The following is a 71,834-nucleotide window of genomic DNA, read 5'->3' as shown; positions in this document are numbered from 1 at the left end:
TCTTCTATGTCCAGCAGATATCCATGTAGGTCGGGGTCAACTGAGGATGGGACGAGATGCTGCCAGCAGCTCCAGCTATTGATCTTTGCACACAGCTTGCTCTAAAACCTCTCCAGCACAGTTGCATCATCTTTTTGCTTCCCACCTCCTGTTGTAGTCTTCCCCTGCAAAAGCAGTACCATCTCCAGCAGCATCTTTGCAAAGCAACAGTAAGACAGGAACTGGTCACCCCTCTTCTTGCCTGAGAGTCCTTCCCTTAGATCACTGGAGGATCTGAGCACTGACATTGCTAAATAGCTTCCACCTTCTGGCTGGCTTAACACTTTTCTGTTTGCATCAAGCAGCTTTTGCCCTACAAAGTTGAAGTTAATGGGGTTTTTTTCCTATATTCCATGGTAACCTAACCTCTGCCTATTAATGATTTACCCCTTATTTCTGTCTTCATATTTCTCTGCCTTCACTCCTAATCGCCTTGTACTGAGATTTTAAGTCATGTTGTACTCTCAAAAAAGTTACTTCTTTAGTCGCATGACCTGCAATGACGTGCTACCCCAGCATCTTATTGTAGCCATTAATGTCTCATGATAACAGGGAGAAGCTAATCTTTTCAAATTGCATAGAGAAAGATGAATTTCAGATGCCCAAAAGTATCTGAGTACTAAGCTTTCCTGAACACCTCCATTCACATGCATTTCTGTTGGTAATTGTGCAGACTTGAGGAAATCTTTTCCCCTGCTTCTTGTTCCTATCATCTGTCTGAGGAGCCAAAGGGAAGGTAAAGCTCTTGTTTTGTCCAGATATGTGATCTGGCATAGACTTGCAGAAGAGCCACAGAAGCAGCGATACTCACATGAGTCAAGTGTCTGTGGGGCAGATATGAACAGTGGGAAAGGAAATCAGTTCATGCCAGCAGTAGTACCTAAGAACATGCTCATCAACTTAAGGCCTCCAAAATCCTAAGTTGTTTAAATATCTGTTTGTGGTTTTGTCTTAAACATCCCTACATATTAACCCTCTTCTATCTGAATGAAGAAAAATGCTTACCCTTTAAATGGTCTGACAAGCGTTACTCTGCCGTATGTACTGTAGCAGAGCAATTTGCAATTGCAGATGGACTTTTTCCAGCATCGGAAAAGTTCATCCAACTTTTTTTCAGTGCCATTCAAGCATGGAAAACCTACCTTTGTGTGGTGTTTCCCCCCCTCCCTGCCCCCCTTCCCTTTCTGTTTTTCACCCTTTTCTCAATTGAGGAGACTACTGTGAAAGGTGAACTAAACCAGTTCCTGTGAACTATGATTTCTGAGTTCTGACTTGGGGACATCGGTTTCAATACTCCTATCTCCCCTCTGTATCAAGATCTGCAGATTTGAAGAAGATTTGTTTCAAGTGACCCATTTTTTCCGAGGGGCTCTGGATCTTGCTTCAAAAGTCTGTTTCTAGTTGGAGTTGCACAAACGGGCAAGTCTTTTCATTCTTTAAATAAACTCTGTGAATAGATACATAGACTTCCCTTACAGCTTTTCAATGAAGATTCCTTTATAATTGCTTACCCATCCCTCAGGAATAAAGTTTAAAAAACAAAAAAACTAAAAAGAAAGGAAATATAAAGAAGTATTGTACTATTTGTTGTAATAAACCCAAATTCAACTTAATCATGAGGCAGGGCTTTCAACAATAAAGAAATATATTAAAGGAGGGGGTAAGAATTTTCCATCTATGGCTACAGGGTGTGCCTGTCAGTTTTGCTGACCTTCTGAGTTGCAGATGATTTCATGCATCAGAGGATATAGACAGCACACTGAAAACAGGGGATTAGGGATACCCTGTATACTATCAGAAGGACTAAAAATCAGATAATATCCTTATAGGAGGTCATTTAGCTAAAATAATGAATTCTCTTGTCATTAAGAATTGCTTCTAACAGACCAGTCTGAAAGAATAAGTCAGATGGCATGATGTTACTACAGAGATCTTACCAACATAATGACTGAGTCCTAAGCTGCTTGGCCTGCAAATTCAGAGCCTCCTTAGCACTCTCTGTGCTTCAGCACTGATGCTTTGTTGACCCTTGTAGTTTGTTTTTGGAGAGAGACTTGCTCTTCTGTGGAAATTGCATGTTTTAGCATTAGAAGTCATTTTGGACAGAAAAAGAAAGGGGGTGGGGGCAGAATGGAGCAGTGGTCGGAGTAAATAATCATTTCTCTTGAAATATGTCAAAACAAGATACTTTGGAATTTAAATGAATCTACACTTTGAAACACACAAGTTCCAAATAATTTCCAATGAAAATATTCAGTTTCAACATCTCAGCATTTTCCTGTAACTACTGTTTCATCAGAAAGCTCCTTAAGCAACTCTGCTTTGGCATATGCACTTTTGTATTTATTACTGTTTTCTTTTGGGTTCAGATCACTCAGTAAAGAAATCAACCATGACAGCAGAAACCGAATCCAGCAATGTCAGTGACTCAAATCAGGAAGCAGAACCTGCCCAGCTTTTGGACAATGAAGCAAACAAAAATCTACCAGTCAAAAAGAAGACTTCCTGTTGCACTGGCTTGAAGGTTTGGTGCCTTATCAATATAGAATCATAGAATAGTTAGGATTGGAAAGGACCTTAAGATCACCTAGTTACAACCCCCCTGCCATGGGCAGGACACCTCACACTAAACCATATCACCCAAGGCTCTGTCCAACCTGGCCTTGAACACTGCCAGGGATGGAACATTCACAATCTCCCTGGGCAACCCATTCCAATACCTCAACACCCTCACAGTAAATAATTTCTTCCTTAGATCCAGTCTAAACCTCTGCTGTTTAAGTTTCAACCCTTTACCCCTTGTCCTATCACTACAGTCCCTAATGAATAGTCCCTCCCCAGCATCCCTATAGGCCCTCTTCAGATACTGGAAGCTGCTATGAGGTCTCCACGCAGCCTTCTCTTCTCCAGGCTGAACAGCCCCAACTTTCTCAGCCTGTCTTCATATGAGAGGTGCTCCAGTCCCTGATCATCCTCGTGGCCTCCTCTGGACTTGTTCCAACAGTTCCATGTCTTTTTTATGTTGAGGACACCAGAACTGCACACAATACTCCAGGTGAGGTCTCACGAGAGCAGAGCAGAGGGGCAGGATCACCTCCTTTGACCTGCTGGTCACACTCCTTTTGATGCAGCCCAGGATACGGTTGCTTTCTGGGCTGTGAGCACACACTGAAGCTGGCTCATGTTCATTTTCTCATTGACCAACACCCCAAAGTCCTTCTCCGCAGGACTACCATGAATTTCCTTCTTGCCCAACCTGTAGCTGTGCCTGGGATTGCTCCAACCCAGGTGTAGGACCTTGCACTTGTCATGGTTAAACTTCATGAGGTTGGCATCAGCCCACCTCACAAGTGTGTCAAGGTCCCTCTGGATGGCATTCCTTCCCTCCAGTGTAGCAACTGAACCACACAGCTTGGTGTCATCGGCAAACTTGCTGAGGGTGCACTCAATCCCACTGTCCATGTCAGCGACAAAGATATTAAACAAGACTGGTCCAACACCGATCCCTGAGGGATACCACGCATTACTGATCTCCAGCTGGACATTGAACCATTGACCACAACTCTTAGAGTGCAACCATCCAGCCAGTTCTTTATCCACCGAGTGCTCCACCTATCAAATTGATGACACTCCAATTTAGAGACAAGGGTGTCATGTGCGACAGTGTCAAACGCTCTGCACAATGATCATGCTGTTATATGTTAGGAAATGTTGTTCAAGATATGACATGCCAGATTACTTCATTTGTGTTCACCCTATCTTCTCTGAAACTGGATACACATGAAGTACAGGGATGGCTGAATCTTTGTCCTAAAGAAAATAAAAATTCCTGATCTACCATATTACTTGCAAGTTATTCACAGGTGGATGCCCTTTTTGATCATTAGAGAAAAGTAGCAACCTCCAGTTGAAGCAGCCTAAAATAGGATACACTTGTCTGGAGGCTGTTAACACCACCCATTCTTGTAGGGACAAAATAGAGTGAAGTGGATTGTATTCCAGGGCTGTAAGTCAGACAGCCCACTGATCCCCACAAACACATAAGCTTTCAGGAGCACACAAGAGAAATTTACTGAACAAAGAAAGTGAACTACTAAGAATTTTGCTGTCATGTTAAAGCCATAGTATGTATTGCTTCTGGCTGAGCTGAAAATACTACAGGGGTAAGATTTCTTTTGGCAGCCATGTGTTTGGGTTTATGTTTTGACTACTTCTTCAGCCAGCTTCCTCTCAGGTTAAGTTCCATAGGCTCAGTGGAGCTGCAATAAGGGACAAATTTTTCTCTATAAAAAAGCCTATAAAATGGAAGATTAATGAAGAAAAAAAAAGGTAATTACAAGCCTCCAAAATACGCCAAAATATTTTGGCTTAAGTATCAGGGAAGGATTGTTGTATTTCTTATTTTATCTGATTCACATTTGCCATCCATACACACTTGCAAAAAGTAGGGTCTGATTTCCCTGAGAGACTCACTGCTAACTTGCCAACATATATGTGGGTAATGTGGCAAGATTGTGGATCTATGTCTAACTTTATGGCAATTACAGCTTTACATGCACAATACATTGGAGGTAATAAAAGACAAACTGTTATTTCCCCTTATAGTCTATCAAACGTTCTGTGTTTTACCTAGGGTTGCATTTTTGAACTCAAAATACCCAAGTCACTTTTGTTTGTGTTTTCATGCTTACCAGCAGCTTGTGATTTCAGCCAAAAGCCCTGAGAGCACTGCTGGAATAAGACAAGAAAGGTGGTTCTTATGGAATTTTTGCCAGTTGAGCTCAGGAAATATTAAACATGTCAGGACAAAACCTGCACTTGTGAGATTTTTCTCTTTATTCCTGATAAAAAAGGGTAAATATACCTATTTTCAAGCTTTTTCTTCCAGTATTGGCTTCATTCCTTACAGTAGATACTATTGCAAAGTCAAAATCTATATTTACTTCTATTTACGTACCCAACATTTTGTTGTATTGGAACTTTTACCCACTGAACAATAAGTCTATTTGTTTTTTAAGACTCTGTTGAAATAGTTGGATAATATTTAAACAAACTTAGTTTAACTTTTTATCAAACGCATCTTTATTTGTAAAAGCCAAAATGTGTTTTAGTGGGAACACCTATAAATTTATAAAGAATATTAAGTTTTCCTTTTGAAGCATATGATATACAGGCAATATAGCCATAATCCAAACATATCAATATATATCATCTGAAACAGAGATGAACTCAACAAGTCTGTTCCACCTTCTACACACTGCGATATCATAGAAACTTGCATAAAGCCTTTATTTTGATGCCATGGCTATCTATATGTTTGAGATAATCAGTTACAAACTGACCTAAATTAAGTGACATGGGGCCCAAGCAGAGGAAAATTGGGCTAAGATTAATTGTAGGTTGTACTAGTATTAGTAAATCTATCTTGATTAGGTATTCAATTTCTGGCAAATTTTAGACTTCCACAACATCTAGAAATCTCATCATTTTGGCTGCCTTCAGCTTTGTTATTACAGTAACTACAGCATATCACTAAGGTGACTAGCCCCCAGTGAGTTCTTTCCCAAATTGAAGTTTCACAGGCTGTAGGGTTTCTGCTTTGGAATACCTCTGGCCAGCAATGCAGAGAAGATCAGGCTTTCTGCCTATTAAGACTGCAAACCTGACCCTAAAAGAAGCAGCTCTCAGTGCAGAACCTTGCACCAACCCTCTTCAGCAGGGAAAGCCAGGATAAAACAGTGCTGAGAGACCACCCTAGTGCTCCATTGCATTAGGGTATGTGAAAATTAATCCACACAATATCGTCACTGCAATCTGAGTAACATATACCATTATAATGATTGTTCCACACAGTTTTAAACATATTTGATCCCCCTGTGACCAATTTTCCTGCCTTTACCTCTCATTTTCTGTCTTAATCTTTCCTCAGGTATTTCTCGCTGCTTTGTCATTCAGCTACTTGAGTAAAACATTGTCTGGTACGATTATGAAGAGTTCCATCACTCAGATTGAACGAAGGTTTGGCCTTACGTCATCTACTGTCGGTTTCGTTGATGGGAGCTTTGAGATGGGTAATTGGTATATCATAATATGCACAGATCTACTCAAATACAGGGCACAACATCTAGCACTGATTTTGTTTCATTGCCTTCCAGGTAACTTGCTGGTGATTGCATTTGTAAGCTACTTTGGAGCTAAACTTCATAGGCCCAAAGTAATAGCTGCTGGATGCTTTACTATGGCTGTGGGAAGTTTTTTGACAGCAATGCCTCATTTCTTCATGGGATAGTAAGTACTAATCAAGATTAGTTCGAATAACCTAACATTGGAATTGGATTCTGCTTTCTGGTTTTGGAATGAAACTTGGTGTATAGATTTCCAAAGGCCCTTTCATAACCTTATAAAAATTCAAGTTTCAAAGAAAACATATTTTCTTCAAAAATCTTCAAACATACTACTGAGCTGGTGTTATTTCTTTAATGAATTATATACTCTTCCTGAATGGCAAACTGTAAGAACACTTATTGGGTAAATCATTGCCAACCTAAGAATGTGGCATCATGTGTTGATAATAAAGATGTCAGGATCATGTAGGCAGGAAAGACAAACCATTATGAACCACATAAAATTATGAGGAATATAGAATCCATGTATATGATTCATGGAATAAGTCTGTACTGTTCTGACCAGGATCTCAAGGCTCTGAGCCAGTAACTTCATCTTGGGTAACATCTCTACATGGAATATTACTTTATTTATAGCAACAGGTAACTCATGTAAAATCAGAGTTTCAGAGCTTACTTGATGATGAAACCAGCCCACAGAGATGTGCAGGAGAAGAAATCCCTCTCCTTGAAAGAAGAAACCAGAGCCTTGCTGTGTCAGGTCACACATTTGGCTCTCCTGTGCCAAAGAGCTGCTCCTCACACAAAGCAGCTTCTCAGCTTTGCACAGAACCTGCAGATAGAACAGAGCTGGTACCAGGGTTTTTCCTGTTCCAAATGCACATGGCTGGTTAAACTGATTTTCCATGGCTGGTTAAACTAATTTTTACTCATTTTCTCCAGGTTTAGAGAATTACAGCATGTTGCTTATATGCATAATGTTTCCAGCCATAGCTTTGATACAGTGATAGTACGTAGAGTAAGACACATTTCTGTTGCTCTTTTAAATATATTAGAATAACTTTAGATATACTAGTGTGAAAAGAAAGCCAAGGAATGCTTTTTGTTATGACAGTGGATCTTGTACTAGCATCAGACTTCTACTTTCCATACAATTTCTCGTGAACCTGGGCCAGAATGTTTATGAGGAAACTGTTCTGCACTGTCTCTTCTGGTGCATGCTCTTTGTTTCAACACAAAACATAAGCCTGCCAGATCTAATGGAGTCAGTGCAGTTCATAGAAGCAGAATGTGTGCTTTACCATGTTGTTCTGCTTAAGCTAATTGTACTTTGCACCTCGGCAGGGCTCATATCTGGAAAAAGGATTGTGTTGCTGAACAGCTTCCACTACCTGAGCTGCTAAGCTGACTTCTCATAGTATTATTCCTTGTAAATACAGCCCAAAAATGTCTTTTAGCTGCTAACTTTATCCACCTGCTACTATACAAAAGCTCTCCCTAATGACAGTGCAAATTACCAAGCAAATAGGTACTGCCTGAAGCTGACTTCTCCTCACTCTTTTCCTCCCTGCTACCTCAAAATACACATCTAAAACAAATAGGGAGACTCATTCTTCTCTCCCTCCTTGACTTGGGGTCAGCATAAGGAGCTCACTTGGACCTGACCCTACATTTTGGTGCCAAAATTTCAGTCTTATCTGAATTAGTTACAACAGCCCTTTTGAATTTTCCAGCTTAAAATGTTATATCTTCTAGATAGATGGATCATGGTCTTCATTTTAGTGTTTTGGTTTTCCAAAAAGTGCTTAAGTAACCTTTTTTGCTCCTTCCAATGCACTTTGTATTGATGTTTAAACAAAGTTATATTTCTCTTAATGAAAATAGCAGTCAAGTGGTTCCTGCCCTATTACACTAGTATTTCCCTAGTGGACACTACTTCTAAACCTATTGTTGTGTGTTTTCAGTTATAAATATGAGACATCACATACAGCTTCTTCAGCCAACTCAACTTCAAGCATAAATCCCTGTTCCCTACATCAAGGTGTGAACGAAACCTTCTTGCAAGTCTCCAGGTCAGGTAAGGAACTTAAGTTTAAGTACAAACACAGGAGCTAGTTCCATGGTTGCAAATGGAGCAAGTCATTGCCATATGCAAGATGCTCAGTTAGATTTCTAACATCAGTCTGTACCTGTTTTGGAATATTACCAGTATTTTATGCACTTTGTATACCACATGAATTTCCTGTGGTTTGTCACTGTTTCCCATTTGACTATTCTATTACAAAGATGTAAACTCTCATCTGCAGGCTGTGAGAAGGAACCGTCATCATATATGTGGATATATATCTTACTGGGAAACATGTTACGTGGAATTGGTGAGACACCAATAACACCACTGGGCATCTCTTATCTTGATGACTTTGCTAAAGAAGAGAATGTTCCTGTGTATGTAGGTAATCTCAACATAAAGTAATGTGAGAGTAAGAAAGAGGTCTATCATCCTCTGCAGAAGAAACTGTTCAGCTGTTAAAATGTACTAGCATCTGTTTCATTATATTTTCAGCAAGTTTGCACACAATAGGCATGATGGGTCCAATGTTTGGCTTCCTGTTGGGATCTTTATGTGCAAGACTGTATGTGGATATCGGATTTGTGGATTTAGGTAAGCAAAGCAAAACAAAAGCTAAAGCAAGCTAACATTTGTTCATAACAGGTTCTTCTACATGGTTGCATAGGTATTTATTAAGTTGATTAATTATATTAATATAATTTATATTTAATTTATATTTATTTCATTAATTTTGTTATATACTTCATTATAATTTTATTAATTTACCAGAATCTTTTAGGGTAAAGGCAGAATTAGACAAGCAACACATTTTAGAATTGTGTTTTAGGATGAGAAGACTAAAATGCATATTTAACTTTAAAAGTTAGTACCAAAAACTATCACAGTACCAAAATGTTCCACTGAACTTGGGTCTTAGTGAAAGAGCTCTCCTACCACAGCAGTTTTACAGTTTTGGTGCATTACCCAGCCTTTCAGATGTGAATTTTACATTATTTACAATTCATGTAATGTTTGTGGTATAACAGCCAGGCCTTCTTTATTCAAATGAAAAGAAAGTACATGTGTATATTCACATCTGCAAAAGGCCAGAGGAAGCAGAGCAATCCCTGTTAGCCAGTGTATAACAATCATAAAAGGTAAATTCTCATCTTCCTTGCAATACAAAGTTTAAAGTTCTGGCTAATCTCACTGATGCCCCTATGCTTAATAGCAACCTACATAGTTCAGGTTAGCAGAAGGTAGTCTCAATAGAAATGTATCAATCAGCCCTAAAAGGACCTTTTAGGGTTGTAACTTGTCTGACATCCATTTTTGGTTTCTTATGTGTTGGATAAAGACCTCTGTGTCACCATGTATGCCACAAAATGGCTGTCACACATAGGATGCAGAAAGGCAGATGAAACAACACCTTTAATGTCTGATTCCTGATGTCTTCTTGAATAGTCTCTCATTAGATGATTTTGGTTACCACTTAAAGTCAGACATTGTAAAATGGATCTATTTTAGCAGATAAAGGGTGGTAAGGTTTAACTTACTCATTTAGGTAACTTGTATCTGTTTCCTTGGCTTCTAGGGAGCATCACTATCACCCCACAGGACTCCCGCTGGGTGGGTGCATGGTGGCTTGGCTTTTTAATAGGTGGAGTAATCAGTTTACTAGCTGCTATTCCATTCTGCTTCCTGCCAAAGAGCCTGAAAAAACCAAAAGCCAACAATGACCAAACTTCATATGGTCTCTTGGAAAACATTGGATCTATAGAGAAGAAACTTACTGCAGCAAAACCTAAGCCGAGGAAGTGGTCAGTAATACTGAAAGGCAAGTGTCCCACATGTTGTATAAATGTGAAAAGGCAAAAGCACAATGTACAGTGGGAATGCAACTGTTCTGAAAAACATTTTGCCTCCCTTACACTTCAGTCTGAACCAGTTAGCTGTCCCCAAGAAAGAAGGGGTCTGCTAAAGGTTATTAGAAGTCAAAAAGCTTGACCTGGGGTAATATCTATGTAAACTGAAAGGAGTGGAGCCATTTAAACTTCATGTGCAGATCTCACTAGGGCACCCATGCTTTAATCCATACTTCTGTCTCCTTTTAGGACTTTCTTCCTTTATCTTGACCTCTGGTGTTCTTCAAGAATCTGATTTTGCCTTTCAGATACTCGTATGCAAAAGAAGATCAATATGATTTGCTCTTGGACAGCTGAGAGAAGGATTTTGCCTTAAGTTTTGTAGACTACTCATCAGTAATTATGCCATGCATCTTCCAAAGCCAACTCATATATCCCTTTCTTTCAGATTTCTGTACCTCCCTGAAAAAAGTATTGAGTAATCGAATGTACTTTACATTTATGTGTTGCTCACTGTTACAATTTAATAGCTTTATTGGTTTCTTGACTTACAAGCCAAAGTACATGGAACAGCAATATGGACAATCTACAGCTAAATCTAACTTTCTTATAGGTGAGTTACACTGTGCAATGACTGCTTGTGTTATAAGCAGTGCATGGGAATAAATTCTGGCATGCTTTTTCTGGGATTGAATTCCTTGCAGAACAGGCTGATGTAAATGGCAGTCTCTCCTGAACTTGAATTATATAAAGGCAGCATTCAAGCTAATGTTTTGGTGCTTAAAGGACCAGAATAAATTATGTTATATATGATACTCTATGATATTATATTAAATTATGTCATGTCATATTATATATCATGTCATGTCATATTCTGTTGTGTTACATTACATTACTATTTACATTATAGCAAGAGGACCCCAAATGTGCAATGAATGTGCTGGGGGAGTTCTAATTGTTGCGATGTCTGACAAGTGCCTTCCGATGGTAGTGGGGTTTAAGGGTTAGGCACTTCAAAAATAGCATACGAGATTAGGCTGAACACAAAGCCACTTAAAGTCATCATAATAGAACATAAAGCTGCCAGGCCCATCAGTGTGAGGACAGACTTTAGCTCTTAAGCCCACTGTGACTTCTTTATTGTTTATTGTAACATTCCCTTTCTATAATCTCTTACAGGATTGACATCCTTACCTCCTGTAGGTCTTGGAATTTTCCTGGGGGGGCTTTTAATGAAAAAGTACAAAATGAGCATCATTGGAGCAACCAAGTTTGCATTTTCTATGTCATTTGTGGCCTATCTCTTAACTCTCTTGCACTTTTTTGTTGGCTGTGAGAACCAGGTGGTAGCAGGAATGACAGTGTCCTATCAAGGGTGAGTATAAAACGAAGAAGAGCATGATTTTCTCCATGGCAGCAATAGTTAAAAACATGTACTATGACATCAAGGCTAAAAGAGGAACATGCTTTTGCAATCCTTAAGAGAAAGTGCACACTACCCCATGTCATTGTGATACCGTTCATCAGTCAGCACTGTCAGCCTGCCAAAGCACAACACTAATTGAAGATTGGTGAGAAATACATTAGCAAAATTGCATTGTTACCAATGCGGGTTGTCACTGCCTCATGTCCAGCCTTTTCAGAGTATCTCATGGCTAGTGTGAACCTGCTTGTGTCTCCCTGAAGACTTACCCACATTTTAATAATCATAGAATCATAGAATAGTTAGGATTGGAAAAGACCTCAAGATCATCCAGTTCCAACCCCCCTGCCATGAGCAGGGACACTTCACACTAAACCATATCACCCAAGGCTTCATCCAACCTGGTCTTGAACACTGCCAGGGATGTTAATTTATCAAGCCATACTTGTTCACAGCTGAGTATGTGGAACTGGACAAGCAAGATGCTAAGGGTGTTTATATCTGTTGGAACCTGAGAACTAGTTGCTGCTTGTCTTGTACTCTGCAGCATTTCACTAAGAATGTAAATGGTGGACCAGGGAATGTGCATAGTAAGTGATGAGGTGAAAGAGATGACAAGCACATAAGCTTAATTAACCCAGAAAGGAGAAGATGAGGGAAGACACCCCTCTTTGTTGCAGATCTCAATACCCCAAAAATGTCTGAAAGTAAAAAGGAATGCTGGGTTCTCCACATTCTCTAGGAAGACTTATGCTGGGCTTTAAGACATGGGTATTTTTTACTATGGAGACCAGTTTCCATCACTGTTGCAGTTTTACCACGAAGTAAAGATGTACTTGATAAGACTCTGTAAATTGTTGCTAGCTCTGTGTTCAATTAGGTGATATTCTAGCTGACCTCTCAAAGCCTCTTAAAGCTTTTACTCTTTTTCTGTCTATATCTGTCAAGTAAAATCAGTTGTAATGTTTCTATTTCTTTCTTTTAAAGTTCTTTATAATCTAGTAATCACTTTAATGTCAGTGCAAGTAGGATGGAATCTCAAACAAGCAAATCAATACTGTAGAGATTTAACTATGACAATGTGTGTCCTGGGTGTATGAAGTGGGTTTCAGGACAGCAACACTGTCACACAGGATAGATTCACTGCCAGCACTGAGTTAAAAGCTTCTTACACTCTTACACCTGTCTAAACTTAACTTCCAAGGAAACCCATTCCATACCATGAAAATGATATCTTTTCTGAGTGCAACTCTGACTGCAAATGCTCCTCCAATGTGTGGGATCCTGTGTGTGGAGACAACGGAGTCACATACGTTTCAGCGTGTCTAGCTGGGTGCACGGCTTCGGTGGGACAAGGAAAGAACACAGTAAGACCCTTCTTCAGTTTCTGAGGTTTTCTACTAGCTTATTTTCCATGTAAAATCAGGGATTTAGTATTATAATGTATTTAAGTGAAAGCTAAGTTGCCAGGGACCAGTCAGTGAAGTATTTATGATTTCTTGATACAAGCAGAGCAGAAGAGAGATTTCCGAGTTACTACACATGAAAGAAAAAATGCTACCTCCATGTTGTAGATAATGATTTTCATCTTTTGTAGATTGAACACAAGAGGGGGAAACAAACAGATGAAAGTGGTTACATGTTGTCTGAAGGTTGTCCATGTCTTTCCTTTCATAAACCTGATTTTGGGTGCCCTGCTTAAAGTCAATAGCTGAAGCACACTAAGATAGTGCAGTATCCTTCCCAATACTATCATTATTTTGTAAGTACAAAGAATGACTTGAGGGGAGGCAGTTTGTCTCCCCCATGTGAGACTCAGAGATGGCAGGATTCTGCTTATTGTTCTGGCTGACTGACTTCTGCTCAGAGGCCAGCCATAGAAGTCCTTCAGGTACTCCAAACACCCTCCAAAAAGGGTTACTATGTCCACTGGCAAAAATATGCAGGCACAGAACATCTCTTCCAAATGTTTGCAGGAAATAAAATGAGAAGTTGCTGCCCATTGCATCAAGAAAGCCAAATAAGATAGGAATGGGATGCTTAGGAATGCTTCAGACTGCCTGTGTCTGAAGGCAAGACTTCCCATTGTATGAGTAGTGTCCTATCAAATGTGCTTTATGTCTTCCAGGTCTTCCATAACTGCAGCTGTATCGAAGCCAGCAGTTCATGGACAGGAAATAACTCTGCCACCTTGGGGCAATGTCCAAAAAGTGAAGATTGTTCAATGAAGTTTATTTACTATACAGTAATACAAGTCATAAGTGGCTTTTGTTATGCATTGGGAGGCACCCCAGCATACATGATTATGTTTAGGTAAGTAGAACTGTGTACCAAAGGTAGAGGTTTTCTAACAAGGGCATCAAAACTAATGCACCTACTTGCAACATCTGTGTCTTAGGGCAATATGGTATATCCCATCAAGTGAGGAAAATGTATGCAGGGAGTTAAGGGAATTGCAGAGCCCATTTCAATATGGCTAGGATAGAATGTGATTGTGACTTTAAAATTTCACTTCTTCAGTAATACTTAAGTGAATGGACTTCCCAGGAGCTATGTGATTGGAAACAATAGACTGATTCACCTTTTTCATACCACTTAATGTATTTTCAACAGCTGTAGGAAGCACTCTCCTTCTAAAGTTTGGCTCTCTGTCATTAAGAGTATTAATTTCAGGTTAATTAACAGCAGTTTACTAGGCATGTCTTAATACTAGGTAGGCAAATACTTCATAATTATCCCTCTTTCTTTCAGATGTGTTCAGCCAGAGCTGAAATCTCTTGCAGTTGGTCTGTACACGCTCATTATGAGAATGCTAGGTAAGAGATCGTTTTGGTTGAGATGCTTCTTCATATGACACCAATACAGCCACCATTTATCAAACAGATATATCCCTGAAACAGTTGTTAGATCCTGGGGTGTTCCTGCAGATCCTGGATTTGTTCATGAAAGTCCAATATTCAGTCAAGAGTTTGCTGGGAAACCATCTAACACAGGTCTGAAAACCTTTGACCTGCTGATTAAATGCTGATGCAGTTTAGTGTCCGAAAATAGGAAGAGTTTCTAAGCAAAATTAAAGTACTATCTTGTCTTTTTAAGCCCTGACCCCTTTCCATAGGCTTTTGCTTCAGCGCATTGAACCAACATGCTCCTTCCATTGCAAGGAAGAGAAGATTCACTGCCACTGTTTCAAAAAAGCTGTCATGTCTCTTCATTGACTTGGAGATTAAATCTGATGCACTCCCATCTTCCTTCGTGAAGGAACTTCCATAAATGATGTTAATGATCATTTGTCCCATCATTTCCTGACTATAGCACTGATGATTATAACACACAGGTCTTTATAGATACATTACTGAGTTCAGATTCTCACAAGAGCCCTAGGGCAGAACAGACTGAAAGTATACCTATTTTCACAAGATAAATTATTTCATACATCAAAATACAGGATGCTCCTGCAGGAATGAAGCTAGTGTGAAGCATAGTCCTGTACATGCTAAAGCCTTTTCCTGTAGTTAATACTTGCCTTTACTTCAGCAAGGTTAGGGGTTTGTCCCTTGTCTGCCATGTTTTGCAGAAAAGCATAAGCTCCTATCAGGCTAAGCCACACTAAGGATTTCTGCTGCTTTACCTTCATTCAGACAGAAAGGACCGTCAGCCAGCATGGCTAATTCAGGCTATGCATAGAAGAAGGAATGATTCATCAGAGCCATGCTTGAGAATCCAGTGTGCATGACTACAAACCCAGCCAACCCATTAGAGCACATTTCCTGGGGACTGATGATCCCCATGGCACAGAGAGGGTGTCGGAGCTTATAGTGATTCTGATAAAGAAAGCCCCCTCTACAGTCCCATCCACCTATGGCCATTATTGAAGCATGTAACTTACCATAAAGAAAGTAATATAAAGTTGATTCCTAAGAAAAAGATGCCTTTTCCTGTGATATCTTTTGACATTTTTGCTTGTTTCCTTCCAGCTGGGATTCCAGCACCAGTTTATTTTGGTGCACTGATTGATAAGACATGCTTGAAATGGGGAAGCACAAGCTGTGGTCACCAAGGGGCTTGCCGGCTCTATGACTCCAATGCATATAGGTGAGGCAAATTAGGGCACAATAAACCTCATGCATTTCCTTTCTACAGATAGACATGCTTTGTTGTGTTATACTGCAGTGTATGAAGCTACTCTTAAAAAATAATGGCAAGCAGAAATGTTTAGTTTGTGGTTCCATTCCCAAACAATGAGTTTTACTATTTTCCCCTAAGCTTTTTGGGTATATACGTGATTCTTAAAAGTCATTTATGGTGATTTTCTTCAGTGTCTTTGACAATTTCAATGTTTGACACTATCTTCTAATCTCTATCCCACAGGTATGTCTACCTTGGTTTATCAGCAGTATTAAGAGGTCCTTCCTACTTGATTGCAGTCCTTTTCTATATATTGATGAAGAAACACTATCAAAATAAGGACTGCAAGCCTATAGAGAATGGAGGAAGGGAAGATGCTCCTGTGAATAAGGAAGATAATTGCAAGATCAAAGAATGTTTGCCAGGTTCTACTGATGCAGAGAATGAATCATGTATTTAGAAAGCCTCTTAGACCAGTGGCACATGAATCAGGACAGGTTCTTTTAGAAACTACTTTCACCATATTACGAATAACTACATAATAAATATTAGCACCGTTCATAAAGCAAAACTAATAACAAACTTGTGATCAACAACAACAAAAACTAACATATCAATATGAAAGTGCCTTATGTCTGGTGCCATACTTCCCTGGTTATCAGGGACAGCCCAGGTTACATGAACTTAACCAAATTCTCAACAGATAAAGAAAAACTTCCAATAAAGCCATTATGCAATTTTTAGTGGGGTCAAGGACGACTTGTGGTTGAACAGCCCACAAAACGTGATGCTGATCCTGTACACAGATCCATGCAGTAGACTGCCACAGGAATGACAAGTTCACGGCTAACAGTAGCGTTTTGATTTCATCAAATCCAACCAGTATCCACAGTCAAATGAAAGCCTTTAAGCCAAACATTTCCACCTTATCTAAATAAATCATTGCAACAAGTTTCCATCACAAAGTAGACAAAAGCAGTATTTTTGCAGGAAGCATTTTATCTTAGCTCAGCTGATCATTTTATGCCTACTTAAAACTACAAATAGGTTGACTTAAAGGAAATGTTGTTCAAAATCTCAGCGTCATATTTTATTAAAAACTAATTCTTTTAGTTAAGTAACTATGAAACATAAGAAATATTCAGTATTTTTTAGTTTTCTTAGCAAAACCCACCCGACACATGCTCGTGCCTTTATTGCTATGTCATTTACTGTCCAGCAGAGGACACTCAAACAACAACATTGGCCCTATGACTGCTGCGAACACTCGATATATTTGTCATGTTCAGACTTTATTGTTCTGGGAGAAGTTGAGCATCAGGCAGGCAAAACACTCACCTGCGTTTGAGTACATCTTAAAGCTTCCTCAGTGCAAGCCTTTAGCTCATATATTCAAAGTTGCTTTTGTGTATTTGTTGGTTTGTGTTCATCGTGTTTGCGTCACTCAGAGCTTGACAACGATTATTACTCTAAATAAAGAGATGTGTACTTGTGTGCCATTTCACAACAGTGATTGCATTCTCCACTTGATGCTTTAAAGAGAAGCTCAAGGCTCAGTGGGATATGGTTAATAGACATGTTAGATAAAAAGAAAGTGCACTGAGCAAAATGCTGTTGTCTGTCGTGACAGTCACTTAGTAGTGATTGAAGCAGCTGAAGGGAAAAGAATGAGACTTGTTTTCAAATGAAGTGATGTTTACTGGAGGTAGAGATTCTCCATCTATCAAAACTGATATGGTCTTTTCTTACAATTGCATTTGCAAATGCTTTGACATATTCAGATACAGCCATGGGAATGACTTGTGGGACCTGAAGTAATGAACCTACTTATCTAACTACTAGGCTTGGGAGTGGGTTTTTGCAGGGGAAGTAATTGCAACTGCCTAGGTCTGTTTGTTTTTCAGCTCCTTTGTCCTCATGGTATTTTATTAACATGTGTTGGTTCACATATAATTTCCTATGGTGTCTTTAAACCCAAAATCTGTAACCTTTCAAAACACCAGTTTTAACTGAAATCTACAGCTAATCCTAGATGACAGACTATGAGAACTATGCACAGAGAATCAACAATGCCAGAAAAAGGTGTTGTGGCCTGCAGCAAATTTAGGAAGCTATTACTCCAAACTCATGAGGTCAAGGAGGTGTCTATATACTGGCCTTTTTGGACACAGAGAAGGCTGGCAGAAGGTTATAACCTCCTTATCAAGGTTTTTTCCCCCTTTTTTGTCTTAAAAATGCTCCCAGCCAGAAAGATCCCAGCTGCCTTTGTGTGAGACACAGCAATTCATCACCAGTAAGGGAAGAGAGAGCAACACTGATTTGTTGCCATACTTAAATCGTGATCTTCTCTCCTACATTAAAAAGCTGCAACTGTAGATTGTGGATCTATGGTAGAAGGAGAGCAAACAGAACAAACTATTTCACCTCACAGTGCAATTCTGCAGTTAATGTTCATGCTACCCTTGGGCCTTGGGAGCCCTTGCTGCATGAGAAACACTGTGCATGCACACATGCATAAAATGGCAATCTCGGCTTTAAGATACATGCGTCTGAGATAAGACCAGATATATATAGATAGGCAGGAAATCAGCAAGAAATAATGATGACTGCTTCTAACCATGTTCAGGAGACGCTTGAAGAAAATTAGGAAGATCATTTTGAATGACTTTATGGTTCTGGGAGGAAAGCTTCAGTACAAACACTTGTTAGATGTGCATGAATGTGTTTCAGCAGTAATCTGTGACTACAGCCACAACTTTTACATACTAAGTAAGTAAAATTAAGTGTCCACATCTACTCCTTTATCCACTGCTGTGGATAAAAGTCATGCTGATTTTATTCAGGTGCCTACCTCTATGTATTGAAGTTTTGGACACTAAGAGCAATGCCTCTAAACCCAGAGCGACAGAGTTTAGAACCCAAAAAAAATGGAAGTTATTGCACAACCTGGGGTGGGCCCTTGGTTTTCTTTGCACGTTTTTTCTTTGGTTTTCCTTTGTTTTTTCTTTTTGTATTTTTCTCTTTTTCCCTGGATATTTGGGGTTTCTTGGCAGTATAAAAGAGCAGTTTTTATGTTTCACACTTAAATGTCTCAGCCTGGCCCCTCTTCATGTTTCTGATTTCATAGAATCATAGAATAGCTAGGATTGGAAAGAACCTCAAGATCATCTAGTTCCAACCCCCCTGCCATGGGCAGGGACACCTCACACTAAACCATATCACTCAAGGCTTCATCCAACCTGGTCTTGAACACTGCCAGGGATTTGACCCAAGCCAGGCCAGGTTACCCCCTGCAGAGGTGGCAGGTAGCTGTTGAACAGACACCTCCCTGTGTTTCCAAACCAAGAGCTTGCCAGCAACATCATTTTCTTGCAAACATTAAACTCTGAGCTTCATAAAAGAGCATGAAAATGTAGGCAAATTATAAATGATGCTCTTTCAGAGTAGAACGGATGAAAACAAAGAAGCAGAAAAGATGGAAGCATTTGCATAATGAGCAGGAGAAAATCAAAAGTATGATGAAGAGTTGAAGAAATCATCTTCCCCCATGAGAGAAGCACAGCAAAGGTGACATGCTATGAACTGCAGAATACATTTAGGTTTCAGTGCTGTGCACCACAGGGGAGAGAAAAAGAAGTACAAAAAAACCCCAAACCTTTTCTTATGTTACTGATTTCCATGTTTAAAGCAGGGCAGGGAATTGGTTTTGAGGTTTTTGTTAGTGCACAGGGAAGTAACAGCATTTAATCTTTTCCACTGATCTCCAAAATTATTATAGACATACTTTTGGAGCTAAATGTGCTCTGCTTAAGGTGCTTTCAGAGGAGTGTCTCCAGTTCAAGACAATGCTGAAACAGAAAACAAGTGTTTTTCCAAGGGTGTGTGTAGTTCCATGAGCTTTATGTCTGCATCGTTGCAAAGCATGAGAAAGGCTCATTCAGCTTTTTTTGTGGTATATAGTACCCCATAGATGCTATCATAGTTTTATTCTGCAGCAGGATTTACAGACAAAGAATATAGATATATGATACAAACCAAACACTTGATTTGTTTGATTTTGGTGAAAGACTTTCTCCTGGTGCAAATGCGTTTTATCTAATGCAGCACTACCATCAGATGGTGACATTAAACATATGCATTTTCTTTTCTAACCAAATTTGTGGAATTTAAAAAATAACTTTAATTTAATGTACCAGTGGGAAACATTCTGACATAATGTGGAAACATGAGGAACACTCTACAGAACTGTGGAAGCCCATCCTGAGTGCCCTGCTGGATTATAGTCACAGGCTTGACTAGGAATGGACCACTGGTGTTCTACTCACTTCAAGGGTTAATGTCTTCATGTACAGTCAGATCTCTCCATCTTTCAAATAGTAAATGTCAAATTGTTTGCTACATTCATCCAGAACCTTAGCAGTTACTCATTACTTTTAAAAGATGCTTGCTAGTGGTCAATAATAGCACTAGTTATTTTTCATAGTTCACCTTCTTCTGTATGCTTTCTGGAATTCCTTAAATATTAACATTAATAGAAATATTAAGTACCTGCAAGTATTTACTTGAAAAAGCTACTTAGTTTCCAATTATTCCACTATTCGTTTTTTTCTTTCTTGAAAACAGAGTTTGAAAGAGAGCTCAATAGCTGACTCATTTCTGAATCATTATTAACATCAGCCCACTAGTCTTTTTTTAAACCTCATTTTAATACATTGGATTTAAAGTTGTTTGTTGTTTTCATTAACTTCAGGAATGCACTGAGTTAGTTGAAAGGAAGCATTATGGAGGGTAAGAAATAATTTTCCATCCAGGTCTCAGAAATGCCCTGTTAGAAAAATCCCTCAGGGCTATAATGGATCCAACAGCTAGTTTTTAAGGTCATCCAAACATTAACAGGTGTAGAACACATGCAATTGGGTGAGTTATTATCACTATATTGATGCTACTACATAACAAGGATGCACTTTGCCAAATTGAAATCAATTTGAACTTGCTATAAAGGCCAACATTGGTACTCACTGGCATTCCCTGGAAAGCAACTGCAGGTGATGCATTTAACAAGTATACACCTGGTTTTCCTAAAAGGCTTCAAGAGGATTGAAGGCTTCAACAAATGTAAAATTGCAGGACAAAACTGCCTCAGCAGCAGGGATGGATGGATGGAGGGTCAGTCAAACATTCAAAATCAGAATAAAAATGTATCAATCCAATGTAATATCTAAATTATTTTATATCCTAAACCAGCCAAAGTGGTTGAAACACTTCTAATACAGTCAGAGAGTACATATGGGAAGTCTTCGTAAGACAACAGCTTTTAGTGTTACTTTGAAAGTTGAACTAAGAAGGGAAAAGGAAAAAGTCATGGGAATACAAATAATAGGATTGAATACAATAACCAGACCAAGTTGTCTTCTCCAAGTTTTTCCATTAAAATCTGCAACTAATCCAGCCCAGTTGAAACAGAAAGGCAATCTCTGGGTAGGTCCTGAATACAGAGCTAGGGCTATTTGTGTTGACACAAGAGTCCCTGCTCTGCGCAATTTCAACCTGAACAAGGATAAAATCCTGTTATGGAGTTACTTTCCTACTTGCAGTCACCTCTTTCCAAGTTGCTGTAACTTACCTTCGACAGTGAGAGCTTGTTGATCAGCTGGTTTTGTTCTTTTATGGTGCTTCATATTTCCTCTCAGATGGTGTCTGCTGGGATCTACAGAAACCATGGCATTTCCACTACAGTTCCCAATAGTGTCTTCAGATCTTAGATGCAGCTGCAGCAGATAAAACCAACTCAAGTTATTACTCTCAGCTGTGGCAGGGAGGCTGCTGTGCTGGCAGTAGCAGCCCATGGGATGCAGGGAAGAGGACCAGCATGTTTGGGCAGAACTGCATTCTCCCACTGTTATTATGAATCAGCACTTCATGTAGGGCCACTCCACAGTGGGACATCAGGCTCCAATATCCCTGTATAGTGAGTCACACTAGCAACCTTCACTTGTTATCAGGGAGATACATCCAGAGGGAGGTAGTGAATAGGGCCACGAGCAGCTGCAGGGAACAAGCCACAACTCTCCCACAGGGCTGCATATGGACTTCCTGTAGGGAAGTTTCACAGCCATGACTGAAGTCATATAATGAGTCACCTAAAAGCAGGATATTATTGGAGGATGCCTTCTGGCCTCATCTGAATCTTCATTAATACCTTTCCCATAAAAATGACACCTAAGCTATGGGAGCCGCAGGACTTAGTAGATGTACAGGAAACCCAAGTCTGAGATTTCATACAATACTAATTTTAGATAAATGAGCTAATATATACATCAGTGTTCAACTGATGAGATGATAATAAAATATGTTCAGTTGAGATTAAGTCATTTCCTATTTTTGCATATAACACAGAGTACTCTTTCATTTATGCAGCAATATGTTTATATTTCACTAAATGCAGTAATCACAAGAAGCACCTTTAGAAGAATTAATATATAAATTATTATAAGTTAAAAAAACCCCAAAACAACAACAACAACAATAGAACAGCACTTCAGTCCTATTAGAAATCCTTCTGCTTCCAATCCCACACCATAAGCACTACGCTATTTGCCAGAGACACCCAAGCGTCAGTCTGTGTCCAAAAGTGGGCCAGGTAGGAGCAGTCCTAGCATGGGGCATGAGAGGGTGGCTCTGTAGAAAGCTCTTATTTAACAGTAAGCTCCAACCTCTTGGTCTTTCCAGTCTTTCTTGGTGGATACTTTGTTCCATCTGTGCTGGTGGAAGATAACTCTCTGCCTCAAGTGGCTTATCCTATGGATGAGGGACAAGTCCCAGGAACTGAAGTAGGACTGTAAATACGACACTGTGGTTGGTCCCAGAAGAGACCAAATCTACTGCACATGCAGTGCACAACCTCTCCAAACCCGCATGATAACTCCATTGTGCTGCACTTGGTTGTGCAATGGATGCCATGCCCAGGTTTTGCTTGATGCTTTGAAGAGTCCTGACTTTCTTAACCAGAGACTGTTACACAGGGGTTTTACACCTTAGCTAAGGGCTGCCATCTCCCACAGTGCACTGTTGGTGCATTAGGCAGGTCTCAGGCTCAAGGGTCCACCTTGTCCACAATGTAAATCTGGTTAAAGAGATGGACAAACAGGGATGGACATCCCTGGCTATACACAAACAAACTATTTACCTTCTCTAAAAAGCAGTCTCTGCCCTTACAGATCACTTTAGTGCAAAGGGGTCTCATAAAGGAGTCTGCTCAGAGACACTGAAGAAAATAACATGTGATTCATACATATATTAACAGTTTCAGCTAGAAAGAACTTTGACCATATTTCAAACTAGAATTAGGCAAAATGACTATATATTTCATAGTGAAAAACCACTAGGATAAATTTAGTGTATTTTTCTGCTATATTGTTCAAATATCTGAAATGCTCTAAATTTAATTTGACAGCCTGAAATATGTTTTGTTTATTCTGCAACAGCTGGTACTCTATTCACAATTTATTTGTGTGCCAGGAAAGACTGGACTTGTTCATGATGGGGACACAAAACCCATAGGAGGGCTTCATCTTTGTGGGGTATGTGATACTAATGCATACAGAAAACTGTGGGCTTAGGTTTGCTGTCTTTTTTTCTCTTTTATAAACAACTAGAAAATATAATAAGAACAGGTAGTCATAGGTCATTGTGTCTGTTTGATTATATAAAAGTAAAGAAATGCCAAATAACTACATCATCTTCTGGGATAAAGCTCTGCCTTCCGTAGTTATTCTGACACAAGGTCTTTGATAATGCCATTAAAGGGCTTTTTGATAGCCTCAAACAAGTGTTGTGTAAACACAAGGCTCATGCCCTTAAACCTCCCACAGACTGATAGAAATCCACTGGTTTAACTTTTTTCTTGATGAGTTTCAGTGGAATCACCATGGTTTAAGGCCCATTAATTCATTTGTCTGTAATGATCCCTATAATACTTTGTTTGTGGTGTAGCTGCAAATTTGCCTCCAAAACAGCTTTCCTGGCTAACAATTTCTCTTATCACCTTAGGATACGACAGATTTCTTTTCATTCTTGAAGGATCTTTCTGCTGATGGAACTCGAGATGTCAGAGATAGCTCTGATAATCTCACACAGAGCAGATACCAGTTTTGATCCTAGACTCAGTAATGTGGCTTTGCAATCAAATCAGAGTCCCAGAGGCTTCTCTGTCTCTCTGTTTGGTGAAACCTTTCCTTTGGAGCAGAAGGAAGTAACTAATTCTCTACTATGAGAGGCAAGGGGATTAAAAACATCAGAAAATGCCCCTCAGTTGACCACCTATTTCATTTTTTACATACTCTGAAGTAATTCATATTGAAGAATAAATCATTCCCTTGAAGAAACACAGAAGAGTGCTTAGACTTGCACACAAGAAACGGTGCACATTGAAAACAAGCAAGTGATACATCTTGGAATTGGGAGTACACTGAGCTGGAGACTCATACCTCCTGTGGCAGAATCTACGCTATTACCAATTTGGGACTGTTACAAACATTGATGTAAAGTCTTATTTGCTCAAAAAAGCTCACTTTACCAAGTTGCATCCAGGGTGAATATCTGGACATGAATCATCAGATCTGACCAGAATCTCATTTCTAGTCTGACATCAGTTACCAACTCACCTTTGATAAAACATTACCTCAATAGGTGCAATAGGTGCAAAAGGCGCTCTCATCAAAAGTCCTGTAGTATAAAAAGCAATGTACAGAAATAAACACCCAAACAACAGAAAAGAAAGGGAAATGTTAGTATGAGTCACCTGACTGAGTGTATATGTATAGTGAAGATCAGAATTGACAATATATTCATTCAATGTTAAAACACTGTTTGCAGAAGGAGAAAGACACACCAAGATTGAAAGACACAAAATTCCTGGAGTTTCTGGTACTTGGATTTTCCTTTAATTATTTCTGGACCCAGATGCAATATTTATATCACCTGTACTAGAGAAGCTTTCATTCCTGTTCCCTCATACAGCACACTGCCTCCCCATATCTGCTGACAGTTTATAATCAGAGCTGTGACTGTAAAGGCAATGTCTAAATGCACTGCTCATCGTCTTGAAGCAAATAAGTGCAAACAACACCATCCCCAAGGCCAGGATATGAAGAACTTCCTTTCAGTGAGTACTAGATCAACCATGTTCCCATTCTTGTTCTTGCACTTACATAGGGCAGATGGTAGCAGAAAGGTTAGAAGATCACTTAATATGGACAGTCCCTCTCTTTAGCCTGCTGATCTGCTACTTTCTCAGATAAAGTGTGGTAGATTATATTAGTGTAGTGCTCTCTTTAATACCCAAGAATAGAAAATAAAGCTTGTTTCCTAGTTCAAGGCTTGTGCGCAGGACTGCAGGGATCAGAGGGATCCTTCAGGATCAAAATGTCCATGATGATAGAGACAAAACCTCCAGTGATCTGAGTAGGCATGTTCCCTCCCATTGCAAAGGTACATCATGAAGACTGTCAGGAAAATATCTCACTTTAAGTGTTTTTAGAGACACTTTTTCCCAGTAGTGGCTGTTGGAATCATCCTTTATTAATGTTTCTCTCAGGATTAGGCTGTCTGTGGAAAGCCATGAATTTGCTAGTTTTCAGTACTGCATTTCACAGCTTACTGGAAGGTCTTTAAACAAGGAAGGAAACCCATATACATGGATTGGAGCAATCCCAGGCACAGCTACAGGTTAGGCAATAAGGAAATTCAGAGCAGCCCTGCTGAGAAGGACTTGGGGGTGTTGGTTGATGAGAAAATGAACATGAGCCAGCTTCAGTGTGTGCTCACAGCCCAGAAAGCCAACCGTATCCTGAGCTGCATCAAAAGGAGCGTGACCAGCAGGTCAAAGGAGGTGATCCTGCCCCTCTACTCTGCTCTTGTGAGACCTCACCTGGAGCATTGTGTGCAGTTCTGGTGTCCTCAACAGAAAAAGGACATGGAACTGTTGGAACAAGTCCAGAGGAGGCCACGAGGATGATCAGGGGCTGGAGCAGCTCCTGTATGAAGACAGGCTGAGAAAGTTGGGGCTGTTCAGCCTGGAGAAGAGAAGGCTGCGTGGAGACCTCAGAGCAGCCTTCCAGTATCTGAAGGGGGCCTACAGGGATGCTGGGGAGGGACTATTCATTAGGGACTGTAGTGACAGGACAGGGGTTATGGGTTGAAACTTAAACAGCAGAGGTTTAGACTGGATCTAAGGAAGAAATTCTTTCCTGTTAGGTTGGTGAGGCACTGGAATGGGTTGCCCAGGGAGGTTGTGAATGCTCCATCCCTGGCAGTGTTCAAGACCAGGTTGGATGAAGCCTTGGGTGATATGGTTTAGTGTGAGGTGTCCTGCCCATGGCAGAGGGGTTGGAACTGGATGATCTTGAGGTCCTTTCCAACCCTAACTATTCTATGATTCTATGATTCTATGACATAAATCCAGTGGTCATTAGGATAAAATGCCCACACACATACACACACAAAAAAACTCCATCCTAAAACTAATCAAAAGAAATCAAAGAAACTTAAACATCTATCACTTTATTGCATCAGTTCATAGTCATCTTATTCAAACCCAATACTGAGATGTGCTGCAAAATTAATACACCACTTGCTTTTGTTTGCATTCCATTTTGGTGTTAAATGTGCCCAAGACAAAGCCCAGAGTTGTGCAGTTCTTGTTCAGAAGGTGCTCATTGACAGCTCCAGGCCTCTCACCTGAGCGTGGGCTGTGAGACCCAATCTGGAACAGAGTTCTTGTGATGAACCATGCAGCAAAGACCATCAGAGCAACTGAGCAAGTATAACTTGATTGGCCATTTAGAGCTGTCGGATGAAATACAGAGCACGAGAACTTGAAGTTGATGAAAAATGGAAAAGCAGTTTATTGTGGATTTCTTCTTTTTAATGTTTCGATCATAATCAAATATATGACATTTGAAACATTTCATCTAGTCCTACTATTGGTTTAAATTGGGACTGAGAGCAAAGGGATGGTAAAGTTCCCCAAAATTTTGAAAGCCTTTTCCCCCTGTTGTTTCAGATGAGGAGAAGAAGACAATAAGGTAAAGCAAATTAAAAGTCAATGCTTCAAAGATATCTTTTAACCCCCCAAAAAGGTAAAATAGCTGTTGAAGTCACAAGTCAGGCTTCTGTTGTGTTCAGAAAACATGAAGCATAAGAAAAGTTATGTAAAGACCTTGTTTCTTTTTTTACATACGAGTTTCTTCACTCTCATCTGAGGTTCTTGCACCAGGAAGAATGTCTTTTTTATTGGAAGTAACTGGCTCTTTGCTGGTTGGTCTTTCTGTATTTTTAACATCTTCCATCTCTTTGCCATGTGTTTTGAAGCGTTTTATTATTAAAACAGAGACCACTATGTATAAAAGACAGCATCCTGCCCGTAGTCCTGCAATGAGGCCAAGATAGACATTTCTAGGGGGAAAAAAAAAGTGACAAAATGTATTAATAAAGCTTGCCAATTCTGAGTAGAACCAAGTAAGACATCAAAGACACTTTGGCAAAACCATCTATTCTCAGTCAGGTATTGCCACACATTTTGAGGAATAACAGACAGAAAGCAAAAAATCTCATGATCTTTAGCCCCAAGCAGGTTCTAATCAGTTCCATTCAGCAGGCTTTGTTATAGGGCTGGGACAGGAGATGCTGCACCAGCAAGGGCTTTTTGCCTGTTGTTCCAGCCTTCCCCCAGCCCCTCACTGGCAGTACTCAGTGCTCCTGGCCACAGGTCTCCATGTACCACCAGTCATTTGTGTCCCCCCTCCAAGTGGATTTTGTGGGGTGTCTTATACATTAGGAGGAAGAGAAATGAGGGACAATGAAGAGCATCTTCAGTACTAAACTTGCTCCGTGGTTTTTCAGTCTCCCACAAAGCCAAAGCATTGCAGAGTTATTCAGTGCAGTAAGGCTTCAGTAAAGGAACTAACTCTGGCAATGTAAAGCAGTGTACTGCAATGTCAAATGTCAGACTTGAATCAGAATTGTTTGGCTTATTTGGTTTAATACAGCCTAATCAAACTAAGGAGTTCTGGTGGTTTTAGTACTCTAATCAGTTTACTGACAATTGACATGGCAAAGCATACCTTGGTAATGGTGCCCAAAGCTGCCTTAGAAGCCAAATTCCCAATCCATTGCAAAAGACTCCAGCTTACCTGAATGCTTTTGTATCGTACACACGGCAAGAGCCAGATCCCCCACAGTTTTTTGTCCCCCATTTCAAGCAGGTTTCATCTATCAAGGCACCAAAATAAATAGGGGCTGGGAGTCCTCCTGTAAAGAAAATTGTTATTACATGATCTCAGACATGGAGATCTCAATGTTTAATGTCATGGTAAAGAAATTAGGAATTTAATCTCAGTGTTTCTGAATTATAACTGAGTAAAATGTGACTAAATATCCAGCTTTGAGATTCCAAGTTTTGACAAAATATTTAAGCTAGTACCTAAAGGGAGTTGAAAGGATGGAAGTTTATAGCATTATTATACTCAAAGAGGGAAATGTTAGTTCTACTTTAATGGCATTTTTATTAGAATTTCAATTTCTGCTGTTTAAAGAAATAATACAACCAACTTTTTTTTCATTCACTGTTGTGGAATTACATGCCATGACTTATTAATATTTATGAATACTAATGTATCTATTCAGGTATTGCACAACAGTTTGCCATTAAAAGTTATCTGAGTGTAAAAGGCTCAAATTAAGTACTCACTCAAAACCAGCTAGGTAACAAGTGTATTACTTACGTAGTGCTATAAGAATCCCTTTTAGACAATCATAATGTTTTAATATAATCAGTAAGCCATTTCAGAGATAATGTGAAGTTTTGTGAAGAAAACTATTTCATAAAAGCACAAGATTGATACTCTGCAGCATTCAACTAAAGTATGAAGACTGGGAGAGACACCCAAATGACTATTTGGGCTTTTCTGCATGGAGAAGGTTTCAAACTTCAGCAAACAAGTGAGGATAAGGCAAGTTTTGCTAAAGGCAGGGCAGACTACATGTCCAAAGACTTCAATCATTATTTAGTGCAGATAAACTAAGAAAAAAAGAGAAAGGAAAACCAAAATAATAGGCAGAATATGTGGTAGCTCTAAGGGAAATAAGGTCAGCAAATGGCAGCATAGGTGTTAAGGATATCCACACTGATCAAGCTCTGGTAGTTGTACCAGTGAAACTAAAAAAACCTCAGGACTACAGTAACATTTCTTTCCTTTTCCTGATTCCTTTGCTGCATAGAAAGAATTTCTGAAGAGATAACAATAATCTGTAACTACATAGCAGGAAATATATAGCAAGCTCCTCCAAACATTTTGAAATGAAAACAAAGGATTTGGGAATTTTCTGCTTACAAAGACGTTTGAAAATGACTTTTGTTCCCATCTGGAGCAAAGCATTGCACTTGCTAGCTTTAACTTATCTCTTTGATGACCTACTTGAATCCCACAAAGACAGGAAGTTTTACCTAATACTCTACCACCTAAAGTTTCAATCCCAACAGCAAAGGATTTCAGGTCTGGTGAAACAGATCTAAAAAGAAAACAAAAATAGTATATTGTTTTGGGGAACAATAGAATAATGTAGCTATAGTCATGCTGTGAACATGTGCATGTGTCCCATTGCAAGAGTACTGTGGGTCACTCGACCTCTAAAGGAAAACATTCACCAAAGTACAAATGTGGAGCCTCCTTCCACTGACTTCATTGAATGAACTCTCATTGAAATAAATGAAGAATCTACAGAATGGATCTTGTGCTCAAGGGCAACGGATCATAAACACTTTTGGGAGAGGATGGGCAGAAAAGTTAAAGTGAACCAGCTAAAAGTAAACATTCATGTCCATAAGTTAAGCTCTGAAAAGCTGCCTTGCTTTAGGAGAGAATGCAATGTGTAGTGGTGAAGAGACAGAACAAGGGTGTCCACTCATTGCTAGATACGCGCAGGTAAAACCTACCTCTGCCTCTAGCATTTTACAGAGGGACAATGAATGTGAGTTACCTGGTTACAAAAGCACTTCATTCCTACCATGGAGAACCAGCCCATGTTCATCTGATGAACTGGAAGAACTGACAAAAAGCAGAGGGGAGTACTGAGCTGGCACGGGGCAGAATGGAGACATGCTACGGCCAGCCTGTTTCCTGGCGATATACGATCAGTATACTGTCTTGTCAGCATTAACGTGAAGGCTTCTCATTACACACATTAGTGCTCTGAGAACTGCCCAGCAAAGTTAGCCTTGTCCATAATGCAGGCACATGGTAAGAATGGAAATACTGCAGAAGAATCATCAGCTTAGCCAGGAGAGCTGTGTGCTGATTGCTAAAGACTGCAATTCACTCATAAATATGAGTGGATGGAAATCTCCATGCAAAAGGCACAGAACATTATCTTTTCTTCAAAGAGCTGCTTTACAACTGAAGGAATGAACAGTTTAAGAAATTATTGCTCTGACAGCTCTGTTTATACAGCTTGACAAAAAACAATGTGAGTATGAGACTTCTCATAACCCAGAAAACACTGTGAGGCAATGAGGCTTAACAGAGGTGAATGTTTTTCTCCTGGGCAATATGGACAGTATAGTCACCTTGGATATAGCTTAGCACTGCATCTTGTTTGAAGTTCGTTGCTCTGTTAAAAACACCCCTATCACTGCAAGTGAAAGCTAATGCTTAAGATCAGCATAAGGATCACCATTTTCATCACCAAAGTATCTACTCAGCCTTAAATTAGACTTAAATTGATGGACAGGCATTTTGCTGTGCCTCTGAAGAGAGCTGGATTTCAGAGTACAGGCAGCCTCAGGGCCATAACTGATCAGCATGCCATTCCTCACAATAGGAATGAAATAGTAGATACCATATTCTGTTTCTCTTTCCCCTTTTATGGCCAAGGTAAGGTAAAGTATTTCACCTAAACATAATCATATATGTAGGAGTTCCTCCTAAGGCTAAAATAAATGCACATGCAGTCTGTAACGCTAAAAAATAGGGAAATGCTTTGGTACAGCTTTCTCTTTGGCATTGTCCCAGAACTGCAGAGGAATTGGCAAGCCCATGCCCTTGTCCTTCCACACAGCTGCAATTGTGAAACACCTGAAAGGAAAAGATGAGAAGATGAATATATTTAATCAGAATTCAGTGGCACAAAACTGTTTTAGTAGTTAGATTTTTTCACTCCCCATAACAGGCAGGTTGTTGTTTAAGCTGAAAGAACCTCCCTGATCATCTTTGCAGACTGATGGCCAAGTTCATTGGTATGCTCCAGCCACTCTGAGCTGCTCCAAAGACACAAAGCAACTGTGGCTCTAGTTTCAACCATGTGATTGCTAGGACAGAAGGTGCTCTGTGTGTGCTTAAAGTAGGTCAAAGCTATGAAATTCTGATATGAACTGTCATCCAGCCATTCTGCTCAGGAATCCTATGAAGTAGATGGGTAACAATAAGAATATAGATGTGGACCCAACACAAGCTGTTGTTAAGCATCTGAAACAGCATTTGGCATTGGATTGAGAGTGGGCTGTTTCATAGCTTATAGAAGATATATTATTATTATAGAGAATATTATTATAGAGAATATTATTATTATAGAGAATATTGTTGGAATATACAGATATAAGCTTGAAAATGTTGCTTGTCTTTTTCAGCATTGTTACATGGAGACAATTCTGCTTCTGCCAGAAGACATGACCATTTGCACTCACTTTTGAAATCCTGTTGTTAATGGCCTTGCCCAGGAAGTCCTGAAAATGGCTGAGCAAAATGACCAGATGTATATTTACAGGACCTCTTGGCTGTGCAATTTAGTGTTATAACTTGCTTTTCTGAGCTATGACAGCTAAGGAAAGCAGGCAATTCCATTATGATCTGTAACAGTTTGTGAAACCAGCACTCACGATTTTATACAGGTCAGCTATACGTAAGTTGACACCACTGGGTTTTGTTAGTCTAACAACCAGGCTAACAAAGGTATATATTAGAAGTGTTGCACCTACACAGCAAGAGATATACTGAGAAACTTAAAGCCAAACTTATGGTCATCTTGCTGAGAGGAAAATCAAAATAAAAGCATTCAAGACATGTAATTTAAGAGTCTGGGGCTTTAATGTCTTTCCTGAATAACTCATTTACCTCACCCCAACTCTTAAAATTCCTCCCTGCAACTTTGCATTCACTCTATTTCTACACGATTAAACCATATAGAAAGGACTTTTGTGTCCACAGGTTTCTTAATTGCAAAACCAAAAAGAATCATAGATTGTGAAATCTAGCTATATCATAAATCTATAGAATAGTTTGGGTTGGAAAGGGCCTTTAAAAGTCATCTAGTTCCATTTCACCCAGAATGACCTGGGATATCTTCAACTAAATCAGGTTGCTCAGAACCACATCCAGCCTGACTGTGAATAGATTTCCAGAGCTGAGGCATCTACCACCTCTCTGGAAAACCTGTTCCAGTGTTTCACCACCCTCATCATAAAAAGATTCTTCTTTATATCTAGTCTAAATCGATCCTCTTTTAGTTTAAAACCTCCTCCCCTTGTCCTATTGCAACAGGCCTTACTAAATAATCACCTATCCACCTATATATTTACCATATTCTTTCCTGTCCCAGTTGATGATTTACATCCTGCAAAGCAGGCTGTCATGTAAGTGATCCCATTATCCCCACAAACAGGGTCCCACTGATCTAACTTGCAGCTGCAGTCAGCATTGCAACTGGCCATGAAGCTGTTTTTGGAGGATGAAATATGCTTTAATCTGGAGGAAAACAGAAAGAAATAAAAGAATTATGTGGTCAGATTATAAAGACAAACAAAACATCAAGGCACATGCAGGAAAATCATGGACAAAGTGAATTAACATGGAAAGGTATCTGCTACCATCCAATAGACTGTGAAGTTGTCATGTGCAGACAAAGCTAATTTCAGCTAAACCAAAGCTCTTGAGGTTTCTCATCAAGCATTAACTTCTTTATGGATTGTTGCTGATTGACCTGTAGACTGGCTATACTTTTCATTAGCAGTAGATACCATACCATATTTGGATGCTAGAAGTGGTGATCTAAAATGACATAAAACTGCAGCAGCAAGACGTCCTTGACATCTTTTTTACTGGATCAGAGCTAGTTACTGGCAATGAAAGTTGCATTAGTCTAACTGAGAAGCGCTGCTTCTGTCTCAGTTCTGACCGTATTCAGCAGTGGCAGCAGCCCTGCACCTGGAACAGGCTTGAGCCCCATTTCTGATCAGATTTCATTTCTTGTTGTAGTTTATCATGGACTTTCAATGCTTACACTTCTACCAGCATTTCTGTAAGAAACATCAAAATCAGGCCCCAAGGAGCTAGATAAGCTAAGAGGGTGACAACTAGAATTGAGACTTAAAAGTGGCAGTGACTCAGAGGGCATGGTAGCAGGGGTCAAGCTTCAGAAAAGGTTTAGATACCATCAACAAATCACCCCAGCTTTGAAGTCACTCACAGTATGAAGGAAAAATGGTTTAAATTTGCCTTTCTTTTCCTCCTTACCTCTCAATCTAGAACACACCTGAAGGTGCCACATTTCAGTCTTTGAGAAAGAAAACAAGTGGGGGGTTTAGCCTTCTTTAGGCTGCTGTTCATCTTCAAACTACACATTGTTAAATGGATAAAACAGTGAGTCACTTAACCACAACAATTTTAGCACATACTAAATTCTCCAGTCGGTTGTCCTGGAGAAACTGTAATTGCTCTTTCAATATTTGCTGTGTTGATGTTTCTGCTTATATTTAGTTCGCTCTCTAGTATCAGATATTGCACTCAACCAGAGTTCTCTCAACTACATAAACCTCTGATATCTTTCATGTAACTAATCTCAAAGTTGAACTAGACGCCAGGTTTGCCAAGACAACTTAGATATCTCCCTGAACATGACTTAAAAACACAAGACTGAGTTTCTGTCTGAATTGAAAATCTAGCAAACCCAGCTGGATTCAGTTTAATCCTTTAAAATCCCTTGAAATTTGCTGGACCAGACTGAGCTATATTTAAACAGTAGGCAATTGTAGCAGGCTGCTAGAAAAATGGGCTCAAGAAAGCATGACCATGGTCCTGGTAAGGGAGGAAGAGCATCTATCTGGGCAGCACACACTCCTGACATGACTACTTTCTACCTCCCAGAAATGGACACAGGCAGGTCAGCAGATACTAAAGGAGGCTGGTAACTCCCCACACAGGTTGATCTAGAGGATGGTCCCTTTTAAAGGCAAAGCCATTGGTAGACTATGAGTAAGCCACTTTCAACTTTTTGTACATCCCACTCCTTACATGGCAAGCTTTAAATTAAAGCTTTGAGATATAATATAAAATTTTAACTTGCTTGTGATAAATTTCATCTTCATTAATCATTTTCCAGAATATGAATATTGTCAATATCCAGAAATAAACAAGTTAGGAAAAGAAATGTCTTGTTTAAACAAAATTTGACAACCAAAACTAGGGTATTCTTACCCACAAAACTAGGTATCATTATAGCCTGACAAGTCTGTCTCAAACCCCAGGATTTTCTTGTATGTATAACCACCAAGGGAGCAATAAAATTATATAATCAATCACAGTAGCTCCATTCTAGCTGAAACCACACTGATTGACACTAGCAAATGACCTAAAAGGGGTTAATTTCAACAGAAATTTGTCTTTAAATCAAGACACATTTTTTGGCAAGGAAAACGATATAGCAAAACTACAGTAAATCAACAGAGAAGACATGTTTCAGAACTCATCTAAATTCAAATCAAAATGTTTTACAGAGTAGAAGGTTTGTAGCCCAGACAAGAACACAAACCCAGATGGGTTTGTGAGAGCAAAGGAACAGATACAGACACCATGTTCTGCACGGTGCAGGAAGCAACCAGGACAAACACAACCAACACAAACCCAAAGGGATACAAACCCAGAGTAAGGCACTGTCAGACCGGCCACCTGGAGTACCTCACAGCTGCATGTGAAGTACAAGAGGTTTAACAAATACGCTACTATAAAGGTAATGCATGCAAACTTTGCCATTTCAGTTACGTGAAGTTTGAATTTCTTGATCAGAAAGCCTCCTAGAAACATCCCCAGGATTGTGATGGGTAAAAGTATCACACCTGCAAATAAAAGGTAATAAAAATGTTTACTCTTATCACTTGCCTGTTAAGAAAAAATATCTTGTTCTAGTATTTACCAAAATATCAGATACCAACCTATTTTCCAACAGATCCTTCAGGCTTTTTATTAGCTTTAAGTAATTCTTTTTACTTCCATTTTTCTCAAATCATATTTTGACTTTGGAAAGCTTAGCTCCTCAACATTACCTACCTTTTCACTGTACTTTTCACACTGTTTGTATATGCACTGATATAAAAAACCTATAAAGGTGCCTGTTAGAAACTGGGGTAAATGAGATAAATGTCTTAGCTCATAGGCACTCCTTCATCAAACAAACAAACAAATTAGTAAACTTCCAGAAAGGTAGAAAAAGAAAAGAAATCTCCAACATGTAACATGACAGGGGACAACATCTGGATTTGCATTGGATACCATTTTGCTCTGAAGAGTGAGTCACGGAAAGAGTTGAATTTAAATGCTCAGCATTTCACAAACTCCAGCCCTAATATTTACATGCTAAATAGAGAGATTTTACATGTTTTTATCATGTAGGGCTGGCTTTTCCCTGTGTTTATTTGTTTGGTTGGGTTTTTGGGTCATGTTTCTCTAAAACTTTCCCTGAATCTGAAAGAGAACAGAAAAAAGGAAGTTCTTTCCATATTTGTACCTGACCTGCAGCAAAACAGGTGCCTTCAGACTAATGGAATATCAACTCTGAAATGGTCTCAAATACCCAGTTTTCTTGACACGTTAGCAGACCACATTAATCATTGTAAAATTAATATGATTACAGCATTCTTTTTTGGGTGGAACACTACAAAGAACTTATTTTTGAGGGAGCTGGCAAATATAAACACAGATATTTGAGCTGAATGAAATTACTCATTTTACTTTTTTTTCTCATTGCTCATAAAAATTGTATTCACAGTCAAAATGGAAGAAGATTTATATCAAGATGTTATTCTGAGAAGGAAAAATCACACATTTCATTAGACATTTTCTAAAGTGGATATTTTTTTCTTACTGCTATAACTACAGCTTATATGTGGGTTTTGTTAATGAAAACAGATGCTTTCAATACCAAAACCTCACTCTCATAAAAACTTCAGCCAAAAAAAATCCAGTTTCTTTTTTCTTGTCTTTTTCTTTTTTTAACCAAAATGGTTCCCAATAAGATCCTCCTAAAAAGGAAGGCAAAATAAGAATTAAAATTGCTCTTTTTGACACTGGGATTTTAAAGAAGGACAGGTACCTACCAATTAGAAAGATAGCTCTTGCCACTGATACATTAAATTGCTGTTCCATAAACTTTGTCTCATAGGTTATCAGCCCAACAAGAGAATTGTACTGCAGAATAGTGAGGAAGATGTACACCAGGAAAACTGGATTTCCGAACAGCTTCTTCAGAGCTGGGAAGAAACCTGCAATGGAGAGATATATGTTGTACACCCTGGTAAACACAGAGAATAGTTGTTTTCACAACCTTTAGATAATAAAACTAACTTTGATTTAATTACTGGCTGTTCTGCAGATTATAGTTTTTTGCCTATCAAAATATATGCTTTCTGCAGTGAGAGATTTCCTCATGACTCACTGGTGCAGCAAGTGTGCAGCAAGGCTTAATATCATAGTGGATAATCAAATAGGAATCAGAAACCCTAGATTATCTGTGTGTGACACAGGACTATTCATCAAAGGCACTAAGGCTTGCCAGACTGGGTCCCCAGAGGAACACTGAGACTCTATAATGTACCAAGTGAAAGGTTTGGTGTCTAAAGCAGGAACCTTCACAAACCACACTAGAACCCAACATGAAGCTGATGGTCAGGGAAAGGGAGTGCCTTTCCTGAGACCCTCAATTACAGTATCTAAATCCATTGAATTAAGGACAAGAAAACTTGTATTTAGCCTGTAGTCTGTTTGCACACTTGCCTAAAAGAGAGTTCAAAACACATCTTCCATGGCCACTAAAGGGTGCATATGCCTACATATATACAAATAAAAGCCTTGGGGGAGTCCAGTAATAGGTAGTTGGATCTGATATTGCCCATACAAGGTGAACAGCATCACTGAGCTCATACGTAGGAGGTATGAACCCACTGAAATCCCTCCAACAGATAACGTAGTACTTAGTTCCGGGTTTCCCTCCCACATGTTGGCCTCAGTGAAACAGTAACCTGACAACAGTGGTTTGGTCATTAACCAGAAATGGGATGTTTTTCACCTTCTTCTTTCATAATCATAAGATTATAGCTGTAATATGTGACATAACAACTACTGTGTTGAACCAGCAATCTCTGGTGCTAAAGAATGAGCTTTTCCAGCTGCCTGACATAAGCAGAGGACTGAAACACACCCTTAGCATGTAATTATAATCCTACAAATTAAAAAGCATTTTTGTTCATCATTTGCACTACAAAAATGCACACTTTGCTGTGGCCATGCAAATCCATGCTGAGCTCAGAATGAACCAAAGAGAAAGAATTCACATGCAAACATCTGGGCAATAATCTTTCACCTTTTACTGCTTCTGAAAACTTTAACGGAGGCTGAGCTGGGGGGTCTGTTTTACAGTGATCTCCCTGAACAGGCAAATGACTAATCTTCAGTATTTCATTCTCTCCTTCTTTTGGTAAGGAGTAGGGCAAAAACCAGAAAGGCAATGAAGCAATGAGGTTAACTGCTCCACAGATAAGCAATCCCAGCCACCAGGCACCAACCCAACGGGTATCCTTCGGATTTATGCTGATGGCATCTATAAAATACAGAAAGACAGGAAAATAGATTAAGCGTCATGCAGAGCAATCAAACTTACTATTGGTATCCATATATATATAATTTATGGATCAGAACAGAGGTGATCTATGTTCCATATGAAGAAACAAAATGCAGCTTAAATCAAATCAGTCCCAAGCAGTCAAAAATAGATATCTCTATTTAAACCCATAGTAAGATTTCCCTGACACAATTTTCCAATGCTTTCTGAAGGAATGAGCGACAGCAAGAGGGCCCTTCAGCACCCCAAAAAGATCTTTTCTTTCTCAATTTCCCTCTGTCCCCTCTTTTTTTCCATTCCCAAACTTCACATTTTTTCCTTTGAAGTTCCCCAAATTTTCCTGGAATGAGAGACTTTAAAGTTGTTTGAATAGTGAAATGAGGTTTCATACGAATTTCTGCTGCATGCTTCTTAAGAGAACATAATCTTTGTCAAGTGTTGAAAGTGTCCACAAGAAAAGGCCTTTCACTGTTCCTTCAGTGTAGGAATGGGCTTTCATTTCCTCATTTGTTCACAGCTGTACAACAACGGTGTGACAAGTGCATGCACAAGCATTAAAAGAGGTTTTTTCCGCAGTGGGGGTAGGGGTCTTGCATCAGTGGCCATTCCAGTCAACTACAGCATTGCAGATATTAAAATGTAAATCACACCAGCTTTCAAGTAGGAAAAAACCCTCTAGAGTCCCCGTTTTTGGAGTAATAAACTGGGAAGGAGCTTCTTGCCATGCAGGTTCCTATATAGAATCATAGAACAGCCATTATCATAGAATCATACACAGCTATATTATCAGTTAAGGCACCACTCCATGGTCTCTTACCAATATCCACAATGCCAATGTCAACCCAGAGGCTGGCACAGAAAGATCCAAGCAGGAAGCCTAGGGTTGGCCCAAACATGCCTGAGGATCTCACCAGGCCTGTAAGAGAAAGGAGGCAGTACCAGAGAATGAGCAAAATAGTGCACAGACAAGCATGCATCCTTCTCTGAGGAGATACAGAAGTGGGGCACAGGGTGTTAGGGGATGTCTAATGGAAAGCTTCTGAGCAGTAAGAAAACAAGCCATAAGCTGCCAACATGCTAGCTACCATGTAGAAATAGGTTCCTTGACGCACTCAGGGTCTTGCCAAATTGAGCATGGTCTCACGTGGATCACCACATGCATTTCATTGGCAAGATTGGTGTTTTGGAAGAAATAGGGAGAAAGGGGATAACATCACAATTACTTTCATCTCTCTTCCTCCTTACTTCACATTTTTGTAGTTACATAGTTCAGCTTGTGGGAGTTAACTAACGAGCAACTCTAGACCTGCTGGAAGTATCTTAAGTGTACCTACAACTCTATTCACAGCTTGCATAATGTTCTGTTTGTAGAAGTCAGGACATTTCCCTGTAGTTTTTGTTCAGGTCCCTAGTTTAATTTTTAGTAGCTGTAATTGATCTGATGATGTATATATAAGAAGGCATTGCAGTCTGGAGTCACATTAGGATGATGGGAACAATAGAAGTGTGTGGACATGGAATTAGGTTAAGGACCCTGAGAATATTTTCCATAGGTATGTGAGTGAGCAAAGTTCATTAGACAAAATCTTTGTTTCATTCAGCACCAGAACAGCAAATCAGCTAACTGGTGTGTTAACAGGTACTTCTGAGGATGAAAAAAACCCCAAAATTAATAAATTTAGTGATAAGTAGCTAAAGTAGTGAAAAAAGCAGCTTTCAGTTTTGTTACTGGCCTCACTGAAGCTTCAGTTCCTCCCTCTGTCTCTGTAACAGGAGATAACATGGGATAAGAAGAAGGTAGAATTCCCCTAGGAGCAAATGAATAAGGTGTCTCTGCCTCAAAACAACTTACATTCTTACTCAACAAAACATCTAAGAGCAGAAAACAAAAGGAGAGACAGGAAGGTGAAGCTTCTTGCTCAGGGTCAAATGGTGAGATAAATGGCCAAAATTAATCAGCAAGGCTTGACTGGTTTTATTATAGGAGGTTTTTTATTTATTTTACAGAAAACACTGATCATAAATTGACTCAGTCAACTGATAAATAAAATTAGATATAGCAAAAATTAAAGGAATTTCAGCTCATCCTCATCCCCAAATTAAGACATTTGCAATGGTCTTACCCTGTAACATTTGCAGGCTGAGCTCTTCCTGAAACTGTGTCATACTGTATGACCAGTTCAACTTCACCAGGTTTGTTTCAGTCAGCAATTTGGACCTTCCTGAGCCACACAAACACTTCGTGCTATTAAATCAATTTGGCAACAAATTAATTAGTTTGGGGGTAACCTTTCTGCGTTGGCCAACAGGCTATCTTCCGTCAAAACAACAACAAAATCCCACTTAGAAGGGGTTTATTGCAACACCCTGGCAAGGAGGTGGTTTTTAGTTCAGTAACTGGTGAGTTTAATAAAAGAATCCTTCAGGAAATGTGCTGTATGTAACATTCAAAAGCCAGGTAAAAGCTTCTGAAATGCAATTGCATCACTGTGATTACTGATCATTACAATGAGGATCATTTTCCTATCTGTGAAACAGTGATTAAGAGGAACAAAGCTGAGATACTGAAGATAAACTGCCAGATAAGACAGATATGACTTCTCACTCTGGGGAAATGAGTATTTGATTATGCCTCACTTCATCACAGAGAACACTGCCACATGTAGCAGAAGCGGCACAGCAAAAGAAGCATCTGGGAATATCCTTCAAAATAAACATGAGATCTCTTTTGCATGGCTTTTTTGTCTCTGTACAACTATCCCAAGCAGAGCAGATAAGATAGATTCTCTTGGAGAGTATTTGCTTGGCTACAGAAATGTTAAAGAAAAAAATGTTTAGCATAAAAATCACTCATTGGCATATTACCTATGTAAAATGCTGAGTTTTCTTCTTTAGCAAAATCATCAATATATGACACCCCCAGTGGCATAACTGGTGCTTCCCCAATTCCACGTAAAAGGTTCCCCATCAACACAAAGAGCCACAGACGGGAATTTGTTGTTTTCTCACATCCTGCAGGCCATAAACATTTACATTTCTGTGAACAAAATACTCACAATACTTTATTGCAACAGAAAAATAACATCAAATACAGGGGTTTACAACCATTACAAGGTGGGTATTTATGTATCATGGTTTCTAACAGGGAGTGGGTAGTTTTTCAGTACAAGAAGGTGTATAAAACAGGGACAAGGAGAAGAGAACCCAGCATTAGAGCTTTTGCTTACCGAAGTTTTTCTTTGTGCTGGGTGTTTCTGTAGCATCTGTGAGTGGATGGCCCTCAGATGATGCCAGGGAGCAAGCTGATACACTCATAGAGGAGTTGTGCACAGTAACAGTTATCCTTTCATAATTATAACTGGAAAACAACTATGTAAAATACAACTGACACATGAAAGAGTCTGCTTTTCAGGAAGTGTGTATGAGCCTTGTGTTCATTCATGTTCATTCCTTTTACATATAAGTAAAATGAAGGGGCAAGCCATTTCTAGCCTTCTGACTTAAAAAGATATAGGTTTCTTTGTATCTTTTTCAAAATACTCTGACCATACTAACCCCATATTTTCTTACTCTGAAGAGCAGAAAATCTGCTTTCAGGGTTTAAGAGCTCATTCTTTAGACCAAAGGACAGAAACAGAGTCTATCCACATCATTCTGCATGCAACAGTACTGATGGTTTTCCATAGTTTCTTATCTATGTGACAGACATGTTACAAAGACTTCTGTGCTAGTTTAAAATTCATTAGATAAGAATCTATTAGTAACCTATATGTGTCTATAAAGAGATTAAAACCAGCTGCAAGACACATGTGCCAGTTTGCTGCTAACAGCAAATCTGCTAAGAAAATTGAAGCCAGCTTGAGCACATTTATGCTGCATTGGCATAAATGGACAGCAGATATTCCTTCTGATGGGGCAATCGATGGTAACCTTTAACATTGTGACGGACGACAGTGAGGTCCCCAGGGCCATTGGGTTTTACTCAGTGCTGTGGAGAATGTCTTTGCTCAGTTGCTTCCAAACTTGGCTGTGGGTTTGTGTTGAATCAGATTCCATAGCTCTGCTTCTGGCAGTGTAAGTTTCTAAGCACAGTGGTGATTGTGACCACTTTCCATACCATGGTCACTGGATATAATTCTTTCAATACCCTCCTTATCACAGTTATTGATCATTTTTGAGGGACAGAGGGATTTTATTTTCAACTACTATTCAGTAGGATGCTAATGGATTGGAGATGTGTGAACTGCTTCTGACAACTGTGGAATCACTAAAGCTTAGATGTGAAGGGTATTTAGATATTTAACTCTCCCTCAACTTAGTGGAGATGATAGATAAATATAGTCATAATTTTAAGAGCTTAGCATGAATAGCTACCATGGAGAAAGAAACCTCTTCCTTGAAGATCTCATGACAGTTCATTTAAGTGTAAAAAGAGGGAGAACATCTATTTAAAAAAATAAATATCTGTATATATCCATCCTAGGTAAAAATTCAACCCACTTTCATTATATATAAGTTCTGTAGAAACCTGAGGTTTCTGTCTTACTTACCTGTAGATAGAGGTAAGCTTTCAAAGAGGAAATTAGAAAATTGCTCCTAAAAAAGCCACCTATTAAAAAATTCCAATTTTCTGGAAGACACCACTATTGTCAAGCTTTTAACCCAAGTGTACGATTAAATAACCCTTTATATGGTCAAGTTCAATTAGTGCAAAATGTGAAAACTCTCCATATTTACCGTCCCATTAGGAATTGAGGCATGACTGACAAAAATGCTCCTAAAGACATGATGAGGCATCCAACACCAATTACTTTTGGTCGATGAACTCTTGGTCCAAGGTAGCTCACCAGTACCATTACCAGTAAGTTACCTGCAAAAAGAGGAAGAAGATTCAGTAAGTTTATGGAAAAAATATGTTATTATTTTTTTTTTAGGGAAAATATATTCAGAAGTAGTATTTACCCACTTTCAAACATAATACACATACCTATCTCAAAGCTGCCATCAATAATGCCGACAATTGATGATGAGATTTCAAATCTCCTTTCAATTTGACTGGACATGCTCTTCATGTAGCTTCCAGAAAATCCTTTGGCAAAAAAGGAAAAAGCTAGAGCTCCAAGAAATACCTGAAGAGAGAAAACAATTGAGTTTGCAAATACATATTTATTTCATAGCTGGATGCCTGAGGTACCTACTCAAGAAATGTACAAATCAAATAGTTTGTTTTCTAATTCTCTGTGAAGAGATTCTTCCTATTGTGAAGAGATTCTTCCTATTGTTTTCATTAAACCAGAAGATTTTACTTTCTCTCTCAGGATGGCCTTCAAAGCCTCTTCTGCTGCAAAGAAAAGGAAATTTCACACTGACTGTGTGTACTTTCCATCTTTCTACCACATATTGTTTTAGCTGTTTCTTATGAAAAATTTGCAGCATAAAGTTGTTCATTACTGCTACTGTTGCTATTGCTACATCATGTCTTATTACTCCTACTTCTTGTGTTCTAAAATGCAATTATAAAAAGATGGAAACCAGTAATGAGTGGTGTCCTTCAGGGATCGGTGTTGGGACCGGTCTTGTTTAATGTCTTTGTCAGTGACATGGACAGTGGGATTGAGTGTGCCCTCAGAAAGTTTGCTGATGACACCAAGCTGTGTGATTAGGTTGATACACTGAAGGGAAGGAATGCCATCCAGAGGGACCTTGACACACTTGTGAGGTGGGCTGATGCCAACCTCATGAAGTTTAACCATGCCAAGTGCAAAGTCTTACACCTGGGTCAGAGCAATCCCAGGCACAGCTACAGGTTGAGCAGAGAAGAGATTCAGAGCAGCTCTGCAGAGAAGGACTTGGGGGTGTTGGTCAATGAGAAAATGAACATGAGCCGGCTTCAGTGTGCGCTTACAGCCCAGGAAGCAACTGTATCCTGGGCTGCATCAAAAGGAGTGTGACCAGCAGGTCAAAGGAGGTGGTCCTGCCCCGCTACTCTCGTGAGACCTCACTTGGAGCATTGTGTGCAGTTCTGGTGTCCTCAACATAAAAAGGACATGGAACTGTTGGAACAAGTCCAGAGGAGGCCACGAGGATGATCAGGGACTGGAGCACCTCCCCTATGAAGACAGGCTGAGAAAGTTGGGGCTGTTCAGCCTGGAGAAGAGAAGGCTGCATGGAGACCTCATAGCAGCCTTCCAGTATCTGAAGGGGGCCTACAAGGATGCTGGGGAGGGACTATTCATTAGGGACTGGAGTGACAGGACAAGGGGTAACAGCTTGAAACTTAAACAGCAGAGGTTTAGATTGGATATAAGGAAGAAATTCTTTACTGTGAGGGTGCTGAGGCACTGGAATGGGTTGCCCAGGGAGGTTGTGAATGCTCCATCCCTGGCAGTGTTCAAGACCAGGTTGGATGAAGCCTTGGGTGATATGGTTTACTGTGAGGTGTCCCTGCCCATGGCAGGGGGGTTGGAACTAGATGATCTTGAGGTCCTTTCCAACCCTAACTATTCTATGATTCTATGTAACTGCAACTACAAATATGACTATGGCCCATCTTTAAATGTTTCCTTAGTAAAACACAGCCTTGCTTTTTTATTTCAGAGTACATTTTTGACTTCTATGTGCTTGGATTCACAACCTAGAACATTGTTTCCAGCACACACTGTGTCAATGTCCTATACAACTATCTGATTTTTGATAGAACTTTAAATTCCCATTTTTAGTATTCCAGTGAAAATATATGGTGAGGGTTCCTCTATCATACCTTTAGCTTTGAACAGTTACGGCACAGGTTCTTGGCAGGAGCTGCACTGCTGTTGCTGTCCTGGAAGAGTGACTTGTCTTTAAGCTGGCCAGCAGTGATTGACCTGTCCATGGTTTTCCTCCTTCAGATCTGATATGTAGGTCTTCCTGGAAAATATCACTACATTTAAGTATTATTTGCATAAGAATAAAGGTTCCAATGTTTTTCATACATACTAGATGGTGACACACTTCTTGAGATCTCTACACATTGACACCTCTTCTCAGGAAGTGTGTTAAAGGGTGTTTAAAGTGCCATTGTAATGAGCTAAGTATTGGTGCACCTGCTTTGTGAAACCTGCTTTCTAAAAGACTTTAGGACCTTCTTGGATACATTGAAAATTTAATGACCTTTTGGTATGATCTAGTAGGGTGCTGGTATTATGCTATATTTATAAGGATGTTCTCTAACTGCATCATCTGTGAATTTGCAAAAATACTGAATACCACCCTGCACCATTCTGTCAAGATTTCTATAAGTCACGTTATTTACTGTATAAATGTTTGTAGAACCAGACCACAAATTATGACAGAGAAGAAAATAGGATAAGAGATATGGCAGGTAAAGATCTATTAGGGAAAGGGGCACTGATTAAAAGAAAATATGACTATCTAGTTCCACAAGTCTCTACAAGTTCCTGGCAAGACAGATGATAAATGTAGCTACTTTAATGAGACTGCCAAAGATTACCATTTAAAAATTGGCTCTGATATAGAATCATAGAATAGTTAGGGTTGGAAAGCACCTTAAGATCATCTAGTTCCAACCCCCCTGCCATGGGCATATAGTCATGTTAGATACATTAGTTGATGTAGATTAGGCTGGTCAGAGGAAACCAGCTAATACAGAGAGATCTGGAATGCTAAGTCAAAAAGAGCTATTGCCAAGTTCCTCTGTTGGCAAACTGGTGCAGTAGTACAGAAACCAACTATTTAGCTCTGATAAAAATTGGCATATGTATTAGAGGAATATAGAGGTACATAGGTCAAGAAACCGGCCTGTAGCATTACCTCCCACTTCCTTCTCCTCCCTCTCCCCTTTGCATCTTGCTCTGGCAATCTTTCAAAGCTCTTCTCTTGCAGGCCCCAGATGCCAGCTGACCCAAGGGCAGAGGCCATTTAAGTGTTGTGAGGGGTTTTTAACAGCAGAAGCAGTAGGGCTGTGGCAGGGTGCCATGCTAGTGTGCAAAGGTTGCTCTGTTCCTTCGAAGAGCTCAGTTCTTCCAAGCAAGATGCCTAGGAACAAGTTGGACTCCCTGAGAAATGCCCACCCATGCCCAGAAAGGACAAAACTCTCTTAGCAGCCCAACAGGTGCCTAAAAGTTACCCTTAATGATTGCAAATAGACACTGATGTCTAATAGATATAAAGCACTTTAACTTCAATTCTTACTTCTGAATCCAACTCCAGTATGATCTATCAAAAGTAACTATGCAAAAGTCAAACACGTGTATTTCAGAGTGAACCACATATGAAATTTGTAAAGGGACCTGACCTAACCTGACCTAACCTTCCTTAAATTATCTTCAGCAGCTCACAAATCAAAAACCATTGCAAAAAAGAAGTCATAGATAATTAAAGTATGGTGAATTTAGATTTATGTCAATCTTTACAGGATGGGAGCTGAAAGACAGTTATCTAAAGCAAATACATTCTTCATTGATTTGCATTTTGCTGATGATTAACTTTGTGAAACCTCTGACTTTGTTAAATAAACAGTATCTAAATCAGTGACATGGTTTTCTATACACAGTATTTAATTTTATTTAATTCTATGTTCCTAGCCTAATAATTTACCTTAAACTTAGAGAAAATGTTAAACTGCATAAACATTTCTCTTACACATAATGAAACAATACATCTTCCATAACCACTCCATGAAAATATGCACTTTGGCAAACTAGTGAATCATTGACCCTAGTGGTATTTAAAATTAAACGAGGCAAGAAAAATAGTACAAGACTTAATTAATGATTTTTAATTAATTAATGGCAGTGAAATATCTTTATATGGAGGGATAAACATCCAACTGTCCACAGTGCTTACCCTTTAAATAATATCTAATTAGCAGAATTGTACCTTGTCACTTTACATAATCTCTTTCAAGTTTAGGGACACTGAGATGTACAAAAAGCCTATTCTGTCCTGCACCTAACAATTAAGCAAACTAATAAATGGAAAGAAGCAGGAAGGGAGGGTGGGGAGAGACAGTGAGAGGCAGAGAGAGAGAACTTACTTTGTGTCACTGCGGTGTCAGGCTGTTTCTTTCCCGTGCCCTAGGGCTTTCAGGCTTGAAGCCAGCACAACGTCACAGCAAAAGCGCTGCCTACTCCAAGAAGTGGAGCACTCCACTGCATTTTTTAAACCTTGGATTTCCTTCTTACAATGATTGCAAAACTTTCCCACAATCGCTGATGAAAAAGCTTTGCAAAAGAAGGCAGGTTTCTTGTGTTGTCATTACTGTGGCAGCCTACCTGCCAGTGCAGCGTGCTGGTGGTACCAGCCTCTCCTGGGAGGAACAACTTGTTTTGTTCACTCTTTGCTTCTTTTATTCCTAAACACTAAAGCTGCTTTAAGCACCTCTCCAAAGAGGCCTACCTACCATCCACCTCACAGTCATGGGGTAGCAGAACTCATGCACAGGAGCCTAGAGAGCAAGCCAAGCATCTTACCTGAAACTTCAGCAATTAGCACTTCTTGGTGCCTTTGATGATGGCCAGCAGATATACTAAGGGATGACTTAGCTCCTCAAAGTGTATTAATTGCATAGTGACATCTGTCAGGTTTTGGTATGAACCATCTGTGTTATCACCCCAATGTAGAGGTGCAAAGGGATTACTCTCAAGATCTAAGGAGAAGCAGGTTCCCTCAAGATATCACAGACCCCCTGCCACAGATTAACAAATCAGGAGTTAATTAACACTACCACAGGCAGTATATGCATGTGCTGACAGGAGATATGGCCTGACACAGCTATCACCCCAAGCTGAGTACAGACTGACCAAGGAAAAAGAGTGAGCATTCTACCCAGAGCTAGCCCAGCTTACAAGTAGAAAATCATGTCTCACATCTCACAAGGCACATACACAGAGCAAACCTACCTAATCCATGTCTAATCCAATCTAGAGCAGAACTCTCAATTTCTAGGAAAGACTTTAAACCAGAAGTCATTCCAGGCATTTACAAGTATCTCGAGAAGCATTCTTTGGTCATCTAGTTGAATGTAACAGCACGGTGCTCACTTTTGCAGCAACTTGAATTACAAAATCAGATTCATATCTAATTAAAGGACCATTCTAGCAATTTCTAAATATAGAGAAAGGAGGTTTATGACTCCAATAACTTCAGGAACTCTGAAAGGAAAAAGTATTGTCTCACCATTCCCTTTCTTTCCAGAGAAAGGTAAGTTCCTGAAATACAAACTTTGACAAAGTTTATATGAAAAGCCTTGCTTAGCTTTATCTCTATAAAAATACATTATTTACTAAAGATGAAATTAATTCAATGAAATAATGGGAATGTATTATTTAGTTGCAAAAGGTAAAAGAAATAATAAACTTAGTAAGTCCATAAAGATATCAATTCTTACTTTCCCCTAAGGTTTGGTAGTTAACTACAGACAATGTTTTTATCTGCCATAATGACACTTCCTGTTAGATTTTACTTGATAGAGCTTTTAAAACTGTACTGTGATGATTGTGTATTTATTGACTTACTGTGGGTTTGTATTCAATTCTTCTATTTAGCCAGAGGGACTCTGGCTGTTACTCAGTAAGCAAATCAAAACACAGCTCTTTTCTACCATTTAATAAGAATATATGCAACACAGGAAAAGGTTCTTTTCTATAATGGTTTTAATTGCTCTGTTCCTGTTTTAGTCTTTAAATGCTGAGTTCTGGTTTAATTAATTGAGTTTTAACAACAAGGGAAGAAGGTACATATTGAAATTTTCCCTTAAAAGAATGCAGAAAACAGGAGATGCAATTCATCCTATTCTTCAGATAAACTGATCCATTCTCATACTTCTCTCTTTGCCAAGTTATTAATGCCTTAATTACTACTTTTTTAAATCTCTAAAATGCTTAGACTCATCCACTGGAATATCACTAGAATAAATCAGAATTTGCCTCATCTGATAATTTCAAGTTTACATATATTCTAATCTGCATTGGGACTGCTTTTAGCTATGATGATATTGTAAATATCATCATATATATGTTGAGGAATAACATATATAAGCATTAGCCCAGGTCCTCTGCTGTCAGCCTGCAACCAGGTGGAAGAGCAGAAGTAGGTTGGAAAAGTAACTGCAAGCCCATTGTCTACCAGAAGAGGAGAAATAGTTCTCAAAAGGAAGCACCCAGAAAAATCCCATCAGCACTTTGATAAATGTATTTTAGAGTTGAACATAAAGAATTTTATCTACAGAGGGTATAACACTTCTTGTGATTGTCACACACAAGCAGTGGGATCCATTTACGAGGTAGCAATGAATGGACCTAGTGCAGACACTTCCAGATAAGCCACTCAGTCAGTTTCTCTTTATAGTCAGAGGAGGAAAAGGAAGCATTTCTAAAGGTGTGAGTCGTCTGGTCTATTTTAGATACTTACTTTAGGTATGAGATGAAATAGATTCCAGATACAGCTGTGAAAGAAAGCTAGACAGCAAGATCAGCTATTGACAACAGAAAGTCAGGAGAGATGAATCCCACCATAGAAGACTTCAGTACTCCCCTAAAAATAGCTTTGCCAAACTGAGCTCCAGCGTCTGACAGCATTTGCTGTCATACTTCTCTAACTCAGTTGTGATACAGCAGCTGCCAACAGATGAGGAAAAGGGCCCTTGTTATGGAAGAGCAGTCCTGGCAAGGCAAACTGCAGCTGCCGGATCCTGGCCAGCCCACTGGCACATACTGGCAGAAAGCAGCAGCATCAGCATACATCAGTGCCCATCCATAAGCCACATTGTGGGATGTTGTGTCAGCCACCAGCCTGACAACTGGCTATGCAATGGCCTTGCCCATTGGGAACCTGTTCTGCAAGGCCTGTGGTAGCATGGAAACTCAAAAACAGGGGAGTAGATCACCAACAAGGAAATGTATGCTGCTGCTGATCAAGTGCTACTGCTTCCTGTGAGATCCAACACTATCCGTCTATGACAGGCTGGTAGTGGTCGGCACTCAGAAGTGCGTGCAAGAGCCCCCTACAAACAGACCTAGGGACAGCTCTCATGGAGGGATCTACCTCCTGAGCCTGGCCAGGTGCTGCTCTGCATAGCACCACCAGCCCTGTTCCCAAAGCAGGACATGGTGTTCCTCATGTGATGCACCTGGCCGGCTGCACATCAATGCCCTTGCTGTGTTATGAGCCACATCAAACAGGTGCAAGACATTCTGAGGCTGAGGACAACAAAGGAATTCAGAGCAAGTGGGTGTACATTCCCATGCTTAACCAGCTCATTTCTCCAGGAGGTTTTGTGTGGCAGTCATGAAGCTGCAGACGTTTTAGGTTTGGCCTCCTGCCATGCAGAGGTAAACCAGATGGCAGCTCCTGCTCAGCAGGCTGCCCTTTCAGAGCTGCATCTTGTTCATCAGCAGAGGAAGCACTGTGCAAGGGAACACAGTTGTCATCGCTTTACTTGCACTCAGCTGCACTGATTGAGCCTTCCTGCTAAACAAAGCCCCAGCCTGAAGCAGCACAATCCCAAGTGCCAAAACAATCACATGGCAATGCCATGTCAGGGCTTATGAGGCTGCAAGACCAAGACTCTCAGAGCTCAGTCTGCAAGTCACATTATGTGTTTCCTCAGGAGTAACAGGAAGGAGGAGGAATGTGAATTCTGATGGGTTGTTCCCTATTACTGATGAAACATGGAAGATCAGGATGGGAAAGAAGAAGGGAATAAATGTTAATCCTCTGTTTCCAAGAGAAAAAAGCTTTTATAAGCATGATCTGTATATAAGGTCTTTTTATTTTTCACCTGCAGAAAGGTGTACAGAGGATTTGGGGTTGCTATGCTAAGCTATCATGAGATCTTATTGTAGTAATCCTAATTTCTTTAGGTCCCAAAGGGAATTAATAAGACAAATATACAAGACATAAAAGCATTTCGGAATGCTCCTCTATGAGCATTTTCTCCTGCAAAACTTAAACTGGCAACTGTTCACAGGCCTCCTGCAGAGAAGTCTAACTACTACTGACAACCTTCAGAAGAGGAGTGCCCATCCGCAATGTTTGTCATTGGAAATCAGCTTTTAGAAGTATGCTGTGTGCAAGTTGTATTAAACATGAACCTAATAAACTGATGCGGAAAATTAGGTTCTAAAAATTGCAGCCTTTTATACTACAGAAAGTTTGTTAAAAAAAGAAAACAAAACAAAACCCAGCAACTCTACAGTGGAAATAACCCTAAAGAAGTCATCTTCAGATATGCTAGTAGTGATGAATTTCTCAGGCCAGTATCTCTGCTGACCTCTGTGAGCTCCAGCTCAGAGTGGGAGCAACCTGATGCCTATACCAGCTCTGCAGGAGTGCAAAACACACCTGAGCTGGAGGACAAAGAGGAGTGAGTCTCCACGCACCAGGGAGCTGGATCACGAAGTACGATTGTGCCTTCATGAGCAGAGCACCACTGGAGAGACACCCTCCACTTACAAACAGTTAACTCTTGGCACTTCCAGTAACATGCCTGCACAAGTAGCACGTTTTCAATCTCCCTGTGGGTGGTAACACAAAAACATAGGAGAAAAGCTCTGCTGGCAAAACTGGTGCAAAACCCCTGGATTCCAGTAAATTTGACCAAAGCCATGGGGACAGCTCTTGTGAGCATTATGAGGTACCTCCACCACTTCTGCCCATTGAAGTGGCTGGTGTTTAAATGCTAGCTAGTTCTTGCATTCAAAAGTGCAATAATAACTTACAGTATGGCTAAGTAATTCTCAAATAGCTTTCACTCTGTCCTTGGTGGGAAACATAGGAGGACTGGTTTAATACTGGTTTGTTTATATTGTGTTTGTTTGTAGAATGTTATAAACTTACCTTTACTCTCTTTAAAATGAAGAAACCTTGAAGTACTTTTACATGCAAGACTATTACTACTTATGCACCTTAGGGGGAGGTTTACTACTAAATTATGTTTTAACAGTTATTAAAGAAAAACTTACAAACTTTGTGCTTTCACTTATAAGATGCTAGATGGGGGAAGCTTCAAGGAAAACATTTCCTATCTCTCCCCAGATCAGGATTTCTCTTTGCAGTTACAAGGAAGTCTGCTTGTCTTACTTATTGAAATAATATTTTAGGTAGAGTTTTGGGTTTTAATGAAATGATGAATTAAGAATTTTTTTAAGTATTAGTTGCAACAATAGGCTTTGAGGTAGTTGAGTTTTGTTATATAAGGAGTATCTAAAGCAGGCATACTGTGAACTATGACTAAAAATATTATGCAGCATAATCTCAGGTAATGGGGATTTCTTTCTTCTATTAAGGAATGTAAAGACATCTTCCTCTACAACCTGTAGGAAAAATGATAGGTAGCATCAGTGATATAGTTACAACTAAAAAGGCAGAATACTCCCTATTTTGATGACCCAGCGTCTCGGTGACCCATGTCTTTGTTTTTCACTGATGGCTTCAGAGGTTCTGAAAAGTGAAACTAGGAGTCCCTGAAATGAGTTCCTGACATCCAGGTATCCAGGAGCAATGAAAATACAGTTCACAAAACTGTTCCTTGTTTTTATTTTGTAAATGGCACAAATGGTAGAAAAATCTCATAGGCAAAAAAATCACACAGTATAAAAATGTAGGAGGACTGTGGTTAAAGCACTACTGGAAGACCTTTTCCAAGGCACTAAAGCAATATGCCAGTCAGGAACCTGTTCATTAGATGAGCATCTCAGAAATTGAGTGCGTTCATAAGGTCCTCAGTACATATGGAAGGTACAGGTTTACTTTAGGGAGCTTGACAGAATATCTGAAGAATGTAAAGTTATCAAAGAGAAAATATTAGTATTAAATTGGATGAGAAAATCTATATTAAAATAAATAAGGAACACAATAGAGTGCCTGTGACATACTGGGAAAAGTTCCAAGACTGTAAAATTAACAGAGTGTAAAACAAACTCCAGAGAAGTAATGTGAGCCATGCCATCTATATTTTACAATTAGACTTGACAAACATTAATAAATATGTGCCAAGAAATAATCTTTTATTGGCAGTAGAGAATGTAATTTATTTACTGTACTCAGTAAAATTTATTTTATAAACTCAGAAGCACTAAAACAACTGGATTAGGACTAGAATTAAAGTCCTAGAACATTAAATCGTTTCCATCTGCTCGTTACTGTCACTGTCTCCATTCTCCACTTTACAAACAGGCAGTAATTTGAATCCCCTTTAACAGCTGGGGTGTTCCCATTTGCAGTTTGTGGTGCAATTTTTACACCCAAGCCATATGCACTAGATGCTCTTCCCCTGCTGTGGTAGCAATACCAGGGACATCAGCCACAATTCCTTCTGCTTATTGCCCTCTCTTTCTAGTTACTGCAAGCAACATCTTTTATCACAGAGTTACCTGTCAGCCCAACACACTTGGGAAATAGTTTTTCTTCTCAAGCAAAGCCCAAATTGCACTGGAGCTATGGAGAATCCCACTGGTGCTGCAAGTCTGAGGCGACTGAGGCCAACTCATCTCGCTGAAAGACACAATGGCATCTGGCAAAGCTTCTAGTGAGGGACAGAGGTACATAGTTATAAAGTCCAAAAGGAGAAAGGTTAATGACTACATTATTATAATTGACATGATAGTCTAGGCTAATGCACTATTTTTTTCCACAGTGTTGTCTGGATCATGGGATTATTTCAGCACACATTAAGCTTGCTAAATGTTATGCAGATATTAATAATCGGCTGTTGCCTGACTGGCTAAAGTCTGATTCCCACAGCAACTCAAATCTTCTGCCTGTCATCCTATAACACATAAATGGGAAGGATCACTGCACATCCTGGAGTTATCTGGACTCCTTTCCATGCAAACACCATCTAAACAGGCCCTCTTGGTACCTCTTCTCCTGCTTAATTTTTTAAACTAAAGGCAAAACCAGAGTAACCTTAATTGTAGTGTTCTCTTTTCCTGTTTCTTCACTTAAAGCTTGTGAGTAAGGTACCAGTTATGCCAAGAATGCTGAATGACTGTAATAGCTTACCCTCAGTATTAAAGCCAACTAAATATATGGCAGAAGGATTTCTGTGTGGTATGGCAAAAGAGCTCTCCCACACCTATCTGATTCTTTGCCTCTCATGGTATTAACTGAAGCTGTAATTCATTTTCTAATGATATCAGTCTGCTGCCACAGAGGGGTGTAGTATCAAGTTCACAATGCTCATACAGAAATAAGACTTGGAGAAATCTAAGCTCTTCCCTACATACCAATGCCTTTGCTAATTAATACAGGGAGACCCTAAACTGGACCTTAAGGTTTCTGATTGTGAGGAAAGCTCATAATTGTATCCAGCCTCTAGGGCTCAGGGCCTTGTCTGACCTGAGAACAGAGCAAGATAAATTAACTGAGAAAGCTGGAAACAATGAATAGTTTTGTGTTTGGTATATTCGAACTTAGAAAACACTTCTCTAGCACCCAGTGCAGTATTTCAGGAGCCAAACTTCTAGTTAAAAAAGAATTAAGAGGAAAAGTGAAGTCTCTTAGTAGGCTGTTAAATTGTACTGCCTGAAAAAATGAAGACATGCAGAAACAAGTCGTCTATTTCTGTGTGTGTATGCATATATATACACCTTCCAAAGGAATATTCCTCCAAGCTCCTGGTCATATGTAGAAGAAAGTCAGGGAGCAGCAATGGTACAAATCCTATTATTCAGCTTCACCAGGGTTAAAATGCAGAAATGAGTATTTTCTGCAGAAAACTACAGAACAACAACTTATCTTGGCTGTTTTTTGAAATTCCTGCAGAAATTTAAGCTTGTTTTATTCTGTCTTTGGTAGCAGAAAGTTTTCTCCAGATTGGTTTACTATCTACACAAGAAAGAAAAATCATCACGTGCAAGACAGCATGTAGTTGCCTATGCTCTGGCCTTCCAGAAAGCTGCCTTGAAACAATAGTAACAGCAAAAGTACAGCACGAGCTGGACCACTCTGTGTTTAATTAACCTAAAATGAGAAGTTTGTTTTTTTTAAAGCCAGTTTTGGAGCCATTGAAATGATAGCATTATAAAGGAAGGTAGCCTTTACACATACACAGGGGGTCAAGGCCTCTTAAAAAGCAAGACCTTTCTAATGAACCTTTTCTTTCACACCACTGTTCCACACCTGTAATGGGCTTTCTGCCCTTCCAGTGAAGACATTCCTCTTAAACTGACAGGATATAAGGATCCGGGAAGCTGCCACCAATAGTCCCATGCATGTCTGCCCTTGAACAGTGGTTCTACCCCCTGAGCACCTCTGCTGTTAACAGGCATATATATCATGCTTCTGGCACGGAGCTACCATTAGTGGCTCCTTCATGCTAGAATGGTCTCTTCTTGAAGGGATGTTAGGTGTTGTGATACCCAAGATTTCACCTTCTAAAGGGATCTAATACTTTTTGTTCTGCATTTTAAGTCTCCTGTGATTTAAGAAATCTATGCCCTTGATTCTCTGAACAAAGCATGAGAGGGACAATTACCTAGCAATTTTCCACATTCTCAAAGTCCTAAACAATGAACGTTCAAAATCTCAGCTAGCATAACTAGGAACACTTTATGCCTTATTAAAGAAAGAAGAATAACAACAATTCTGTTAAAAAAGCAGCAGTAGCCAATAACTTGTTGCTGGATATATCCAGTTTTTATCCCATGACCAGACTTACATAAACTGAAAAGTGATTTGGCTTTTTTGCATCTTAAATCCTATCCAGGTATGCTCAAGGTTTTTCTCTCTACAACCTGCAGGTTGAATTAGCTCCTGGTGCAATGAGGCTTGCTTGGATGCAGAGTATGTGGCAAGTATTTATCTGCTAAAACTCAACATGAGATAGAAAAAATACAGAAATAGCCTGCTTTTCACTTTAGTTGAAATGACTGAAAAAGAAAGTAAGATTGAACTGCTATTAGTATGTGCTCAAAACTGTAATGTTCATGTATTCAAAAGCTATACTATATTAACATGTTTGTACCACAAACACAAAGCCAGCATTCATATCATATATTAGTCATGCCCTCAGCCAAATTATGATGTAATGATGGAGTTTTGGTTACCACACGTCCCTTATGTCCACTAATTCAAATCAACTTGTCAGGTAACATTTTTAGCTTTGACATTTTTCAGTAAGATACTGGAGACTGGTTTTGTTTCTTTGAAAAGGATGGCTCAGCACCTGATCATGGTCAAAAAAACCCAATGAAACATCAGGGACCATTATGTAAGGCATTGAGTACAAAATGCTAGATAAATACATGTCAAAATACATTTGTGCATGGTTTGTGTACCATTGTCTTTAAAATATCTCCAAGGTGATCGCATTGGTCACATTGAAACATCAAGTGTTTGGTTCTCAGTGTCTGGCAGCATCTGTAACCAGGCACCAGCACCTAGCCTTCCACTTAGTAGGTTTAAAGATCAAAATCTGATTCACAGGCAACCTTTACTGAGTTCAGACTTCAGTGACAATGAAACATGGTGGATTGTGCTGTGAAAGCCATCTGCTCAGCTTCCAGGCACTCATTTGTATTACTTTGACAATGGACTAAACCGGAACACTCACATGGTTTATAAAACACATTACATCTACTGTTACTTCTGTTGCCACTATTCCCATTTGTGGCTTGTGCTACCTACAGTGCTGACACAAGCCTTGGTGCTTGAAACATCAGGCTAGGATCAGCCCAGAGTTTCAAACACAGTGAATATCATCTGAATACCTACTGTAACCCACAGCATATAGCCTTTTTTCTGATGAGCATCAGTATGGTGCTGTCTTGATATGTCCGACACTACCTACTTTAACAATACACATCAAGGTAAGTGTATGCTTATATGCTTTGCTGAATCAAAGTCAGCATACCCAAAACTTAGAAGGATCAAGTCTAAAGTCTGGCTTTACATTTGAAAGAATAGGTCCACATTTTTCTAGCAGTATTTTTCTGACCTCCCAATCTAATCCTAGTCTGTGGTACCAGATGTTGCATATCATGAAGGATTTATGATGATTACTTTGGAATGACCTGAACACTGTTTCCTGGTTTTGCTCTGGGAAAGTGATGTTCCCACCACAGGTTTATGCTAAGAAGCTTCTCTACCATGCCATCACCCAGCCAGCTCCATCCAAGTTGATAAACAGTCTGAGTACCAAGGTAATGACTTCAAAGCACCTCAAGAAGGTGGCCTATTTTACTGCTACATTCTTAAGGAGATAAACTGGAACAACTAAACAGAAAGTTAATGTATCTACTAAACTGCTAAATTTAAAACTTGGAAACTTTCCTATCTGCTTCCTTCCATTTCAGAACACAGTGAGTTAACGAGGCCTGACTCTTTGGCACTTGTCCATTTAAATGGCACAGATTTACCTACCTAACAAAGCCCTTTTGTTTCCTACAGCTGTGAAATTTCAGTGCAGTATAACTTTTCATGTTTCCCAGGTTACCTTGGCACTAAACTGTGACTAAATGCCTGAAAAAGATTTTTAACTCTAGCTTTGGAGGAATATAATATACACAAGAAAGAATTATGGCTTTAAGTAAGCGCCCTGTGGTAGCAAGAACAATGCTGGAAATTAGCTGTGCTTCAAATGTTCACAAAGCTTCTGAGCTGCTGAAGCTGAAGAGAGAACTGCACTCTCTGCTCTGCTCAATTACAGACTGCATCACACTAGTCTTTTTTTCCTGTTACCCTTCCATCTGTTCGGCTCCATCACTCAATGCAAAGGGAGGAAGTGGCTGTGAAATCCTTTTAAAAGAGTTCATCATAAGGAACTCCTGTATTTGAAGAATCTTTAAATTCTGGTGTTGGTTTCCTGCTCCATGGGAAGAACTTAACTGTGTCATTGATTCCACAAGGAAGCAATTCCAAGCATGTGCACACACATTGTTAAGAAGACACCTTAAAGCAAAACAGAATATAATTTAATGTAACTACTTTGGGGAAATACCCTTCCCATTTTTCAGTGGCTGCAGAAGGTCCTGGGTTGATAAAATAGGAGTAAGTCTGTGTCATAGAGGACGTAAGGAAATATAGGATTTAGCAGGCAGCAATACATTAGGTGAAATACTCACAAGTATCATCTTACAGCTCTTAATGTGTGAGTTATTCCCTTCTTCAGTGAATGCAACTGAAGCAACAAATCCTGAGGACTTTTCCTTGTCTGTGCAAACCTAAAACATCACCTAACACCATAGTTTAAAAAAAAAGTAAGTTTTCCTTTTTATTTGTTATTGTTACCACAGCACCAAACCATGTCATAAGCCATGTTCCCAATATAAAAACCACCTACATTATGCAGAATAACAAACAACCCCTTCCTGAAAGGACCAACAGTGTAATTAAATAAACTTATGGAAAACTAGGCCCAAAGCAGGTACAATGAAAGAGGCTCTGGCAATAGCCATTGTAGAATTCCAAGATGAAATCTGGCATCACTGGAGCCAGTTGCCAAACTCCCACTATCTTCAGTGAAACCACGACTGAAAACATAATGTTTCTATTTATTTCACAGTCCTTTGTTCACACAACTAAAACCTAGCATTTTGTAAGTTTTCTTACTTCTACTTCTCATTCTTTTGCACTAAACACATTTTACAGTACCTTCTGTTTATAAACTGATACTTTTTGAATAACAGAAGTAGGATACACCTACATATAATTCTATTAATCTCTGCCCAAGTTCACTAAAGTATGAAATCTTTCACAAACATTTTACTCTGGAAGGCATTTTCACAGTATGTCTTGCTTTGCTTTGAAATATTATTTCAATGCTTCTTGCTCTTTATCCTGCATTTCTACTGGTGCATTTACTAAGACTTGGTTTTCAGTTTTATGTTTCTTCTTTAAAATAAGGAGAATTACTGCACTTGGGATATAGGACACTCCACGTAATACTGCTGGCAGGCCGAGATAGAGCCACCTGAAATAAAGGATATGCCTCATTAAACATATGCATTTGTAAAGCAAAATTGTTCAGCATGCATTGTTTTGCAACAATTGCCCAGCCACTCAAAAGCTTATGCCCTCAGCCTTTTGGTTCTCACAGAAGACAAATCAATAGAAGAACAGAAACTATGTCAGTAGCAACAAAACAGCTAGTTAGATGACCCATATTCAGGCAACTAATATAGGCAGCAAGGTTAGCTACCTAGTATCCTATGGATCTCTTCACAGGGAAAAGAGAGCCCTAAAAAGACTAGCTCAGACCACATGGGTAAAACTACTGGGTATTCAAGAACTAGCATTTTTCTTTCAAATCAAACTCAACACAATACTTAAAGTTTTCCACAAGGGCTTACTGTTTTTATTTTCTTTTTATCAGAATTCAGTATTTTAAGATATGTTCTCATGAAAGCCTATTAATGAAGTAATTATGGCACCAGAACATTTCTGTTCAGAGGATGTTCCAGCATCTGTGGCAAAGACTGCTCTTGACAAATAAAGCCAATGGCAGAGAAAAAGTGTTGTATCAAATCTCTAACATAGGAGCAGTTGGTCTACTAGGAAAATATAGAGTGTAAAATTATATCTCTATGCATGTAATAATACAGTAAGCAGGAAAAATTAAAATAAAGTAGAAAATATACCTGTAGTTGACAATGTCATATATCCTACATGCTCCTTCTCCACCACAAGTCATAGTACCCCACTTTAAGCAAGTCGTATCTATCAAAGCTCCAAAATAAATGGGAGATGGGATTCCAGCTAAAAAGAATATTAACAACACCTTTCTGAGTAGCATATTTCTTCTAGTTAGCAGATACACTATAGAACCTATGTGATTTCTCACCTAGTCCGTCTGTCCTGTTCTCTTACAGCATGAACCATGTTCTCTGTATTTCTTACATTCTCTCTTCTTCCTTATCCACTTACCCTCAACCATAGATTTTCTTTCTTATTGTTTACAATATATATATGCTACAATATGGACTATGATTTCTATTCAAAACATTTTCTCTCATTAGTCAATGTTGTGTTCAATGAACATATAACAAGAGTGTAGGAATGTAAAATGGCTTTCAGATGAGCAGACAATATAGTCAGCCCATTTCCTAGTATAAATAAATGCAAACTGAAAGCTGTTTTAATTTGCCATGCTGCCTAGATCTGTAGAAAGACAGATTCCTCCTGATCAAAGGCACTGCATAGTAGACTCTATAGCAGACTCCTGTGTCAAGCCCCCTGAGCTCTAGATCAGATCTAACTGTGCTTCTAAAGTGTGTTAAAGCTTTTCTTACCAAATAGTCTTGAAGCTAGTCCATGGATGCCCACTCCAAATGACTTTTCTTCAGGTGTTAGAGACCTACATATGTGATAAGTACATTTTACACCAGTTAGCAGAGGAGACATTAATAAGAAATGTTTAGCTCTTTTTCTATTTTTTTTTCCCCATGAAACTGTCACATTAAGCCCAAACCATTATAACTAGAGCATTGGTTGAAAAAGTTCATTATCCTCGTTAGTTGACACTGAAGTTCCTTAGCTAGGACTGCCAAATTCACAAAAGGAAAAGCAGTTGTCCTGGTATCATCCACTTGGACTGAAGTCAGCAGAAAGTGTAAGATAATTGTGCTGCAGCCAGCATCATGTGGATGTCATCAATCAAGACATGGGTATCACACACTTCTCAATATCTTGGTGCACTGACTACAGTAATTCAGGATACAGCTGATAGCCAGAAGCAACGGGTTATAAAGCTGACACTAAACCTTCACACAGCACAGAAATGACATAAGATTGTCATATTCTTCCTCCCTTCATACACAAACTAATATACTTTTAATTCTTGAGGGTGTTTGACCTCAGAATAAAAACTCCAGTAGTTGCTTTGTGATAATGACATTTTACTGTACCTTATTAAGACCATGTATCCAGGCATGGCTGCTAAGGAATAAATGAAGCTGCAGACTAATGACAGTATTAAAAAATAATGAAGCATCTTCTCACAGTTCTCCTCTCTATCACACTGGCCCAGAGTTGCAGAGATATTCTGAGATGAAAACCCTGAGGCTGCAACACAGGTGCAGTTCTCAAATACCTGTCAAAAGAGTATTGTGATCACACAGATTGCCAAAACTCACACACCAAATGTGAAACTCGTACAGCTGGCACCTAGCTTCCTCTCTCCTAAACGTGTATGTTACACATGTGCAGCACTGGACTGCAGCCTCTCTCCCTGTCTGTCAGACAGAGGTCCAACCATCATCTGTACGCAGCATATTGGGTTAGAGAGTGGAAGAGAGCTATGGTCTTATGCAGCTGGGTGAGTGGTTCCTCAAGTAGGCCACGATCAAGAGCACCCTCATTTTCCAGCACAGTTATATGGACCTTCCAGTTCCAACAGGTCTGGCTCTCTTATTCATAATACAGTGTCTTCTTTCACAAGCCAGAAGAAACCAGAGATGTTTGATTGAGGCTGGGTTGCAATATTCTCACTCAAACACTTGCTTCTACTGAAATCATTGAAACCATTGCTACAATAAGGGCTCTCAAATGTCAGCTAAAGTGTTCAAAGGCATCAGTGTCTGACCTTTACTATTATCTAATACTTCCCTAAAATATTTGTAAAATAGAGGCTAATTCCTGTATGATTTGGGGGTTATTAGAAGAAAAGGAGGCTTCTTCATTGTATTATTTAATTTAAACAAACTCATTTTCAGATTCAGTTTGGAATTCCTGTCACCATTCAAGGAATTTTTCAACTCTCTGTATCACCTTATATGTCCACTTAAATGTATATATATGGATATTTCCCAGCCTATATTGCCATGGATATTTCTCTTCTGCTATATTTCATAGTTACAGCACAATAAAATATATGTTTTACCATACTCTTTCCAGTTCCTCTTGAGGATTTACACCCAGCAAGACAAGGTGACACATAAGTGATTCTGTTGTTCCCACAAACAGGGTCCCATATTTTAAGTGGGCAATCACAATCCCTGTTGCAGCCAGCAAGTAGAGTACTTTCTGTGTAAGAAACTTGTTCTATCCTGAAATACATTTAGAAAATGAGTAAATATTTTAGTAATGAAATACATACCGTAACCTTTTGCAATGTGTAAGGTTCTATTCTAGCTCACGTGTTGATCCAGGACACAATCCTACATAATCCTATCCAACAGTTGTGCCTTTCATTTTTCCATATAATGTTATATATTATATTATATTATATTATCAAGTCATAGATAGGTATGCATACCCTTCAGCATTTTTCTTTTCTATACGTGTATGTTCTTGATTGTCTATAAGCATCATATATTTCCCTACTTGTGCATTTTACAGACACACAACCCTGCCCAGTGATTAATGGCAGGCTTCAAATCAAGATGAAATATCCTCTGATAACTCAATAGCAATCAAATTCAATAAATCAGCATAAGATAGCATTTTGTCCCTCTGTAATTACGAAATTGTATTCCTGTATGCCTAATTTGATCAACTTTATTTCCCTCTGCAGTTACATCTTGAATGTATAATTACATAAATTAAAGGATTAATAAGAACATGCAATTAGATGATTCTTGATGTGGATATCTTTTCTAATACACTTTATTGTTTAAAACAGGGATAACAGAAGACAGACCTACTGTCTCATACAAGTAAAAATCCTGGAGAATTTAGACCACTAAACTAAAATGTTGCAAAGTTATGGATTCCCTCCTGATTCCTGACAATAAAAATCATTTTGGTGTCTTAAGACTTAAGTCTTCTTGTGCCTTACCCTTCATAAGAAACTGTTAGGCCAGCAACTGGTGAAGTATCACAGACAGTCCAATAGGTACCAAAGTAAAGAAGGTATTCCAGTAAAGATACCCAAAATGCTATTTTCGCAGCCTGATAGATATTTATCTTTAATTTCTTCATGAATAAGCCTCCAAAAAAATACCCAACACATATAACTGGTAAGTTGTAAACTCCTATTTAAACAAATGAAAATTCCATGTTAAAATAAAGGCAAACATCAAAGCCATTCATAAGGGAAGACTCATACAGTGCCCATGACTGAATGTAACTACAGTGAGAAATGGGTCTCTAGTTCCCTTGCACATCCAAAACACCTCCCAAATTCAACAGCAGTTGGGAACAGCTTGGAGAGGTGCTAGACAGTAGGACTAAAATGATTGATTGGAAAATTGCAATCTAGAATTGCAATCAAGTTCCAACACACACACATACACACACACACATACACACACACACATGCATACGCACACACACATGCATACACACATAAAGCAGCGTTTTGATACAGCCTCCCTAGCTGACAGAGAACTCAACAGGAAGACAAGCTGGTGGAGCACATTTTGGTGCACCCTTAGCATCACAGAGAGGAGGAAAAGACTTTAAGGTTTTATATGGGACTACTGAACATGCTCTCATGCTTCTTCGCTGTTTGAGACTTTAATGAAGACTGACTGAAAGACATTTAGGAAGTAGTTTTACACATGCATCATATGGTTTGGATGGCTTTGCCTGAGACAGTGTTGGTTCTCTAACACTTGACTGTGGGGGAGCATGGAGAATGAGGGTAAAAGGGAAGACTATTAAACCTGAATTTGGATCCTTGCACCTTAGCATGTATTTCAATACAGAAAATAGTCTATCTGTAAAACAACCCAGACGTGTAGTGTCAAGGCAACAGAGATATGTGATAGGTACAAGACTTTGGATACACAGCTTCAAAACACTGGTGACAGAGGGTAGTAATAATACTCATCAGGTCTGGGATATTCTGTGTGGAAATACTTTGTGGTGTGGACTCTTAGATGTAGAAGCATTTGACCTTTGTATATGTATACATGTACACATGAACATAAAATAATAACAGAATTTCCATCACAGAGCAAAGCAAAAGGAAAACATACCAATTAAAAAGATGGCATCTGATGCAGATTTTCCAAACTGCTGTTCCATATATTTGGGCATGAATGATAACATGCCATTGAAGGCATTGAACTGTAACACAGTTATGCATATGAATAACATATAAACTGGGTTGTGAAGCAGAGCCTTGAGGAAAGGGATGAAATCTGGAATGAAATAATGTAAGGAGTTAGTGTGATGCCTTATGAAAAGAGTCACACAGTGCTTAGTGTAGCTGAGGGAGGAAGAGTGAAACAGAAATAGTCCTTGACTTGATCTTAACTTGAACTTGCTTTAACAGACACCACAGGCCAAAGATTACTTGCTTAGCCCAGGCTACCACAACACATCATTTCTACACATACATAACCTCACACACAGGCACATGCACAGCAATGCATGCTGCTTGTTATTTAAAAAGAAATAAAATAAATCACAATAATAACCTTTTGCTACAAGTTTCCTGAAGCTCTTTAGCTGTGCAGTGACTGAACTTTGCACCAACAGATTTGCAGCAGCAAAACCTTTTCTCCCATCTTTCCTACTCCTCTTTCTCTCATCTTGTGCCCCCAGGCCATTCAGCAAAACCCCGTTCCTGAACCTGGCATGCAAAGAGAATAAAAGGGGGAAGGGGCACAAACCCACTAGATAGCTGTGACAACCTGCACCCAGGTTTGATCACTGATTTTGATTATTGATTATTTGCTATAGTGAGTGATGGGGCAGAAGAGGCCTTTTCTCACCAGACCAGTACATTACTCATGGATTCATTCATTCACAACAGCAGAGGAAGATGCTATGTTGTATAAAAATGAAGTTGTAATATCAGCAGAGATCTGAGTGCTCACACCAAGTACAAATAGTGAATCTGCAGAACTCAGCTTGAAATACCTAGGAAAGGTAGCTGACACTTAGCACTTACTTTCTGAAAATTAAGATCCTGTCAAGGGGCCCTGGGCTGGGTATACAGAATCATAAGACTACTCTGAAGATCTTAGCCTTTGACATATTTTATTCACTTGCATTTCCAACTAGTACAAAAAATGGAAGGAAAAAAATAGCTTCCTGCAGATACATAGATCTGCAAGATCACAGATGTGAAAGTTGCTAGTGATAACATGAGTAAATGTAAATCAAATAGATCTTCAATGCTTATGAGACACTTAAGCTCCTGTAAATTCTTTTTATGGCTTTATGTTGGACTCAAGAAATGCACAAGACTTGAGCTGCTTTTCTGCACACTGAATGTAGGGTACCTGCAACTAATATCTGTAACTTATTCACAGCTCACTGAGGTGTAATATTCTTTACCAGATTTCAGTGCATTAATCCTCTACCAGGAAAAAAAGATCCAGATTCTACATACACCTGAAAAGCAGGAGAGGGAAAGGAGTGAATTTAGTTCCTTGATCTACAACATTATCTTTCTTCCTCTGTGAGACCCTCTAAATCCCTGTGCAAATCCTTTAAACTGCAGGGAGATGAAAAACAGAGCATGCATTTTATATCTTGGACCCATCTTTACTCACAAAAATACATAGTTCACATCTTAAGTTTCTAAATTAAGAAGGGGAAAAAAGACAATATCACTTGCCTTTAGCAATTTCATACATGGTCTGTTTGGCTTCATCTTTATTATTTTCTTGCAATGGTACTACACTTTTTTTACTCGTCTCCACAGATTCATTGCTTTCTCCTTCCCTCAGGAGTGATCTTGGCAAAACCCAAAAAGGCATTCCCGCAAGAAGATTCAGTGATGCACAGATCAAAATGCCCAGCCACCAAGCTCCAACCCAGCGGGCATCAGTAGCTGTTATAGTTATATCCTCTATAAAAAGAACAAAACCCACACATGATCAGAAACATTCACTCTGTTTGTTCCTAATTGTCTCTGACATGTGAGTTATTAAAAGCATTTAAAAGATTCTTAAAATGAGGCTGATCAAAGAGAATAGTCTCCAGTCTTTTCTAATGTTGCAAAATGGTAAATTTCAGTGTTTTGTATTAAATTAATTCTACTCCTTTCCTATGTTAAGGCAGATGACATAATTGTTCATCAAATAATTTATATGCAGATTCATTTGTGTATGTGTGAATTCAGGCCTTTTATTGAATTGAATGTTATACACAGATTTTCCATTCTGAAAGAAACACCAGCAAGCTCAGATAAAATTAAGACATCTCATATTAGCAAAGAAACATGTTTCAGTGATGAAAAATACAGCAGCATGCCTACTGATTTGTGTGTAAGATTTTATATAGTCATCCATTACCTGCATCTACCGATCCCACATCAACAAACAGTTCAGCACAGAATGATGCCAACAACAAACCAAGGAAGGGGCCAATTACAGTTGCTGTATGTAGACAGCCTAAAGTATGAAAAAGAGAAAATGTACTAAATTAGAACCCAGACATAATTTCCTTGGAATTATTACGTATGTTTAGGACAGCTCTACTGAATAGTCTTCTGCACCCAAAAATGGCTTCATTTCAACAAGTTCATTTGTAGTTAAACACAAGTTTTACAGTGTTACTACGTTGATAAGGCAATAATATTTGTTTTCTCCCTTCCTTTATCAGACTGAAGGGAATCATAATAATCCTTTCTTTTGCTTTTGTTTACATATGTGTTTGTTTGAAGGAGGGAAGTTATCACAATAGGGTAGACTTACCCATATAGAAAGGTGAATTCTCTGCTTTGGCAAAATCCTCCAAATATGAAATTCCTAAAGGCATGATGGGAGCTTCACCCATTCCACGCACTATGTTTCCAACCATCACAAATATCCACAGCAAGGATCCAGGCTCTTTTTCACATTCTGTGAATAATATAAAAAAACAAAACCAGAATGAATGTTTTCATTCTAACCATTAATTAAATTATAGAGACAAAGATTTGACTAACAGCTTGAACATTGGTAGATAGGTCTGTCCTCTAAAATGGGAGAATAAGTAGTCACAATACTTAAAAGACTCCAGAACTGGAAGAAGCACTTTCTGGTGAAGAGTTTAAATCCCTTCCCTCTCCATGCTATACCTTGTCCAACCACTGCATAACAATGGCCCTTCCTTTAACTCATTTCCCTCACCAAAACTTCCATTTTCATATCAGTGAAGATAGCATCTGAACCTCAGTGATGAAAGGATGAAAAGTCATGCCTGACTAGCCTGATCACTATCTACAACAAAGCTGCACGATTTAGAAGAAATGTTTTACCTACTTACACGTTAATTTGTGCATTTATAAAATAAAACAGTATATGAAATGTTTAAATGAAAGTTTAATACCAAGCTATTAAGCATATACTTTTTTCAGCTTTTTGTTATGAAGATGGCAAAATTAATGCCTTTAGTGACATGCAGTCTTGGAAAGCTTGGAAATCACATCCATTACTAAAATGGATGACACAGAAAACTACAGCAATATGGTTTGATGTCACTGTGTTCATACAATATTACAGCAGTGTGATTCAGCTTTAGCACACATTGATGGAACACCATGACAAAATATAACAAGTAACTGAGGTTCATCTCACTTAACTTTTGCCATCCAGCAATCATCTAAGTTTCCAACAGTCAGCAGGTGCAACCAGGAGGTAGTGTGACTCACCCTGAAGTACAGAGCCTGAATGTCCTTACAGCAAATGTACAGCTTAAAGAGCTCTGTAGCCTCCTCTGACCAGCTATCAAGGGATTCTAAAAAGAGAGATCAGACCATATGCTTCCCTTTGAGGTAGCTAAAGGATCAGGAGATTAATTCCATCCTCAGTGTGAGGAATTTGTGTATGATGATTTAATAGTTGCCCCTTAGCCTTTTGACTTTATAGTAATTACTTTATATGCATATTGCTAGTGAACATACATGGTTCAGTCTCCCAGATAAGTTTTAGCCCAGTTTAAACTATTTTTTCTCTAAATGGAAGTAGGATCTATCTCTTTTCCTTGTTCTTTTATTTCTTGTGTGATATAATGAAGAAGCATCCTGGTCCAGATTAATCATTGCCCAGATATGTTTCCCACCTCCTCATAGTATCACAGTATTTCAACTCAAAAAGAGAACATTTGTAAGAACAGCCTGGTGTTGTATTTCCCCAAAGTAGACTAACAGGGATGTTAACTGTTTGGATACTGTGAAAACTGCATTAAAAGAAAAGGCTACAGCTCTCATGTTAGAAAATAAAGAAACAAAAAGGCTAGGAAATTTCCTGACCTCTGGTTTTTATGTCTGCAAAAAGTACTGATCAAAAGCAGAACCCCAAAATAACTGCTATTAAAATAAATTGTATTTACTTAAACACTATAAAAACTGAGGAAAAATATATTAGTAAACATAGGAAGAACCATACCTCTTGATGGCTCCTCTGTAGGTAAAGAGAACAAACTTTGATTAACAAGGCAGAGAGGCATGACTGAAAAATTCTCCTGTTGTGAAATGCTGCTTTCAATATGATACCTGTTTGGATCAAAGGAAAGAATGTATAGGTTAAGAAGAAATAGCTCAGAACCACCTCATAAATCTGTACTTCAGTAATGAAGTGACCTATAAGAAGAGTGTGTAGCTGTAAGAAGAAGGAAACATCAAACATTTACTGAGCGTCAGTAAGAAATCAGGCTAGGAACAAAGGAACTGTAACAGGAAATCAACATAGCATTTTGTCCAGGTTGTTATCTAGCCTCTAAGATAATCTTGTAACAGATGCTATGGGGGGAGTTGATGAAACGCTCTAATGAAATCCCTTGTATTATCCTCTCTTCTATTGTTCTTCCATTCTAACTCAATTTGCACCCTAGGCAGAGGAGGCCACCAAGGCTGTCAGAGCAATACCACATTGGACATAACAAAATTAGAGGATCTGTCATCCAGGCTCCAGACCAAAGACATCCTTAAAAATCATTGTACTTCTCATCCAAGCAGATAAGAGCTAGTAGTGTAATGTAATACTATCACAGGCCACTGTTTCTTCAGGAAGTCCGCACAAGAGGCAGCACAAGCATGAAGGCAAGGGAAAATGCTTTCCTTTCCCTTGGGAGGGGTGGCTCTCCTCAGGAAGTGATGACTGCTGAAGCCATCTCAGAAGCAAAACAAAACAGGCTACTTTACAGTCACCATGTCATTCTGGTGCTCAGCAATGTCTCTCTCAATAAACAATACTATTTCAGCTGGAGAAGTTACAGATTAAGACATGTAAGGACCACAGAAGCTGCTCTGAGCTAAGCAAAATACTCACCTTCCAAATAGGAAATGAGGAATTGATATTAAAAGACATCCAAACGACATAACTGTGCACCCCAAAGCAATTATTCTGGGTCTGTGAAGTTTTGCTCCAAAGTAACTCACAAATGCTATCAGCAGCAAGTTGCCTGCAAAAAGAACCTGGTTCATATTTACAAACCAAGGCATCCTTATATCTTCTAAAGTGCAACAGGAATTTGAGTATACCTTATTAGCTCAACATCTGTTACTTCTCTTACCTTGTAGAAACTGTAACTAGGCAGGGAACTGCCTAAAGCAGTAATTCGCTGCTATCTGTGATCTTTCTCTAGGTTTACACCACAGAGAAACAACATGAGCATAGAAGGCAGAATGGAAAAGAGATCACTGTGAGAGAGATTTTTGGCTGCACCTATGCAAATAGTTTTCCCACTACTTTACATAAAGACCAAGCTCAGAGGCTGCAGAATAGGTGGTTTAGAAAGCTGTTCTCCTAGGATACTCTATGTTGCAATGTGTGGGAAAATACAGAGGCATGTATTGCAAGGTTTCTTTGTACCGAAAATAACAAACACAAGATGGCATACAGAGAAAAAAGAAATACTAAATCAATATTATTTTCAGTAATGGTTTGAAAGGAATAAAAAAATACATATTTTTGCACCTAGTATCATTTAAAAATACTACTGTGCTAAAAATCTTTGCTCTCCTCCACTTTCACTTGAGAATCAGTTGATTTTCTTTGCTTTTCATTTATTGCTATGCAACTAAGAATCAAGCTTCATGTTATGAATCAGGACCCATAAAAATAGAAATCCTGTAATTGTATACCTACTAATTTTGTGATCTTTTTGTCAAAAGAACAAAAATATCTCTGAGTGGTGAGCATCGAGCTCTGAAAGAAGATATCACTTCTTTTTTTATGTGTATTGCTAGACAAACTGTATTGAATCAGTGGCTTGAACGACACTTAAAGATATATACTTACATGGTCCTAGTAAGTTTTTTAAGTCTTCCACATATACTGACTCTTAACCATTTCAAATATTATTATGATTCTTCACCATTATTTTACATCCTTGGAGACAAGAATGCCAAAATTTGTTATAGAAAAGTGCATATGAAGATAAATTATTTTAAATAATAATCCTTTTACATACTACTTCATTAATCTTGGCCATTTCATATTTCTTAAAGTCTCCACCTTATCAAAAGCAAGAATATATTCTGGGTATTCCTTATTGCAACTTCGGGCTGCCCCATCAGACAGCTTTACAGGCAGCAGCAACGTGTTGCTAAAACATTCTTATTCTTGCACATGCAGATAGAGGAGACCAGGAAAAGGGGGAAAGAGCCTTAACTCCCTTCCCCATCAGTGTATATGAACCTGTGCAGACCACTTCCTCAGCTGAGCCAGGGATAATAAAAATCCACATTGTAACTTTAAGGGTATACACCACATCCTTTAGGGATCTCTATATAGGTGCTTTTGAAGCTAACAAGACTTTTGCTCAGCTTTTTTCACAATGACAAAATATAAGCTTATCACTAGGCAATAAAACTCACTGATAGGCAAGGTGTCACTAAAAGTAGAACTGAAAACTTTCTTTATAGTTGTTCAAGTATAAAATCTTGAAATTCTATTAAGTTTCAGTAAGAAGACAATCCACTCCAATCAGCTTTGAGATCACTGATAAGAGCTGTAAAATGGTAAATATGACCTTGAATTCAAACAGGGATTATAAAATCTTTCTGGTTTGTTCAGAAAGATTTGATACAAATCTCTTAAACTGGTTTTACTTTGTTAGTTGCACTGTTATATCTTATGATAGTGCAGAAATTAGATGAACCAATTCTTAATCCTAAACTTCATCATTTATGTCCTCCTAGTTTCCAAAACACTAAATGTGTAAGAAGCAGCTGAAACAGTAGGATAGTTGGTCACTGTTGCCACATAAGAGTAATTGACAAGTTGCTATGAACACGAGTCACAAATACATGCTGAGCCAACATATTATATCTTTAGAGAATAAGAAATATGAAAATGAATGCTTACCAATTTCAAAGCTTCCATTAATAATCCCCACTAAGGAAGCTGGAATATTAAATTGTTTCTCTAGCTGTGTAAACAAGCTGTCCATGTAAGCACCAGACATCGTTTTACCAACAAATGCAAGTGATAGTGACAGCAGAAATACCTAGGAAGGAAAGAGGAGAATGCCTAAAGAATTACATATATTTAGGAATATTCCATGGTTATCTTCCCCACCAAGTACATCTTCCAGGTAAAACAAGTGAACAGTTCTGTTCCACTGATATGTGAGTAAATCATAGAATCGTAGAATAGTTAGGATTGGAAAGGACCTTAAGATCATCTAGTTCCAGCCCCCCTGCCATGGGCAGGGACACCTCACACTAAACCATATCACCCAAGGCTTCATCCAACCTGGCCTTGAACACTGCCAGGGATGGAGCATTCACTACCTCCCTGGGCAACCCATTCCAGTGCCTCAGCACCCTCACAGTAAAGAATTTCTTCCTTAGATCCAATCTAAACCTCTGCTGTTTAAGTTTCATTACCCCTTGTCCTATCACTACAGTCCCTAATGAACAGTCCCTCACCAGCATCCCTGTAGGCCCCCTTCAGATACTGGAAGGCTGCTATGAGGTCTCCACGCAGCCTTCTCTTCTCCAGGCTGAACAGCCCCAACTTTCTCAGCCTGTCTTCATGTGGAAGGTGCTCCAGCCCCTGATCATCCTCGTGGCCTCCTCTGGACTTGTTCCAACAGTTCCATGTCCTTTTTATGTTGAGGACACCAGAACTGCACACAATGCTCCAAGTGAGGCCTCACAAGAGCAGAGTAGAGGGGCAGGATCACCTCCTTTGACCTGCTGGTCACGCTCCTTTTGATGTAGCCCAGGATACGGTTGCTTTCTGGGCTGTGAGTGCACACTGAAGCCGGCTCATGTTCATTTTCTCATTGACCAACACCCCCAAGTCCTTCTCTGCAGAGCTGCTCTGAATCACTTCTCTGCCCAACCTGTAGCTGTGCCTGGGATTGCTCTGACCCAGGTGTAGGACCTTGCACTTGGCATGGTTAAACTTCATGAGGTTGGCATCAGCCCACCTCACAAGTGTGTCAAGGTCCCTCTGGATGGCATTCCTTCCCTCCAGCATATCAACAGAACCACACAG

The 71,834-nt window shown here is 39.2% G+C and overlaps 3 protein-coding genes across 4 annotated transcripts in view; 1 reads left to right on the top strand and 2 right to left on the bottom strand.

Annotated features, from left to right (window-relative positions):
* Positions 1-16,171, top strand: part of LOC101871784 (solute carrier organic anion transporter family member 1C1-like) — a 17,819-nt gene extending 1,648 nt beyond the window's left edge. The window contains exons 2-15 of the mRNA XM_034062979.1: positions 2,409-2,563; positions 5,969-6,110; positions 6,195-6,327; positions 8,129-8,241; positions 8,471-8,617; positions 8,728-8,830; positions 9,813-10,051; positions 10,528-10,692; positions 11,259-11,454; positions 12,707-12,869; positions 13,631-13,815; positions 14,254-14,318; positions 15,477-15,594; positions 15,871-16,171. Of these exons, the coding sequence (XP_033918870.1) occupies positions 2,432-2,563; positions 5,969-6,110; positions 6,195-6,327; positions 8,129-8,241; positions 8,471-8,617; positions 8,728-8,830; positions 9,813-10,051; positions 10,528-10,692; positions 11,259-11,454; positions 12,707-12,869; positions 13,631-13,815; positions 14,254-14,318; positions 15,477-15,594; positions 15,871-16,087 (2,118 nt within the window). The 5' untranslated portion in view covers positions 2,409-2,431 and the 3' untranslated portion in view covers positions 16,088-16,171. The remainder of the gene's footprint in view (positions 1-2,408; positions 2,564-5,968; positions 6,111-6,194; positions 6,328-8,128; positions 8,242-8,470; positions 8,618-8,727; positions 8,831-9,812; positions 10,052-10,527; positions 10,693-11,258; positions 11,455-12,706; positions 12,870-13,630; positions 13,816-14,253; positions 14,319-15,476; positions 15,595-15,870) is intronic.
* Positions 16,172-26,199: 10,028 nt separating this feature from the next.
* Positions 26,200-49,128, bottom strand: LOC101871958 (solute carrier organic anion transporter family member 1C1). 2 transcript variants are annotated; one of them, XM_034062946.1, is made up of 16 exons: positions 48,976-49,128; positions 44,327-44,472; positions 42,554-42,695; positions 42,304-42,436; positions 40,794-40,924; positions 40,432-40,578; positions 38,384-38,482; positions 37,309-37,545; positions 36,047-36,211; positions 34,594-34,789; positions 32,258-32,423; positions 30,577-30,758; positions 29,132-29,196; positions 27,819-27,936; positions 26,846-27,081; positions 26,200-26,472 (listed from the first exon to the last, which is right to left on the bottom strand). In XM_034062946.1, exons 2-15 carry the CDS (start codon positions 44,435-44,437, stop codon positions 26,859-26,861), a joined length of 2,115 nt encoding a protein of 704 aa, XP_033918837.1. In that variant the 5' UTR covers positions 44,438-44,472; positions 48,976-49,128; the 3' UTR covers positions 26,200-26,472; positions 26,846-26,858. The 2 variants fall into 2 exon arrangements, with proteins under 2 accessions (XP_033918837.1, XP_033918836.1); XM_034062945.1 differs by lacking the exon at positions 26,200-26,472 and having other exon boundaries at positions 26,531-27,081.
* Positions 49,129-58,317: 9,189 nt separating this feature from the next.
* LOC117436205 (solute carrier organic anion transporter family member 1A2-like) overlaps positions 58,318-71,834 on the bottom strand; it is a 15,570-nt gene continuing 2,053 nt past the window's right edge. Inside the window, exons 2-14 of the mRNA XM_034063060.1 lie at positions 70,695-70,836; positions 68,655-68,787; positions 67,773-67,879; positions 66,099-66,245; positions 65,697-65,795; positions 65,018-65,251; positions 63,426-63,590; positions 62,282-62,477; positions 61,385-61,550; positions 60,411-60,595; positions 59,796-59,860; positions 59,145-59,262; positions 58,318-58,477 (exon numbers count right to left, since the gene is read on the bottom strand). Coding sequence (XP_033918951.1) covers positions 58,318-58,477; positions 59,145-59,262; positions 59,796-59,860; positions 60,411-60,595; positions 61,385-61,550; positions 62,282-62,477; positions 63,426-63,590; positions 65,018-65,251; positions 65,697-65,795; positions 66,099-66,245; positions 67,773-67,879; positions 68,655-68,787; positions 70,695-70,836 — 1,917 coding nt within the window. The remainder of the gene's footprint in view (positions 58,478-59,144; positions 59,263-59,795; positions 59,861-60,410; positions 60,596-61,384; positions 61,551-62,281; positions 62,478-63,425; positions 63,591-65,017; positions 65,252-65,696; positions 65,796-66,098; positions 66,246-67,772; positions 67,880-68,654; positions 68,788-70,694; positions 70,837-71,834) is intronic.

The sequence above is a fragment of the Melopsittacus undulatus genome, chromosome 5, assembly GCF_012275295.1.
Source record: "Melopsittacus undulatus isolate bMelUnd1 chromosome 5, bMelUnd1.mat.Z, whole genome shotgun sequence".
Taxonomy (NCBI): domain Eukaryota; kingdom Metazoa; phylum Chordata; class Aves; order Psittaciformes; family Psittaculidae; genus Melopsittacus; species Melopsittacus undulatus.
This window is presented reverse-complemented; position numbering and strand designations above follow the sequence as displayed.

Excerpts from the sequence above, each read along its gene's own strand:
- LOC101871958 (XM_034062946.1), bottom strand. The coding sequence starts at position 44,437 with ATGGACAGGTCAATCACTGCTGGCCAGCTTAAAGACAAGTCACTCTTC. Across the intron at positions 42,696-44,326 it reads GTAACTGTTCAAAGCTAAAG|GTATTTCTTGGAGCTCTAGC; the intron begins GTATGATAGAGG and ends TTCTCTCTTCAG. Across the intron at positions 37,546-38,383 it reads CATTGGCATTGTGGATATTG|ATGCCATCAGCATAAATCCG; the intron begins GTAAGAGACCAT and ends TGTATTTTATAG.